At 24.8% G+C, this 70,930-nt stretch overlaps 11 protein-coding genes and 2 non-coding genes across 26 annotated transcripts in view; 5 read left to right on the forward strand and 8 right to left on the reverse strand.

Annotated features, from left to right (window-relative positions):
- Positions 1–1,491: 1,491 nt before the first annotated feature.
- On the forward strand, positions 1,492–3,180 carry LOC113555457 (histidine triad nucleotide-binding protein 3-like). Its single transcript, XM_026959757.2, has 5 exons — positions 1,492–1,940; positions 2,461–2,584; positions 2,662–2,728; positions 2,793–2,925; positions 2,995–3,180. Exons 1-5 carry the CDS (start codon positions 1,821–1,823, stop codon positions 3,070–3,072), a joined length of 522 nt encoding a protein of 173 aa, XP_026815558.1. The 5' UTR covers positions 1,492–1,820; the 3' UTR covers positions 3,073–3,180.
- Positions 3,181–6,187: 3,007 nt separating this feature from the next.
- Positions 6,188–9,822, reverse strand: LOC113556829 (3'(2'),5'-bisphosphate nucleotidase 1). 4 transcript variants are annotated; one of them, XM_026961999.1, is made up of 6 exons: positions 9,624–9,822; positions 8,228–8,355; positions 7,930–8,148; positions 7,267–7,315; positions 6,923–7,191; positions 6,188–6,844 (listed from the first exon to the last, which is right to left on the reverse strand). In XM_026961999.1, the coding sequence occupies exons 2-6, from the start codon at positions 8,345–8,347 to the stop codon at positions 6,575–6,577; spliced, it is 927 nt and encodes a 308-aa protein (XP_026817800.1). In that variant the 5' UTR covers positions 8,348–8,355; positions 9,624–9,822; the 3' UTR covers positions 6,188–6,574. The 4 variants fall into 4 exon arrangements, with proteins under 4 accessions (XP_026817800.1, XP_026817798.1, XP_026817797.1 ...); XM_026961997.1 differs by having other exon boundaries at positions 9,483–9,820; XM_026961996.1 differs by having other exon boundaries at positions 9,434–9,815.
- A 4,891-nt stretch (positions 9,823–14,713) lies between these two features.
- Positions 14,714–16,831, forward strand: LOC113557334 (alpha-ketoglutarate-dependent dioxygenase alkB homolog 7, mitochondrial). The gene is made up of 4 exons (XM_026962796.1): positions 14,714–15,496; positions 15,562–15,744; positions 15,894–16,009; positions 16,567–16,831. The coding sequence occupies exons 1-4, from the start codon at positions 15,170–15,172 to the stop codon at positions 16,703–16,705; spliced, it is 765 nt and encodes a 254-aa protein (XP_026818597.1). The 5' UTR covers positions 14,714–15,169; the 3' UTR covers positions 16,706–16,831.
- Positions 16,832–18,835: 2,004 nt separating this feature from the next.
- Positions 18,836–21,537, reverse strand: LOC113557416 (CWF19-like protein 1). 2 transcript variants are annotated; one of them, XM_026962919.2, is made up of 12 exons: positions 21,415–21,537; positions 21,289–21,347; positions 21,055–21,224; positions 20,894–20,995; positions 20,552–20,769; positions 20,351–20,481; positions 19,999–20,291; positions 19,824–19,909; positions 19,634–19,749; positions 19,413–19,557; positions 19,163–19,344; positions 18,836–19,094 (listed from the first exon to the last, which is right to left on the reverse strand). In XM_026962919.2, exons 2-12 carry the CDS (start codon positions 21,315–21,317, stop codon positions 18,953–18,955), a joined length of 1,614 nt encoding a protein of 537 aa, XP_026818720.1. In that variant the 5' UTR covers positions 21,318–21,347; positions 21,415–21,537; the 3' UTR covers positions 18,836–18,952. The 2 variants fall into 2 exon arrangements, with proteins under 2 accessions (XP_026818720.1, XP_026818721.1); XM_026962920.2 differs by having other exon boundaries at positions 21,055–21,219; positions 21,415–21,535.
- Positions 21,538–21,850: 313 nt separating this feature from the next.
- Positions 21,851–25,139, forward strand: LOC113556178. 5 transcript variants are annotated; one of them, XM_026960977.2, is made up of 6 exons: positions 21,851–21,970; positions 22,227–22,387; positions 22,474–22,642; positions 22,721–23,061; positions 24,362–24,430; positions 24,970–25,138. In XM_026960977.2, the coding sequence occupies exons 2-6, from the start codon at positions 22,319–22,321 to the stop codon at positions 25,051–25,053; spliced, it is 732 nt and encodes a 243-aa protein (XP_026816778.1). In that variant the 5' UTR covers positions 21,851–21,970; positions 22,227–22,318; the 3' UTR covers positions 25,054–25,138. The 5 variants fall into 5 exon arrangements, with proteins under 5 accessions (XP_026816778.1, XP_026816781.1, XP_026816779.1 ...); XM_026960980.2 differs by having other exon boundaries at positions 21,855–21,970; positions 22,261–22,387; positions 24,970–25,139; XM_026960978.2 differs by having other exon boundaries at positions 21,855–21,872.
- On the reverse strand, positions 25,092–28,686 carry LOC113556175 (hydroxymethylglutaryl-CoA synthase 1-like). Of its 3 annotated transcripts, none has more exons than XM_026960972.1 (9): positions 28,549–28,686; positions 27,657–27,900; positions 27,392–27,589; positions 26,833–26,958; positions 26,585–26,773; positions 26,287–26,437; positions 25,672–25,833; positions 25,342–25,562; positions 25,092–25,234 (listed from the first exon to the last, which is right to left on the reverse strand). In XM_026960972.1, exons 2-9 carry the CDS (start codon positions 27,886–27,888, stop codon positions 25,131–25,133), a joined length of 1,383 nt encoding a protein of 460 aa, XP_026816773.1. In that variant the 5' UTR covers positions 27,889–27,900; positions 28,549–28,686; the 3' UTR covers positions 25,092–25,130. The 3 variants fall into 3 exon arrangements, with proteins under 3 accessions (XP_026816773.1, XP_026816774.1, XP_026816772.1); XM_026960973.1 differs by having other exon boundaries at positions 27,657–27,895; positions 28,549–28,667; XM_026960971.1 differs by lacking the exon at positions 28,549–28,686 and having other exon boundaries at positions 27,657–28,118.
- On the reverse strand, positions 28,565–31,889 carry LOC113556177 (ERI1 exoribonuclease 3-like). The gene is made up of 5 exons (XM_026960975.2): positions 31,636–31,889; positions 30,571–30,717; positions 29,037–29,246; positions 28,856–28,952; positions 28,565–28,787 (listed from the first exon to the last, which is right to left on the reverse strand). Exons 1-5 carry the CDS (start codon positions 31,837–31,839, stop codon positions 28,699–28,701), a joined length of 747 nt encoding a protein of 248 aa, XP_026816776.1. The 5' UTR covers positions 31,840–31,889; the 3' UTR covers positions 28,565–28,698.
- Positions 31,890–34,159: 2,270 nt separating this feature from the next.
- On the reverse strand, positions 34,160–34,283 carry LOC113559510. Its single transcript, XR_003406009.1, has one exon. It is a non-coding gene; the product is annotated as a U5 spliceosomal RNA (small nuclear RNA).
- A 2,734-nt stretch (positions 34,284–37,017) lies between these two features.
- LOC113559501 lies at positions 37,018–37,212 on the forward strand. Its single transcript, XR_003406001.1, has one exon. It is a non-coding gene; the product is annotated as a U2 spliceosomal RNA (small nuclear RNA).
- Positions 37,213–45,030: 7,818 nt separating this feature from the next.
- Positions 45,031–52,004, reverse strand: LOC113556022 (histone-arginine methyltransferase CARMER). Of its 2 annotated transcripts, none has more exons than XM_026960721.2 (12): positions 51,579–52,004; positions 51,082–51,314; positions 47,914–48,042; positions 47,725–47,828; positions 47,447–47,662; positions 47,179–47,356; positions 46,946–47,036; positions 46,325–46,720; positions 46,073–46,251; positions 45,885–45,995; positions 45,668–45,804; positions 45,031–45,484 (listed from the first exon to the last, which is right to left on the reverse strand). In XM_026960721.2, exons 2-12 carry the CDS (start codon positions 51,293–51,295, stop codon positions 45,335–45,337), a joined length of 1,905 nt encoding a protein of 634 aa, XP_026816522.1. In that variant the 5' UTR covers positions 51,296–51,314; positions 51,579–52,004; the 3' UTR covers positions 45,031–45,334. The 2 variants fall into 2 exon arrangements, with proteins under 2 accessions (XP_026816522.1, XP_026816521.1); XM_026960720.2 differs by having other exon boundaries at positions 45,033–45,484; positions 46,061–46,251; positions 51,579–51,989.
- Positions 52,005–57,280: 5,276 nt separating this feature from the next.
- Positions 57,281–60,392, forward strand: LOC113557289. Of its 2 annotated transcripts, XM_026962734.1 has the most exons (5): positions 57,281–57,455; positions 57,544–58,335; positions 59,050–59,180; positions 59,272–59,436; positions 59,494–60,392. In XM_026962734.1, exons 2-5 carry the CDS (start codon positions 57,630–57,632, stop codon positions 59,596–59,598), a joined length of 1,107 nt encoding a protein of 368 aa, XP_026818535.1. In that variant the 5' UTR covers positions 57,281–57,455; positions 57,544–57,629; the 3' UTR covers positions 59,599–60,392. The 2 variants fall into 2 exon arrangements, with proteins under 2 accessions (XP_026818535.1, XP_026818536.1); XM_026962735.1 differs by lacking the exon at positions 57,281–57,455 and having other exon boundaries at positions 57,483–58,335.
- A 3,097-nt stretch (positions 60,393–63,489) lies between these two features.
- LOC113557205 (protein-serine O-palmitoleoyltransferase porcupine) lies at positions 63,490–66,714 on the reverse strand. Its single transcript, XM_026962588.1, has 7 exons — positions 66,232–66,714; positions 65,943–66,158; positions 65,648–65,876; positions 64,538–64,763; positions 64,357–64,475; positions 64,066–64,295; positions 63,490–64,001 (listed from the first exon to the last, which is right to left on the reverse strand). The coding sequence occupies exons 1-7, from the start codon at positions 66,305–66,307 to the stop codon at positions 63,526–63,528; spliced, it is 1,572 nt and encodes a 523-aa protein (XP_026818389.1). The 5' UTR covers positions 66,308–66,714; the 3' UTR covers positions 63,490–63,525.
- A 3,832-nt stretch (positions 66,715–70,546) lies between these two features.
- The window catches only part of LOC113557524, a 7,005-nt gene continuing 6,621 nt past the window's right edge, over positions 70,547–70,930 (reverse strand). Inside the window, exon 3 of one of the 2 annotated variants that reach the window (XM_026963094.1) lies at positions 70,547–70,930. This exon is cut by the window's right edge and continues 939 nt beyond it. The gene's annotated coding sequence lies outside the window, so the exon portion shown is untranslated. The other variant, XM_026963093.1, reaches the window with a different exon arrangement.

Here is a 70,930-nt window from a genome sequence, read left to right on the forward strand (position 1 = left end):
AGAGGGGATTACACCGATATTAAAAACAAATTTCTTTATTTTATATACCGGTATTCTTATTAAGGAAAAATTTATGTCGGATTGAATTTCAAGGGTATTACGTCATGTTAGCTTTGATTTAATTTTAATATAAAAATATTTACGGACAATACTTATTCAACTGATTCGGTGTTCTAATTTTCTGAGATAAATAATAAATCGTATCATATTCAAGATAAGCTGCTAATTGTAATGACCTAAAAAATAATTACGATTGTAATAACAACTAATATTAGTGATACATATTAAATACCTACCTATATAAAATAAAAAATATTTTATTTTTAAAATAATATACCTATATTTTATATACTTATTTTGACAATATTTTTATAATTAAATACCTAGTTACTATATTTTATTTGAATACCTATTTGAATAACCTTAGAAACTTGAAAATTTCACCAAGTATTTATATTTTCATTGATACAATTATATTATTATAGTATTCAAATACTTGATATAATTTTAAAAATATATCTTTTTTTGAAATCTTTATAATCAGTTAAACTTTCCGGTTTTATTTTATATGTTGATAAAAAAATGTCCACTTGGTCAATAAGCCAGAAAATTTAACATAAGATCCCACATATATTTTTTCTGTTTAAAGTATAAAAAAATTGTATGTGCATTTAAATTTGAAAATTCGTCAATTATTTTATAATTTTATAGTTAGAAGTTCATAAATAATTTTCTTTATTAATGTACAATTTTTATTTTAAATAATGTTTACTGAATCAAAATAATCCAAACAATATATATATATATGCACAATTATTTTTAATAAACATTTGAAGTTCAAGTTTGATTTAAGACGATGAAAACGATGTTATTATTTTGCTATAATTCAAAAACGTTGTTCGCGAGTACTTAAAATAAAACTTTTAAATATATTATGAATTTTACTATACGTAACCTTATTTTCGAAATAATATTATTTACATTTATCTTAAGATGATAGATATTACCTATCTATTTTTCTATTTATACTATGAATTTATTCTGTCAGTATTTACACAGTTTTACGGTAAGGTTATATTAGCTCAAAATTAATGACATTAGTATAAATACTAAATACCTACCTAATAAGATGGTATAAAATATATTATTATAAGGATTAGACATATATCATATTATCATTAGAAATGACTGATCTGACTTGAAAATCTCCAATAGGAGCTAGTAGTTAGCGATGGGTATCAACTTACATTTGTATTATTGTACCCAGAGTCCCTGAGTCCTAAAAGTTGAAACTATATAAATACGAGAACAAAAATATGCACCTACTAATAATTGTGTTATGAGTTTTTTCTTGGTAACTACATCCGAAATGTGACCCAAATTCACGGGAGCCTTATATCTGATTGACAGATTTGGTGTATAGACATTGGCACAATATAGAGAATTATTATTGTTGCTATTAAAATTACTATTAAAATTAATTTTCCATAAATTATATATAACTCATGAAAACCCTAAGTACATTCCCAAATTGTTATAAGTAGTTTTAGTATTTGTGCGTCTATAATTTATAACCAAGGTGCATATTATGTACCTACTTTGGTAGTTAGTTACAGTATCATTCGTAATTCTTATCATCATTTTTTTAATGATTTTATCGTAGGTAGCAGCTTAATATGATAATAGTATAAAAGAACCAAGTAGTAGGAGTGTAGAACTCAAAATTGATATGTAAAAACATTAAAATTGTTTTGTTTTTCCCTTTTTTGAAGATTGTGAATTTGTGCGTTTGTGTATCTAATTACTTGTAACTACTAATTATGACAGAAGAATCACCAGTTAATATGAATATCGTGGAAACAACCAAAACACGAGTTAAAAATTGTATATTTTGCAACTTAATTACCGCCAACGACCCAAATATTATTCTTGAGCCTCGAGTAAAATTTTTTTTTATATTTACATTTATGAAATTATGAAATTATTTTGTACCTATCTATTATTCTATATGTGGCCTATCCTAAATTAGTTAAGTAGGTATTTAATGTAATAAGTACTAACTTGTTATCATTGACGTTCAGTGATGAATTGCATTGGAGTAATTTAAAGTCAATTTGTTTAATTAATATTCTTGTTACCATTGTACTAGTTTATCACTTTTCAACAATTTTGAGTTGGCCAGACCTCACAATACTATGTCTGTTTAACATTCATTAGATTACAAACCAAAAACTTTTGTTAAATACAGTAGAACCTCAATTATCCGGGGTAATGGTGGGGAGGGGGTCACACGGATAAATGAAAACCACGGTTAATCGAGACGTTTTATAATAATGTTATACATCTACAGTTCATACTTATTTTTAAATTTTCGGAAAAGTGAGCACGGTTAATCATGAACACGGATAATCAAGGTTCTACTGTACTTATTAAATTACATTTTAATGAACAATGTTACAGAGCAATCAATTTGTTATTATTAAAGACATTAAACCAGTGGCTACTCACCATTTCTTAGTGTTGAGTGAAAGACATATAAAAAGTTCTAAAAGTTTACAACCTAATGAACAAGATTGTAATTTACGTAAGGAAAAATATATTAATCCATATTAATTATCTAGTTTGTGTAATTTGCATAATATTTTTGTATATTTACATTAGTCAAAAGCATGGTTGCAGCTGCAAAACAAATATTATTAAACAATGGTTGTGATTTAAATGACATAAGGTATTCAAAATCATACGTCATATTTATAATTGTATTCATTTTTCATGTCTTGTTGTTTTGTTAGAATGGGTTTTCATTGGCCTCCATTTTATTCAATAGGACATTTGCATCTTCATGCCATCAGCCCTGCTAGTTCAATGTCTGCTTTCAATCGTTTTGTCGCATTCAATCCAAGTTTCAGTTATGTTTTTGTTGATGTAAATAAACAATTTTAAAAATAAATCTTTTTTTATTTGTTTTATCAAAAAATATATTTATATTAACAGGTAGATTATGTGTTGAAACGTATTGGTTGCAAAGATAAAAATGAAACAGAAAATCCATCTTCAGTCAGCAGACAGTGATACATGTTTAACATATTGTAATATAAACACTACTTGTTATTTTTTATTTATTAGTATTTTGATTCAATATATTATTATTTTATTCATTATTACCTATTATGTTATTGTTTTTATTATATTATTAATATGATTATACAGTATGATTTTAAAAATAGTAAATAATAAATTTAATATTTTTGATATTCGATAATAATTCTTTAACTAATATTAAATAACCTAATAAGTTTGTATCATAAAATTATTTTATTTAATATTTGTGAAAATCCTTATACTGTTCTAAACAATGTTGTCATCATACTATAAGCGATTAAGTGTAATTTATAATTTTAAATATATATATCATGATATAATTATTCTACTTAGTTTATTATATATTTATATCATGGAATATACTGGGTAATTTTTCAATTTATTTTTCACTTATCACCTTTTGTATATTAACAACTGTTATTATGTCATGTAAAAATTGATCAAGTGAAAACATACAATAAATATGAAATAATACAAATAATTTAAAATTATTGTATAAATTGTATTTTCTATTTACTGGTTTTATATTTATAGTTAGGTGATAGCATTTATTAACCGATAGAACACAGCAGACAGCAGATAATCATAAACATAAAATACTTATACTATTATATTTATAAATATAAATAAGTTAAAGGAATTGTATACAAATAAAATATTTATTTTATTTATGTAATAATTAATTTCATTTGAATGCCATAGTTCTAAAAATATCATTAATTATATCTGTATTGTTAATAAATTATTAAGTTTCTGAAATGAACTTTTTGACCAAATAATATTTAAATTGTTGTCACTTATACTTCTACAAACAGTTTAACAACAAAATAGTTTATTTTTTATTTTAAGTTATATAAGTTTATAAGTTTTATATGATGTGTTATAATTTATAGTATTAATACTATTCAATTTTGTGCTAAGGAATATTGGTATTAGTTTTACAATAATGTGTTGTTATTTTTGTCATACTTTTTTAGAACATTCAATATTCAACTTTGAAAGTGATTTCTGGAGTTAATAGGATCTCATTGGATCACTAATTGGTACTTTGATCTTAGGGATATTAAAAGTAAAAAATTCAGTGATTGGTTAAAAAATATTGTGAAAAACAAAATATATACCAAACAACAATTTTTGATAAAATTGTTTTTTTTTCTGTTAATTCAAAAAGCGATTAACCATAGATAATCAAAAATGTTTAAATTATTTAATTTATTATCAATTAATATTATTGTATTAATTTTTTATTTGTGTTCCTAATGAGTGCCATTGCTGTATTCAGTGTCGGCCTGGCCAAGGCAGCTAAGCACAGCGATTGGGCCACAGTCTTTATTTTTTGTATGTATATTTAAATGCAATGAAACATTTGGATATAATAACTACAATGAACACGTGGCCGTAAAGCGTTTTAACTTTTAATTTTTAAATTTAAAGTTAGAATAAGTAAATTGTATTTCTTATTATATTATTATCTTAGTCAGGTCTTATAATTGTGCTGTAGTTCGATAAATATAAATTATAATTATTATGGATGAATGATCTTGAAAATAAAATTTATTTCTTAGTGTAGTTTCAATAGGTACTAAACTACTAACTACTAATTGTATATTATATCTAGGAGTTGTGGCGTGAGCTAGGTAATATAATAATAGTAAACAAGTAAAAGTGGAATTATTAATTGAAAATTATCAACAACATTTAAAACCACTAATGCTTATAGCTATAGAAAAGACATAACAAAATCGTCAAAAGAAATAACAAGACTTTTAATATAATACAGAGTGCGGCATAAGTCGGTTCCTGTTGTCTTGTTATCGAAAAACTGCTTATTATTATTATTAACAGCGGGAACCAACTTATGCCACACTCTGTATATTAAATGTATTTATTTTATATATACATAGTGTCTTATATAAAAGTTAAATACCTACTTATAAATTTAGAATAAGAGAATTTTTAACTTTATTTTTTTTTAATTTAAAATGACAAAATTAGAATCTATATGTATTACATTTTAATGACCATTTTTCATATTTAAGATTTATTTAATTTAGTTATAATAAATCAATTTTGTAGTATGTGGGTTGGGGTCCTACCAAATAAAATCCTGCCTGTGCCCTTTAGAACCAGGTTGACACTGGCTGTATTAAATCAATAAGAGACTCTGCCAATTAAACAGTTCAGTGTCTAGTATACTAAACTTTAAATATTACAAGAACAAACTGATCAGTGAAAAATCAATTTTTTTCTGAATTACATTTTTAAAATAATATATATTAAGCTTGATAATTCTTTTTCATAATTTTATTATGAATTATTTTATTATTATTAACAGACATTTTTAAGGCAAAATATTTATTAAAAGTAAGAATATTTACCTTGAAACAGATATTATGGTTGTAAGAAACTTAGGAAAACTTGTTTCTATACTTATAAACTAATAATAATATGTTTTTGTATTATAAATTTCTAATAATAGTTGATTTAAAAGTGTAGTAAAATATTAATTATTTATAAACATAGCTGTCATAGAAATAAATCAGATTGAAGTTATTTTTTTTACTAATTGTATTCTATCAATTAATAAGTTGAATAAATAATTAACTAATAAATTAGTTAATTATTTTACGTTTCCTTTTTAAGAGAATATAATGAAGGTTATAATAGTATATTGTGATATACATTATCAAAAGCTTTTATTACACACAAAACTGGCTTTGGAACTATGAAACTACAATTTATGTTATCATAAACAACTTACTGTTACTGTAAACCTTTAAACTGAATAGACTATATATAATATCATAAAATGACATGTATTACAATATTAATACCAGGAACTGAGCTATCTATTTTTTAAATATCAACTTTCTAAATTTATAAGACTTAATCTTATAAAAGACATGATATTTTGCCATTCTGAGTAGTTGTAATTTTTTACAGCAAAATGTACATATACTATATATAATATATTTATTCATAAAATAGTTTTAACATATCAGTTTAAAACCATTGAAAACATAATATTACTAGAAAATAAAAATACCAATATTTTGTACTTTGTACTAAATAAATAATTTATAAATTTAAAAAAACAATATGTAATATTTAATATAATAAAATATATAAACATTTATCCATAATATATAAAGCAAATCTTATAGTACAATCTATTTCATTGTACAATTATGGTAAGAGTACATGTGTTGGAAAATCAGTGTGCAAATTAGAATTATTAAATTAAACTTATTTACTAAATCAAAAGTATTTGTTAGGTTTATCTGATATTTTATGACAATGTATTTTGTTCAATATATTTTATTATTAGCTATTAAATTTAGTGTTTTTAAATTAAATTTTAGATTAAATCACATGAAATTTAAAAATTACCTATTTGTTTATTAATAATTTCTCAACTGAAATAAAACACATGATACTCATTGCACATAATTTGAAATTATTGAATAAAAAGCTAATCATTTTTTACAGTTTTTGATTGAATGTCACAAATTAGTTTCATGAATTCAGTATGGTTATAAGAAGGAGCTGTGGCAAATACTCCATATTTATTTAAAGGATCTTTCTCATTCTCTTTGCTATAACTGTATTTATTTCCATGTACATCTGTTAATTCACCACCAGCTGCTCTTAGCACTGCCTCTGGTGCTGCTGTATCCCATCGTTTGCAACCAGCACTAGGATAAACATAAGCATGTGCTTTGCCTTCCAATATATAAAGAACCTATATTATATTTTTTTTAAAACAAATTCATACTTCATTATTAAAACTTATAATAATCAGTAAGTTGCATCATTATACCTTATTTCCAGCACCACCAACTCGTATAATTTCACAAGGTTTTAAGCCATCAATAAATTGTTCTATCGCCTTATCATAGTGACTCCTTGTTGTTACATATACTTTTTTTGTTTGAGGGGGTTCTTTTAACTCAAACCCACCAATGCCACTACCAACTAGACCCCAAAGAGCTCGACCATGGTTTTGCCAAAATGGTTGATAAATTACTCCAGCCACAGCTTCATCATTAACACATACCCCAATTAATATTGTAACATGGTCTATTAAACCTATAAAAAAGAACAGTAAATGTATTAACCCATATCTAAATAGATATAAAAAAATGTAATCATACGATGATTTACCTTTGGTAAATTCTGATGTTCCATCTAATGGATCAATCCAAATTGTTACCTTAAAAATTTAAAATATAAAAATAAGAATTTGTTTAAATAATATTGATATTGACAATTAACTAATTAATTAATAATAGGTTAATAGAAGTATAGAACTATAAAATTGAGCTATTTTGTTATATGCACTTTACCATCCAATTTATATCCTTATTATTGACAAATTTAACGCATTTTTAAGAAACATGGCACAAGTATTTTAATATTTATGATTATTAATGATAATGAAATTAATGACTAGACGACGATATACAATGATAGTATAAAATAATTTTTTATAATATATTACTTATTTATAAGAATTTTTATTTGTCATTAAAACCACAATTAGATCTTTCATTTATTACAAGAATATAAATATAATTGTTGAGTGTCATACTGCAATCATAATGTTACCGGTAGAGCGCATACGACAAAATAGCTTAAAATTGTTATTCAAATAATGAAGTACCCATGATAGATATTTATTAAAAATCAATACAATTTATATAGTAATATTAAAATTGTACTGATATTTAACAGAAAATTACAAAGTTTAAAATATATTTATTTTTAGTCTTTAAATAATGTTATTTTTAATTACTTAATAGATGTAAAATAATCAACTACACTAACTTGATCTTCTGTAACATCCTGTAATGATTTTGGACATTCTAAATCCAATATTTTAGGATCAAGATCAGTAATTAGCCAATCTGCAGGAACATCCAAATTCTGACTAATTTTATCAACTTCTTCTGCCACAATATTCACATTTGGATACAGATTTTTAAACGATGCAACTATACAACGTTGTGCAGATCTATCAGCTTCAGTTTGTAAATCATTTTCACCCTAAACATAAAGCAATAAAAGTTACAAGTAAAGCATAAAGACAATTAATAAACGATAAGTAAGAAATAACATTATTTACCTTTTCAATTATTCCCAAATCTCCTTTTTGCATAACATCACGAATTATTTTACCTGCTTTATGAGCAACAGATACTGATGAAGCCAAAAGTCTACAAACTAAAGCTGGTCCTTGAGCCATTTTATAAACTAAACAAATATAAATTATATGAATAAAGCAAAATAGTATTTAAAAATACTTTATATTAAATGGCAACTTCAGGAGGACTGTGAATTATTACTGCTATGATTGAGAAGAATAGACTGAAAGTAATATTGGTAAAATTGATACCATCTATTTAAAATTAAATATAATGAAGGCCATTAATAATATTAGTATATAAAATATAATATAGGTAAGTTGTCTACACAAGGTAATGCTCAATATTTTTAACAATGAGTATCTAATTCAATAGCCACACAATGACCTCTATAGTGATTGTCAATTTTTCACCTACATAATATACATATATAATATTAATACATATATGTACATTTTACCACACCATTGTAATAAATAATAATGAATTATTATTATTTTTTATAAATTTACATTGAAACCAAAAGTATATAGCCTTAGTAAAAACATTAGTGTTTTACAAACCCAAACAATCATAACAAAACCACATTATTGACTTATTGCTCAATTCATAAAGATCATTATTCATAATTATTACTTATTATAGTGATATACAACACAATGTTACCTTTTTTTTAGTATTATAAAATATTTGCTCAGATGTATAGTTTAAATAAACATAATAACATACATTTTAAAATATAGTCATATAGAATAGATTACTTTACCCAAAAATGTATAGGATTCTATTTTACGTATACATATTTAAATCACTATTTGCATTATTCATCTTTGTCAAAAGTAGCTTTTTAATTATCTTTTCTTGTCTCAAAACATATAAAGTAACAAATATCTTACAAAACTTGTTAAATATTGCAATGGTATTAAGACTATAAACAAAATCTGAGTACCATTCTCCAGGAATAAAATATCATTATATTAATTAAAAATTAAATGAAAAGTATTTTCTTCAATAACAAATAATTTTTATTTAAACATAAAAAATATAGCCAATCATTTTAAATTGTATTATCTAATATATTGAATATTAAATTTCAACAATAGTTTTTAATCACATACAATAACTAAATTAGATAACATAATATTATTAATATTAAACCAATAAGTAGGTAAGCTACTATTACTTACCAGAAAATATGTTAGTTAATTTTTCGTTAAGCTATTAAAGCCTATTTACCTTATAAATACTGATATAAATGAGAACGACGTTCAACTTTTTATTTTATTCGCATTAATATTAAAATATCTACTATAATAACAATGACCTAAAACTATGATGTACTTCGCATCGAAATGTCTATCATTATATTTTGCTTACGGGAATGGAAATAAATTCTACGTATTCTTTCTCAAAAACGCTAAAAACGTAGCACGTATTAACTAGTAAGTAACTACTTTCTCTTTGAGTTTACACATTTACATTTCACCAGTCGAAATTATTGATGATAACGATAGGTATGTAGAAGGAGGAGTGCCACACACATAAATACACATACGCACATCCGCAATCTGATAATAAGATCAATATAATAGTTCAAGGTAGATTCAATATAATATTTTTTACATAATGCTACTACTACTTTGATCAAGTCATGATTTTAGATAAATGTGTAGCTAATAGCTAAGCCACATGTAGCCATAATACAATGACTGAGGTTTAAGATATAGGTAGATAAGGTTAACGATATATTGGAGCGTATAGAGTCGGTCACGGTCGGACGATCGTAAAAAAAGAAGTGTTTGTTGTGTGATTGACGTTACCTCCACCGGCTCTTCCAGCGAAATTCAACATAATAATTATTAAATACTCGTAATATATATATATAATAACATAAAACGATTGCACATTTCGACATAATATTTTTCTGAGATAAATGATTCAATGTCAGACTTAAGCGGCAGATATTGATACTTTTCTCGGTGGGAAGCGGACTGTTCATACAAATATAAAAAAATAATTAGAAATTCCAGTTTACGGCTGTAGAGAAAACTATATTGAATAATATTGATATTGAACTTTGAAGATTATGATTATGATTATTGTCATAAAAAACTACCTAGCGGAAAATGGACAAAACATTTTTATTAAAATTTAAACTTCAAATAACTTGTACAGTTGTGCCTATGTATTTTCAACATTTTTCAACATATTTATCTATAAAGAATAACTTATGTGGAATCTTGTAATACATTTTCAAGTTTCGAAAACACTTTTATCGAAATTTATAGAAATAAAACTAAAGAAGATTCAATAAAATTTAATACTTGGTAAAAATGAAATTAATGTAAATGTTTTATAATTTTTTAATTAATAGGTATACTATTATAATAGGTATTGAGAAGTATTTTCATCGGAAGAAAATTCTTTGTAAAAATATATTTACAGTTTTGTGAATAATAAACAAATAATAAAATATAAATGTTAAAAAAGTATAAAAGAAAATTGTAGTCACATAGGTATATATCATAGTAGCCCGTAGGTATAATATTTTTTCTTATAATACAATACTCATAAAATCATTATATAGAATATTTTTTTCATTTATAAAATGACATACATATACGATATACAAAAGTGAACAAGTTTTGCTGTTCAGTAAAAATGTTATATGATTACCTACTTTTTTTATAAATAATAAATGTTTGCTTTATTTTTATTTTTATGTTTGTGTAGTATTTTATAATTAGAAAAAAGTATTTTCTGTTTAAAAAATTAGAAATTTGTGTTGAAAACTGTGGGTCTCATTATATTAACAGTGCGTGGGTATATATATGGGACCAATTATTAATTTTTTAAATTAATTTTTAGGTTTATGATATTGATATATCTATACTCTATTGAGAAATAAGGTAGTGCAGTGTATACCGCTTCGCAGTACCGAATGTGACCCATAATTCATAAATTTGAATTCAATAATATATCATTGTATAGGTACGAAAAACGATTTTAATCTAAAACGGTCTGTTAGACTGTAAGAAGTGTAAGCAATATGCTCATATTACCAAAAATATTTTATGATGTGTTTTAATATATATTTAGCTATACTGCTATAGTGCAAAAAAAAGTAAAAAATACTGAGGATTTTAAATTTGTATCTCTCTAAAAATACAAACTAGATATAATTTTTTATCTAAAACAGTCCTCTAAGTTGAAAATCGAAGTATTTTATACTTTTATCAATCACCTACTTAGTGTACTGAAGGCTGTGTACGTCACACACAAACAAAAATGATCATAATAATAATAACACAAAATATGTATACATTGTACCTATAAAATCATTAATCAATATACATTTATGGCTTCGCTTAAAACCTAAAAAAAAGTAATACATACAATAAAATATTACAATCAATTATTGTATAACATATATAAAATATTTCAAAATTGAACATAAAATAAATAAAGACTAATTGAATAAAAATTCAACATTCTGTTAATTCTATTCATTTTTTGGTCATGAATATTTCCGCAGTGACGAAACGGAGTCGTCTGTAGGTACCAGGGTTATACAGACTCCACTCGTTTTTAGTTTAGAATCGGCGACGGTGTCGATGCCAGTGGTTGCAACTCATTCAAGCCATAACGATAGCTGCATACGTTCCTGTTACATATTACATCCTGATTCGCGTTTTAAACGTTTTAAACGCGTTTTTACGTTTCTTACGCGTACTTTTCCAATATCATTATATCAGAGTCAAACCGTATTATTTTTGCAACCGAATTCAAGCTAAAATTGAGTAGGCACCTAATGTGAATGATAAAAACTGTGAACAACGAAATAAGTGACCTTCCTTCTGAAAATTAATCGCTTAAATCACGCTAAAGCTTAAACGTTTTTTGAATCAAAGGTAAAAAAGTTTTTTTTTAATTTTTGTATTTAGTGAATATAGCCCACAAAATAAAGAGCGTCATTTAAAAAGGTGTATTATCGCAGATAATGCATTTTGCACCTATTTTTTGTAAGAAGCTTTCTTTGATCTGTCATAAATTAAAGCACTATAATATTTATATAGAAGATGCCTATAATAATTATAATATGATAAGTTTTCATAGACACCTTAATTAAAAAAAACAATAATTTTAATTTTTATCTAGATAAAAATAACTAATAAGTAAAAATCGGGGAAATAGGTAATTTTTTCGCAAAATATTACATTTGAAAATATAATTGTGTGCTTATAATTTCATAATATATTAATATTATATGTCTCAATATGACAATATGTATAAGATTTAATAATAAATATAATATAATAGACTCTATTCTATTACCCAGTGGCGTATATAAGCGGAAGTTAGGGGTTCAAACCTACCTGAAATGTATGGTTGGTACGGGTATTAATTTTGGTTGTATAATTAATTGGAATTTAAGAATGGAAATTTTTTTTAACCCCCCTTAAATTAATTTCTATGTACGCCACTGCTATTACCAATAATAATAATAATATGTACCTCTATAAGTTAAAAGTAGTCAGTACCTACGAATAATATTTTTAAATTATAACAAAATAAGTAAAATCGTTATGTATGCCTTGTTTAAATATTTAATTCTGACAAAATTTCACTTAAAAGTCCTATATTGCTTAAATTTTTTTGATCATAGTCATAGGCGTGCGCGGGACTTATTGGTAGGTGTTGCTGAAAATTATACATTTATATGTGTTTAAGCTTTAAGAAAAGAGCACTTACACTTTAATAATAGGACTTTTTCTTCAGTCTTGAAAATTTATATGATTGATACAAAAATGGATCATAATGTTATGAATATTCTACTTGATGCTTCTATATTCAATCATTAAATAATTTATTTCTATGTAATTTAGTAAAGATAAATAAAAAATGTAGTTTATGAAAATGTAATTGATAAAATATTATACTGGATATTATGAGTATATTATAAAACACTATTGAATAGGTATAGATATTAGATACCAAATAAACTTACCTACTCATGAGTTAATATTTTTTTTCTAAATAAATAAACACAAACTTATTGTTAAATATTTTAAAATACGCGGTAGATAACATAATTACTTGTAGATATCATACGACACCAAAAATTTGTTCGTAGATAGCATACGACACGTGTGCTCAAAATTGGATTAAAATTTATATTTTATGAAATGTATTATGTATACAATATAGAGGCAAATTGAAACATTTAAAACATTTGAAACCAAGGGGCGTATACAAGGGGGCGTGGGGGGTCAAATCCCCCCATTGGATTTTTATTATTTTTTTGTTTTTGCTTACATTATGCAGTATGCACTAAAATGCAATATTTTGTGATATTATAATCTATTGAACTATTGAATTATGAACATTTTCTCAATACTAAATACCATTATAATTTTATTTTATTTTATTTGTAGCAAAGTAATGTTTATTTAGTCGAAATGTTCAATAACGACTATGTTTATACTTTATTATAGCATATCTTATTATTTATAAAGACAATACTTTATATATAATAATATGTATGTATGCTCGACTAACAGGGTTATGCTTCCACTGTGAGCCTGTGTTTAAAATGTTATCAGATATTATCGTTGTTATTACATTATGAGAAATAACTAATGAGATCATTATAGCTATAGTTTTAGTTCATCGCGTATACTAGTACACTCTAGTATGTACTACGTACCTACCATTTATTTACCTGAAATCTAAAAAAAGACACTCACGAGATTGTTGAAAATGTGTGAAAATGTATTTGTTACAGGAACGGCTAAGTGGCCTAACACTCATGCCAGTTTATAGAAATATTTAATTACAGCAGAAGTTTTAGACTAACTAGCAAAAAAAAAAAAAAAAATAGAAAACTAGATTTGTTAATTTAATTATTATTTATTTTATTTATACATTTAATGATGTAGCATTTTATAATACAGAAATTTTGACTTTATGGAGTATTGGAGTGAATAATCTACCATATTGTGTTTAATGTGAATTTTGAATCAATTCAAATTATATCCATTCAAATTTCATTGTTCTTATATTTTACTACCAAAGTAAAAAGTTTTGGGAGGGCGGGGGATTTTTCAATTTTTCCCTCCCATTTAGCTTTTTTTTTCGATCCCCCCTCTTTCAGAAATCATGTCTACGTCACTGACAACAATGTCTTTCAAGTTACTTTAAAATTTTTGAAGTCTAAAAACTTAAAAAAAAAATTCTTAATATAAAGAATAAAAGTAACCTTTGTATTTTGTAATTAAGTATTTTAAGCAATAATATAAATCTATTACCTAAGAATAATTAACAATTCATAGTAAAAACTGTAATATTTTGTTGAAATTCTATACAAAAATTTAAAAGTACTTGATCTTTCATCAGAACATCGAGTATTCTACGTGATCTAGTGGAGGACGATTATCATGTAACATTTTCAATCAACTGATATGCCAAATATTTACACCTTATCAAACCATCTCAGAGAAATTTATGATAAACGGACTAAACTGCCTAAACTTTTAAGACTCAACTTACCGTAAATTGTAATTATTAATTAACACTAATTACTAACACCGCTATTAATTGTATAATATGGCTCCATGCTCGATTAAACAATGAATTTGTGTTATAAATACGGTATAATGTGTATTATGGTGTTAATCTATGATTTATCAAACTGTTAGTTTATCATTTCGTTTTTTCGTAATCCTCGAGAGATAAAAAAAAAAACATAAGTAATTGTTGTACACGGGTCACGGACAGTTGACGATACTAAAGTTAGTTAAGCCTATGATCTTTGATAATCTCAGTTATCCATCTCAGCTGGTAATTTATGGATTGCAAAATTAAAAATGTTGTACGGCAATTCAAAAATTTATGTGGTTGGATAATGAATTGTTTTTAATAAAATGTTTATTATGAATTTGGCTTGTAAAAAGTTTATTTTAAACCAACTTTTCTCTGTACCTCGTTTATTACATTTGAGTAAATTGTTTAGCACATCATTTTCATCAATCGAACATATTTTAAATTCTGTTGATAAGAGTGAATATGTAAGATATAAATTTCCAAATGAAATAAAGATTAAAGATGTAGTTGATACTAAACAACAACAATTTGATTCTTCATTTACCATTATACCAGACATTGTGTCTGTAGATGAAGAATCACGACTGATTGATGAAGTAGAAAAGTCATTAAAACGTTTACGTTATCAGCATGATCATTGGGATGATGTAAGTATATTTTATTTCTAATATACTTGAATTAACGGTAGGTTAACAAATGGTTATTTACCTAGGCCATACATGGATACAGGGAAACAGAAATTATGACATGGAAAGATCAAAACAATACAAACGTGATGCAAAGGCTCAAAAACAGAGTATTTGCTAATGAATCAATTACAGAACAAATGCAGAGAGTTCATGTACTTGATTTATGTGACAATGGTTATGTAAAACCTCATATAGATAGTATACGAGTTAGTATTAAATGTTTGTCATTTGATCCACTAAATAAACAAATTATTATTTTTTTTTTTTTTTATGGATACATATCAAAAATAAACTTTTTTTAGTTAATCAAAAATAGATGTTGAACATAATATATTATTTATTTTTTATATACTAGTTCTGTGGAAATATAATTGCTGGCTTGAGCTTACTGTCCGATTCTGTCATGCGTTTAGCTGATGAAAACTATGTAGTTTATGCTCTGTTACCTCGTCGTTCATTATATATTATGAAGTAAGTTTTACATAATATTTTAAATTTTGATATAATAATTTTTTAAATCAAACTTTTTGTATGGATATAAATGTATTTAAACAATAGTGGAAAGGATATATATTACTCAATGCTCATTAAGTAGACTTTGAGAAAGAAAACCAGATGTATGACAAAATAAAATTGCGTATTCTGTTGATAGGTATATTTTTTTCAAGTATAATTTGCCTTATGTGTATGTATGTTTATAAATTAGGTAAAAATATTAAATTTATAATCTGATACTGATATAACTTAATTTTAGTCTTAACATTACATTTAAAAATGTATTATTGTTTATAAATTTAAATTTTTTTTAGTTATATTTAACTAAGTTATGAACTGTTTAATTTTTTGTTTATTATAAATAATTATATTGCAAAACTAAAAAAAAACGTTTTTTAACTAATATTACTCTACAATAAAGTTCAATCTAAAAAAATAAAAACCAATCAAAGAAATTCATTATATCCTTTAAAATGAATAACTTATTCTTTATAATTATTATAAATTGTTATTTGTTATTGAACTTTAAACAGGGATACAGTTCGATACCAATATACACATGAAATATTAAGTGATGGTGCACCTACTGTGTTTAATGATAAACAGATTGTACGGAAACGAAGAGTATCAATTGTAATGAGAAATGAGCCACCAGTTGAGGCAATGAAATAATTCAATAATCATATTATTAAATAAACATTATTTACTTGTGTTATGTTACTATGTTTAATAGGACATCTATTGTTTTGTACAATATAAAATGTGTACTCTGTTAAAAAAAAATCATTTACAAAATAATTTATAGTCGACCCTTCCATCCTTGATATTTCAAAGTAAATATAAAATGTTGGTATTTGAAAATTAAAAATCTTGTGGTTATTTGAAATAAAAATAGGTACTCGTAAGACAAATATAGGGTAAATCAAGCGGTCAATTCATGAAAAATTGAAGTATGTTCCATTCAACCATATCATATCAAAGATGTTGTTTTACCATGATTAAGAATTCAAAGTATTCATTATATCTTCTAATATATAAAAATCTCGTGTAACAATGGAAAATGTATATCACCAAACTTCTCTGAAACAACTTGACTGATTTTCATGAAATGTTGAATGTAAATTTTGTAAGTCTGAGAGAGTGATTTAAACTATTTTTCATACCTCTAGTCTTTAAGTGTAAAAAGTGGTTCTCCACAAATATTTATTTAATATTTAACGTGTAAATTATATACCTATAATAAGTGATAATATAATATTGATAATTCATAAATGAAAGTGATATATTTATATTGTTATTTATAATTCCAATTACATTGATTGTCACATTAAATCTAAGTAATATTCAATAAAAATAGATATCTACTAATACAAAAATACCTAACTTAAATATTTAAAAATTTAGTGTTCGACGAGTATTATGTTCTCGATGCATTCCGAAACTACTCAACCAATTTTGATGAAATTATGATCAATTTGTGTAGTTTTATCATTGTCATAAGATATGATAATTTTTATCTCCGTTAATGACCTTTTTATTATGTTTAGGGCTGTGCGATTATTTTTAACAAATGATACATAATCAGTTAATGGATTGAAAAATGTAACTCTAGGCAGGACAGTTATGTTAAATTAATATATCAGAGATCTATACACCAAATCAGAAAACCAAAAATAGTTTTTATCCTTACGCTAAATGTTAGTATTATTAACATTATAGACAACCAAACTTAACACGGGTGCATTTTGTACAGGCGACAAAGTATACGGGGACAGCTAGTATTATATAATTAAATATTTTAAGTTTAGTTCATTTTTTCAGAACTCTATTGAATTATCATTACATATACATATTTCCTAACTGCATAATAATTGACATAGCTCATAGCCAAGGGATTCGATAATCATATTAAATACTGTATTAGTGTATTATATTTATAATATTATATCATCAGTAATTTAATAGATACATATTTACATTTTCATAATTCTTATTGTAATTAAATTTTTTTTTTCAATATTTCAAACACTTGATTATTTTATTTTCGTTTGAAACGTTTTTTTCATATGTCCCCCAACCTTGAATTACTCAGAGAATTATATCTATCATGTATTGATTCAAGGACAGTACTGCAATTAAAAAATAAACACACTTGCGATAATTATATTATTTAAAAAATTTAAACTATTACTATAGTTATTTCTTTATAATATATTACATTATAAAAAAAATTATAAATGTTATCTAGTCAGAATAGAATTATGAATCATATGAAAAATAAACCAATCCTAAACATAAACCTCTTTTTCCTTAACTGATAATCATTCTACACTTAGTTTAAGAACGAAATTATGTTTTGCTAAAAATATTAATCTGAATATATGGTATAACATGAGGCGCTACTAAATCTCAAATTATTTTTCTTATTTTCAGTATTGCCTTTTATATGATCAAAAATGATCTAAATACATTTAAAATCTACCATTCATGGTGATTTAAAAATATAAACTAGTGAATAAATGGCTAAAATGTAACTTGCTCCCACTATTAAACTATTTAAATCTCCCTCCAACGTATCGTTAAGAATCGTTATAAGATGATTTTTTTTTATGTTTGCTAGGATATATTACATAATATGATTACACTTATTTTAAGTATTAGATTTACAGATTGTATGCATAAAAATTTAAATAACTTATTGATAATTTAAAGTATAAAAGTTTGTAATATTACATTGATTAAAAACTATAAAAAATTAACTTTTTTTGTATCTAATACTTTTGTATTGTAATTTCTAAAAAATTGTGATTTAATTTTTAAACATTTCATTATTTGAACTGAACCAAATACTTTTTTTTTACCCAATATATATTGTAACAAGTATAATGGATAATAATCATAATTAAAATCAGTCATTAATTAATCTTTTATTGGATTAAAAGGCTCAAAAGCATTGCGAAACATTTTGACATCATCCTCTTCTTCATCTAAAGATTGCTCACATTTTCTCCAGTCAATACGACTTTCAACATTTAATAGTCTTGGAGATGCCAGCACTTCTCTATAACAATTAAATAGTTCACTTAATTAATTCCATGAAAACATTTTAACTAACAATTTATAACATACCTTGCAATATGAATTGGAAATTTTTGTTGATGGCCACTTTTTTTGGATGCACTATGAAACAAACGTTTACCATTAGGCAACTCTGTACAAAAGTAATGTCCTTCACTGTTCCCAGCTATTTGACGTAGCGATGCAGCTGGTGGAATATCTACTAAACTGAGATCATATTCTTTAAATTTTGCCTACAAAAATTGAGAGTTAATATATTATAAGTATAAGTTATAAACATATAATAAATATTTTTGGTTACTTTGAACATGTTCTCAAGACGATCTGCCATTCTGATAGGTACTGGAACCACTTGTAATTGAAAATGAGCCGATAAAATATTACGTTCAAAGTAAACTGCTACACGATCTGTGCTTTCAAAATATTGATTTAAGGAACTTTTTATCCTGTAATAAAAATTTTATTTTAATTAGTAAACATCATGCCCTAATTATAGAAAGGAAAAAAAAATTAGATAATTACAAATTTATTTCATTTTCTGTTTCTGGTGGTACTTCAGCAAGAGATTTGTAATGTTCAATTGGAGCCACTAGTATATGTTCTTTGACCAATGGTCCCTTAGTTCCTGATAAGTATACCTTAAACAAATTAGTTCATATTATACAAATGCTAATGGTTAAAACTCAAGTAAAAATGACAAATTACTGAATACCTGATTCCCAATAGATACAATCAAATGCTTAGCAATTTTCTTACTTGACAAACAAAACCAACAAGAATCTGCACTTATATCAATAGCTGTTACAAAAATTGTATCAAAATATAAAATTATTATGTTTTTGATGTACATTTACAAGTTAACAATTTCATGAATAAATCTTACTAACATTGTTTTAGTTGTCCGTCGAATTTTCTCTTTTTACTTTGTTCATTATTTCTATAATTGCTGTTAGTGCTTGTATTATAAAAATATTGTTTTGAAACTGGTAACATATTAGCAGTATACTGAGATATATTATCAGCAAATGGTGATTCCGTAACAGTATAATTTAATGTATTTGATGTAGTAGATTCTGCTAATGATAAAACAAAGCCATAGAGCCATTTTTGCTTTTTGGTTTTATTGTCATGATAATCACCCAAACCAATAAATCGTGTTATTGTTTTACTATTGACATTTCTAAAGAGCCAAAAATATGTTTAATATTAATTTGATACAAAGAATAAAAAATAACATACTTATACGGACTACGCTGATAAAACACTTTTTGTAAGCCAGCAAAGTGATAACGTGGAGTTAAATTAATAGCTGCCCATGACAAAAGCTGAGATTCACTTTCTTTTTCAGTAGGTTCCTTAACATTTATGTTCTATGAAAAAATGATTAAATATATTCATGAAAATGTTATATATATTTCAAATTATAATAATAGTTTGTACTTCTTGAATTCGCTCTTTATTGCGAATATCTAACGGCCATGGTGAAGTTAATAAAACATCCAATGACGTACTTCCAGCTCGAATACACGAATCTTTGAACTGAGAGAGAGAATCGTAATTAAATGTATGAATTTCGTTTTCTTTGCTACTATTGTTTTGTACTCCACTAATATAACCTATTTTAAGGCCATCTGAAGTAGTAAAAATTCCATCTTTACCTAATAAACATATAAAATAAAATATTTTCCAAATTAAAAAAAAAAAATTATAGGTAAGCATAATATAAACAATTTTCAACATATTAATGTAACTATTTATTATAAATAATAAAATATTACCAACCAAGATAATAGATATTTGGTGCTAATTGTTGATCTTTTAAATTTTTAAAATATTTTTCATGTTGTTTCTTATTTGGTCCCAATGTATAAATAGGAACTGAAACTTTAAAAAAAAAAAAATTAACTTTAAATTCACTCAAATAAATAATAGTAGTTTCTTACTATTTTTGCCTGACTTTTTAAACTCTTCCCATTCTTTTTCACAGGATTCATCATCTCCAAAAAAATCTCCAATGCAAAAAACATAGTCAAACATGCCTTTTTTAGCATACAATGCTTCTACATAATCAATAAATGATTTAATATGTCCTTTGATACCACAGCAAACTAATCTGTGTACAAATAATTTCAATAACAATGAGGTAATGTAAAAAGAAGTATACTTTTAATTCTTACATTTTGACTTGCGTTTTTTTATTTTCCATTGTGGATATGATAACTTATTCAATAATATCCTGAAAGCAATATTTTAATTTTAAATAGGTCAATGAATATTGAGTTTAATGTATGTACTTTGGGTACCTGAAATTTATTTACAATTGAATGCTATAAATTTAATTTAATTTACTACAGACTACACAATATGTATTACTATTATTACTAATATTTTAATATTAATTTTACTATTCAATAGTAGCACTATATAAGCACTACTGTTAATTTTTTTTATATATATATAAATAATTTATACTTTCATAGAAAACTTAGTAAAAGCATATTTAGCTTATTAAGCTTATTTAAACGGTTGTAAACTTAACACTCTTTTTCTTTATCTGGTGTCTGACTATCTATAAAATATATCTATCAGTATTTTTTACCGTGGTATTTGTTTACTGTATAAATAAATAACCAAAATATTGTGGTGATACAACGCATTATCAGTTATCATCACTGGTCAAACCATGGACTATAACTACAACGTCTTTGGTTAATTCATTATGAATTTGTTGTAGTGATTTGTGTTTTGAGATAATCTGCAGGTAATAGGTATAGTTTTAAGTTCTATAGTTATTGACAATCAACATCTTTATTCTTGTCAAAAATTGAAAAAAATTGTGACTCGATTATATAGCTACAAGTTAGTTAACGACTTTCTAATGTCACTCTAAATTTTCTTTGTAATCTATGCATTAATATTTCATACATAAAATTAAGTTTATACAATTTCTAATAGGTATAGATAACTTGCCACTTGACTATAAACAAGTGACTTATCCTTTAGTCGATTACGATATAATAATGTAATAATGAAATACGAATTCGTTGTAGGATTTAAAACACCCATTATCAACTTTGATAATATACTTTGAATATACTTTTTTAATTATCAATAGATAATGGACATGTTTGTTTGTGTGCTATATACAGTTGAGATACCTAGTGCATAAATGTGTGAAGTTTATGGATTTATAAGTACAGCCTAAGTATGGAAAACGGCAAAAAAATTACATATTTAGATCCTAATGAAGTTCAAATATGTAAACCTATCACTATGGTAAGTTTTTCATTCACTAAACTATTGTAACAGTGTACGATCTGAGAATGTCTTTTGATAATATTATTATAATATTTTTATGGTAGGTCAACAGTAGAATTGACAATTTTTTAAAAAGAAAGAGAGATGAAAACCATGATAGAAATACGAGAATGTATTGTAACTCAATATCTAGTAGAAATTATTCTAGTGCTTCTAGAACATGTAATACAATAGAAGCTAAACGCCAGAAAGGATCTGAATGCTTTGTAAAAAGTATAGTATTTTATTATAGTGTATAGTGCATATTCTTTTTATTTGATATAAATTTAATTTAAGAAATTTTTTTTTCAGAGACAAAAGTGCAGAATAATTTAGGACCACTGAATAATGGTGGTTTGGACCCAGCTAGCTTAAACAGTTACAATTTATCAAATAATACAAGTTCTGTTGGATTAAAACCAGATTTACATGAAAGAATATCAAACATAGAAACAGTCTTAAATATCAAAAGTGATAATAAAAGTAACATTGATATTTATGAAAAATTGAAATCGATAGAAGATCATGTATTAAAACTAGAAAATATTCTATTAAATATCAATGAAAATTATTCATTATCAAATATTATTTCTATTGATCAAGATACAGGAATTATAAAACACAATTTAAAGACTGAAGATCTTATAAAACAGGTAAATTAATTTTTATTCATTGATTAAATAGTATTTTATTGGATATATGTTGACATATTTTATTTCCATATTGTATATTTTGTAAATGGTATTTATTGGGTAGGCCAATTCTTTGTCATATTTGAACATTTTATTTAGTAAATAACGTGGCTGCGATTAAGCTGTTATTCCAAAATTAAATTGAATATTAGTGTACATGTACATTTGTCATTTAAGACGGGTTATATTTATTTATTTTATTTTTTATTTATTAATTCAAACGGGCAAAGCCCAGTAACAATTTTAAATCAAAACATTAAAAAAAAAAACAATTTATACATATAGAAAGAAAGAGTGAACATAATGTGATTAATAGATATTAGATATACAAAATAACGAATAGTTAATTAAGATTAAATAATAACAGTAACGAAAATTAGGTTTATAATTTTTATAAATAATTCATATGTAATAATTAATAATATAATTTTTAAAAAGACTCAATAGAGTTAAAATTAAATAAATCGACCTGTGTATCATTAACTAATCTCATCATTCTATTTATAGGAGCTTTTATTAAGTAATTAGTTCTATGTAATTGGGTATAAAAAGTATTAGTAGATCTAGTTTGACATTTAGGGATTTGGAAATTAAGATAATTTAGTAATTCACTAGAATTTATGATACCGTTTACCATTTTATATAAAAACTTTTAATTAATTATATTTCTCCTGGTTGCAAGACCATTCATATTTAAAGTGTCTAATAAAGGTTTATATGGTGTATGATGTTGATGTAGGATATTGCACTTGTACGATATAAAGTGAAGGAAATAATTTTGTATACCTTCAAGGTATTGGATATGGGTATTTACAGAGGGTGATCAGATAATCGAATTATATTCTAGAACAGAACGAACTAATGAAAAATATAGTGCCTTAAGAATAAAGGGATTAGTAAAATATTTACATGTCCTACTAATAAATCCTAGTATAGATGATGATTTTTTAGAAATAGTGAGATAATGTTTATTGAAAAAAAGATATAACTGTTTACCTGTCGATACAATTCTAGCAATGCTGCTGGTATGTGGAGTTCTTGTATATTTATTTAATGTCTTTGATCCTATGTATTCTTTATTATCAACAAATAGTATGGATCATAGCACAGAATCATACATCATGTTATAAAGATTAACAAAAAATAATACTCATAGAAGATAATAGATTTAAATTTTTTTTCTTAGTATAATTAGATATGACAAATTTTGTAAAATATATTTATATGTATAATTTCATTAGGCATTAAAATTATTTTTCAGAAGAAAATTATCTCTGAAGATAATTTAATAAGAAAAGAAATAACACCAGGAATATTACCAAAAAAATCAGTAAGTTAACTGTTATATATAATATCATTAAGTTTCTAAGTATACTTATATCATAAATTTTTTTTACATATAAAATCCTTTTGAATGACTATTTTCATTTAAAGTGATATTTATTATTATTTAAATTGCCTTAACTTTTGAGTTCCACTTAGCAGAATGATGTGAATTGATTCAGTGAACAAATAGCTTAAAATTAATTTAAATATTTTGAAAATTTCAATATGTATATAAAAACATATGTAATGTCTAAAAATTTCAAATTTTGGTTCTTTTTCTTAGTTCCCAGAGCAAGTTCTTAAGCTTTTTAGGTAACTTTTACAACACCTATATTTTTATCTTAATGCATAAACTTATTATTTTGTTATGTTACCATTCATATTTTACACTTAAAACTAAATTTATGATCTTTAAGTATATCAATTTACTTTTTTAGGGTATCTAATACATAAAAATAAATACATTTTATAATGTCTATTACTTTTTATTTAATAATTGTCCATTCTTAAAAATGTTTTATTATAATTTAAATTATTTTTCAGAAATATTCTGCAAATGAAATACAAGAACTCATTAACAATATCAAAAGAATTGATGAAAATAAAAATAAATTCTCAAATCAATAGCAAAAACATTAAGCATTATTTTTATCTTATCATGTAAAACCGTATTAAAAATAACTGGTACTTTTAAACATAGTGTATTATTTCTTTTGTGCATAATATCGTTTAAAAGTACTATCGATATGAGTCAAGTACCATGAATCAGGAAACAAATTGTCAACATTTGAAGTAGGTTCAAAAGGTGCTATAAACAAATCAAAATAATTTAATTTATTGATTATAGTTAAAAAATACTCAACTATTATACAGATTTTAAGTAATAATTTTGTAGAACTATAACAGAAATACTACCTTTGTTGTAAGCTAACTCTCGGTTTGTTAGTGTATTTTCAAATTCAACAGTCGATGTACAATGTCTATTTTCTAACATCACAGGAACATGTTGCAATAAATCAATAAGAGTATCTAATTTTGCTCCTGGCCGTATAGTCATTGAATAAAATGAAGAACACATACCAGAACCAAATGAAAACATTGCTATTCGTTTCCCAGCCATTTCACTAATAGGTTTACTGTAATTCAATTAATTTAACACGTCAAATACAAAACTTATATCTGAGTCCATGTTATGGCAAAATTAACAATTGTAAAGCCAATTAAAACTCAACGCTATATAATTACCTAAGCAAGTATGAAATCAATCCACTAAATATAGATGCTGTGTACATGTTTCCAATATTTTTGGGCAATTTTTGTGTTGGTGCAGTGAATTTTTTAAACAGTTGTTCTGTGTCCTTTATCACACTCAAATCGGATAACATATTGACACTGATATCGGTGTTTCTAATAGGCAGTTCATAATTTCATATATTATTTAAATGGTAAATCAAGGCATAATTGTGCATCTTTACTATTTAATTTATATATTTTTTTATTATGGGAATAATGTATTTTTAGATGCTGAATCTAAAAATATTTATTTGTTTCCACAAAACAATAACTATTCAAGGAGTTATCAAAAATATCTTTGAAAATACTTGAAAAAAAAAAACAATTATTTTTAAGATAGCGAAAAAATACTATATTAAACATAACTGTATTTTTATTACTGAATCAAGAATATTAGTTATCATACTCTTAATCAAGAATATTCACAAACTGTTTTAAATTATCATTAAAAACACATTTTTATAATAAAATTAGAAAATATAGGTACCTAGATAATAATAATATTTAAGTATTTGTTAATTATTTCTAATTGAAAATCAGATTTTATTACACATTTAATTTGCTTACACATATTTCAATAGATTTGATTCATTTTCATAACATTTAACGTCTAACTGCATGTCATGAAGTGTTAACCAAGTAAACGCTTTCCTTACGAGTTTTCCATAAGGCGAATGAAATATGATGGCATCAAAGTGTTGCAACACACTCTTAGGGCCTATAACATTTTCCGTTTATACGTGAACTTAATACATTTTAATCAGAAAGTAACGATAATAAATCTGAGTTTACATATGACATTAGTACTTTCAGAGTGGGTGAAAGTAAAAATTTTACTAATGTACTCATTGTATTATGCTATTACCCAGATTATTGGTCTCATCATTGTCATCTGCGAATTTCTTCAAAAACCTCTTTCGATATAGATAATAGCAATTGTAAAGCGCCTCAAAATAACATCGGATTGACACTTTTCCATCTACTGTTGGGTAATTTGTGCTCATATCTCCTTTGTAAAAGTCGTATGTGTCATTCATGTGTGAAGCTCTCAGTTCTAGATTTGTATGTAGATTAGAGAATGTAAAAAAAAAGTTTATAGTTTTATCTTGAAACCTCTATCTAACACTAAGGGTGCATTAGGTCCTAGTAACATTGCCACGGCACCTGCACCACCTGTCGGCCTTGCTCCACCACGAGCGTACGTCGCAACGTCTGCAGCAACAACAATAGCTAATCGCCCTACAAACAATGTCCATAAATCGATTACGACATAACATTTACATATGATTTATGACTAAATTTAGGATAATAATGTAATATGTAATTCTAAAAATGATCACTGGCGTTTTAAAATGTAAACTTTTGAAATCATGTAATGAGGCTTAATTTTAATGTAGGTAATAAATATCACATAGACAGCACAATATTCAACATTAATGAAAACTAAATAACTAATTAATTTATTTTATTTGTTTTTCATTGTCAATTTTTAACATTTTAAAATTGTGCATTTAATTTTTGATATTAATTACAAAAAAAAATGTAATATTTGTTTTTTAATTACTGCTGTTTAACTAACTAAGTGAACTTATGATAAATAACCTTTCCTAATAAATATGCAAATGCAGAAAGTCTTAAGCTTTAATGATTGTAATCAGTAGAAGATATATACCATCCCAAGCACTGGATTCTAACCATGCTATTGAGTTGAAAAGGGCAGCTGTGCCCCCATAACATGCATTGGTTGAATCTACACCTTCGACATTGTTGTTACAGTTGTCAAATAAACGCATCAACATAGACTTGATACTTTTAGATTTATCTATTGGTGTTTCAGTTCCCACTTCAAGTCGTCCAATATTAGAGTAACCTAATTTGTATTTAAATTTACTATATAAAGTCAAAACATAATTAAACATTCATATGTATATACATACTTGTTTTTGTACGGTGCATCAGCAAACTAACTGCAGTTAGACACAATGAGACAACGTCTTCGCGGTCTGAACAAAATGCCATACGTTCTTGACCCAAACCGATTGTATACTTGCCTTTGGATACACCATCATGCAGCTCAAGGTCATTCTGGTTCACATATGTAGATGGTACTACTATCTCTAAGGCTAGTATGCCAACGTGTTCTGGCCATTTACCTTGGGCATTATCCATTATTATACTATACTTTAAAAAAATATACATTTATATAATATAAAATCATTGGTTATAATGATGAGTGAAGATGAAATTGACATAATAAAAAAATTAATAACTTACAATATTTTACTTTAAAAATATGAATTTTCAATTAAATTAACGTTTTATTAGATTAATAAAGTAACTATCAGATAAAATAAGGCAACAATTATATAGTGTTTACAGAAATTGTAAATTTGTAATTAAAAAAAAAAAAATGAAAATAATAATCAATAAATTATGTAATGAGAACTATTGTGAGCCAAACTGTGTGAAAATTATATTTGTATACGTAAGTATTTATTGTCTATCTAAATATTAAATACACGTGTGTGAAAATCTAATTATTGACTATTATAATACATAGATAGTTTATTTACAGTTTGAAATTAATCCTAATTATAATGATTAGTAAATTATAAAAAGTTACAAACTATATTATTATCATATACTAATCAAAATGTTTAAAAATATTTTTAAAAAAATACTACTTTAAATAAGAATTATGGATAAGGTTTTAAGTTATTAAAACTTCTGTGTATAATAATTAATATGTAATATATTTAATATTTTAAGCTTGTACATAATATCATCTCTATGCTAAAATTAAAAAACTAAAAATTAGGAATTTCTCACCTTTTGGTTTATATATCAAAATTAAATGTTGAGCACTTAATTCACCATTCACAATTGATTAATATTAATAAAATTAGGTAAAAAATAACTAAAAATCTTATTTTTTTTTTTTTGATTTTACTTGTTATGGTATATTATACAAAATATATTTTATACACTAGTTATTTTATTAGTAGCTTGAAATACACATCCTCTCTGTGATAATTGATTCATAATGGTAATAATGTTAACACAATCATCTATAAACCATAAATATAAATTATTATTATTATATTCCCTATTAATATTTGTTTTAAATTAATATTACCAATTCCACTGTGAATGTTACCAAATTGTTTTGAATTTGTTCTCTTAAGCATATTTGTTATACCTAGTGGATATTGTCCCATTGTCAGAGCAAATAACTATTAAAATAACCACAATAAACACATTTTTTTTTTTTAATTCTTTACTAGTTGAAAATGTTAAAATATTTTTTTTTGAAATACCTTTTTAATATTTATCCAAGTACGCATGAATTCTGGAATTTTTATTGATGAAGGATACAATTTACATTGTTCAACGAACATATTACCAATGTCCCAGTTTCCTGAAGTTACAATGATAGATTTTTCTTTTTCCATATTTGTATGATAATTATGCCAATTGCAAAAATTTAAGAAAACATCATCAAATGGTGGGCTATTACTGACCATATCCTAAAATATATTCATAAACAAATACAATTGTTATGTTGTAATATTATTTTTTTTAATAATTTAAAGTTCTATTTTTTAAACTAAATAAAAAATTATATGTATATCATATATAATTAAATTTTTTTATAAAAATAGGTGGATATGAATTTTTCATTGTATCAACATAAAAGTAAAATTTATTTTTCAAACATTATAATATTATAATATTTTTATCTTTATCTTTATATTTTGTAGTACATATTAAAGATTGTAAGTTAAAGCCTAAGATGTTACACTGTTTCTAAATATATAATATTAAAAATTAAAAAAAATCTAAGCCTAATGTCCGAATATATTTACAAGATGTTTAATATTCCTGAAAGTATTCTATTTCCTAAAGTAAATGTAAATACAAAATAAATTAGTAAAAATACATTTCTTCTAAATTGCAGATTGATTTAGAATAGAAAGTAAATGCATAATTTTATGTTTTAAACTTTTTATTCGTAATACAAAAATAATAATATGTTAATTTATTAATACTATAAATTTAAGTTAGTACATATCTGCCAGTAATACTCAAATGTTATTTATAAAAAAAAAATTCAATGAATGAATAGGGTCACTAATTTTTATGTAAAGACAAAATAATTGTACAATTTAGACATATTTTGCCAGGTTATTACACTCTTAAAAGGTTAAACATAACTTAGTGGTATGTGATTGGTCCATTAAATTTTAGTCAACCGATAAATTAATCAAATCTTTTATACAACTCAGCATTAATTAATTTATAGTTATATTTCTGTATTATGTCTATATAGTCTGAATATCATAAATTAATAATAAAAATATATTTAATATACCTAAATAGTATTATTCATGACTGTATACTTTATGGAAATATCAATGAAACTGCTAATATAGTATTTTAATATATATATATATATATTTATTATTTAATTTTAATACTAGTAATTTATTATATATTTTTTTAGACAATAAAATTAAAATTTTATAGGATTCCATGTTTTGTCAAATTCTGTCAAGTATTTTTATGTAGTAGTAAAGGTAATAAATTAATACATATATGTAACATAATATTAATATAAACATTAAATAGAAATATTTTATATTTTTCATGAAATATATTTTAAATATTTTGTATAATTATGTCATAAACTGACATAAATATAGGATTATTTTTAATATTTGTAATAATACTCATGGAATTAGATAGTTATTATAAGTAATTTAATACATTTTTAATTAGTATTAATAGTAATTCTAACAAATTATATTATAAATCTAAAAAATTATAAAAATAGATTTTGAAATACCATACTTGTGTAATACCAGTCAACTGTGTACAATAGTCTGTCAACTGTGTATGAATTATAGGTTTAACATATGAATGAAAACATGATACTACATCAAAACTTCCTTTGACTGTATTAAGTTCTACCAATATACACGGAAATTCAATTATTTCCTAAAACAAATGTATTAAAAAAAATATATTAGATAAACAATATAAAAAAAAAATGTTATTGGTATTTATTGATAAAATTTAATTGTTCTAATAAATGTAAATTATTATTTTATAATTCTGAATATGATGAATTAGTAATAAACTATTTTTAATACATAATTAATGTGATATGAGTACCTAGTTTTCTTTAATATATTTATACAGTAAAAGCTTCAAAACAATTTCATATGTTGGAAATTATACCATTAGAGGATTTAACTAAGTTTAAAAAACTGATATAAACTGACGAGAAAATATATGTATTTATTCTAATAAAACTATTATATTTTAGCAAAAAAATATCTGCTCAAAATTATTATTCAAATCTAATGATTTGTCATAACTTTTAAATTTAAAGATAGCTCCTAAGAAGTATTAAGATATTTAAAAGTTCAATGTTAGCCAGTAAAATTTATAAGGACTTCAACCATAAGTGTAATATTGATAAATATATTAAATACTAAGCAGATCATTACCTAATATAAATATTATATTGTTATCATTACAATACTGTTAAAAAACATCACTCTTTTACTATTAGTACTAATAGTTACAATTATATATTTATATATAAAGTAATATATTTTAAATAGTCCTAAATCTTAACAAGTCTCCAATAAAAAAAAGAATTGAGACAATTGATAAAAATATATTACTTTTAAATATCTCACTTATTTCTAAAAATAAATTGGTAAATTTGTATATACTGTTTTTTAATTTACCTACTTTATTTCATTCGTAAGATAGTTTAAACTGTGTATCAGATATTGAGGAAAATCCAGTTATAATCATAAGTAACTATTTCTATTTTTTCTTTTTGAAAAGTTTTTAACAATAAGTCTAATATAATTTAACAATCAAGCTTAAAATAAAAACAACCTGAGGTTTTAGTAAATGAGCCCCATTGTCACAAGTAGCTTCAAAATCTAAGACAAAAAATTTGGTATATGGCTGGGACTTGTTAGGTCTTATTACTGATTCTGTATTTGGTTTATCTGTTGATCGTATAAACATTGTTTTATTGAAAACTAGTTTGTACTTTTGAAATATTTGTGATCGAAATAAACTATTAAAATTCATCATACTTTGAAAATTTTCAAACGATATAAAAAAAAAATAAATAAAAGATCAATTTAAATTGATGTTTGTCGACAAAACAAACTGATAGGGATAGATCCCGAAAATGTGCCACTTATCACTTTCTGATAAGGTGGTGGTAATCACAATATTGTCACAGAATAAAAGAAATTTATTGTATTCCTTAGTTATAATAAAAATAAACATAAGCTAGAAACATTATTTTTTAAGATATACTACTCATAATTCCAATTCCAAATTCAAAATAGTTACATAATAATTATTGTTGTGTATGTGTTTATACTATTACTTATTTATTATGTTTATGTAGGTATCAGTATTTTTAAAACAATATTTATACTTCATGAATTAACTATAATGTTAATAATGTTTTGTAAATGATTGTTGCACAAGTTTTTAACTATCGAATATAAATTGATTCTCATTTTTATACATTTATTTATCTGAGTATTTATTAATTTTTGAAAATATCAATGATTGAACATTTTTATTGAAGTTGAGATTTTAAGTTTTTAATAGAATTGTGTTTTATATTTGGGTAATTGCGTTTGTATAATTATTATAATTTTAGTATATTGTTAGAAATTACAACTGTGTATATATTTTGAATTATGCATATTATAATATAATTTCATAACAATATATTGTGTTACTATAAAAATAGAAATAGACTAAACATATTTATTACTTTTATTAAGAATTGCCAATATATAATTTTAATTAGTATAGGTAGATATACTTTCTTAGTGTTATAATAGAGTCAGTTGTAGTACATAATAGTTATATATGTTATGATCATAAAAAAGTAAAAAATCATTTTAAAATATTTTTAACAATTTACAAAATTAACCGTACTCAGCTATTAAATTTATTAAAAAAATAATAACAATTATTATAGGTAATTAAAAAAGAGATTTTGGTATTTACATAAAAATTAAAAAATTACATAATCCTAAAATAATATTGTTATTCTTGTCAAAAAAAAAAAAATAATAAATTTAGAGTAGGAATGAAATTAATTACGAATTCGTATTTGGTATTTGGAACCTACTATATTATCATTTATGCTGAGTATGGGACCTCTTAAACTATACATTTTTTTTTACAAAATTATTGTAATATTACTAAATAAAGGACTAGATCATCAGTTCCCAACTAACACAATCAATTATCCAGTATATATATATATACTATATATTGACTATCTCGCAGGGGACAAGTAATGGCAAGAATCTCATTAAATTGTTTAACTTATAATTAGTTCCAATTAAGTTTTTTGAGTTAACAAACAATTGTTTTATATTTATGTATAGGTATATAGCCATATAAGTGTGCTATTAGTGGACCTCATTTTTCTTTTGTACTAAGTTGGTGGTCCACATAACTACAAAGGTTGAGAACCGCTGGAGTAGACAGTAATAAGTTGCAGTATAATAAATAATAACAGTTACTAAATATGTAACTAAATATTGTATCGTATTATTCTATAATCTATAACTCTTAAAAAAATTTAAATTTATAAAAATCATAAACATCATTAATAAATCAATTACCTCCCTATAAAATTAAAATATCAAAATCCAAGCATATGACCTATGACGATTGTTATCATAATAATGTAATAATTCTAACATAATTTGTTTTTTTTATTAGCAACATAAATAATTAAATATATTAATAATTTTAACATATTATTCATAATCTGCAAGTTGGAAAAGTTTAACGATTTCCGTGTAATCACATTTTACGATGACCATATTATTTTCAAATATTTTTCACACATATTTTCTAAATAAAATCGTTAGAAAATTATTCATGTATAAAAAAGGGGCGCGGGGGCGCTTCATCTTTTTATTTTGTTCTATGACAGAAAAAAAAAGGAAATAAAACTGCGTAATAAAATAACGTAATGAGCAGCATTTATGTGTGTCGAGTACGATGGAAATAGAACATAAGTACGATACGGAATAGACGGTAGAAAAAAAGTTAATGCTGTGTTGTAAGAGTGAGTACCTATATCCGATTGTGTGTACGCTACTACACAATTTAACAACAGTATTAATAATTTGGCAAATATTAAATAATATAATTAACTATAATAATAATTATAAGAGTTCGGGAAAAAACGCTGTCGTCAAATACCGTTAGCGGTTTAAAATAATTTTAATTACTTCAACAATCGTCAATGTCTAGACCTAAGATAGATTAGATCGGACAACAACAATATGTATTACAATAAAAAATAATTTCATCGGATCGGCTCCATTAAATTAATCACAACCTACTAATTAAATTTTGAATTAGAAGCCCGACCTTAAGATCAGGCTATTAAAAAAATTATATTTCTAGACTCCTTTGAATGCTCCCCTCCACGGAAATCTTTAGTAAAAGGCGAAAGATTTTTTCGATTTGAAAGGGAACCGGAGTTGTTTGAATGATAGATTTCGGTCCACTATATACAACCGGCCCATTGACGATGCTGTGCAGTTGCTTGTTTTCGCATCTCGCCGTTTTCCCGGATGTGAACGCAAGTCAATCAAGTCGATATGCGTCCGGACTGCAACCGGTGCAAGCTTTTGGCGTTGTCACGACGGCTGAACGTGAAAACTCATGGTCAAAGTACGTTATAAATGCCGGGTGATCGCGTCGAAACAGCGTCAACAAACGACTGTGCCCGCGAACGCTATCTATCGACTGTTGGTAAATTCATCGGAACGTCGGTACTACTGCAACGTATGGCGTTTTGAACACATTCCGGATGTCCTCCATCGCCAGTTTCCTGATCATACCCATAGCCAAACCATACTAATGTACATACGAGCATGGCTAATTAATTATTTAAAAAAATAATTTATTCTGTCATGTGTAAGTGGATAACGAGATACAATATATTTATATATTAAAAGGATAACGAAAACGGGTGACAATGTTGCAAATGCCAAATGAATCGGCTTTTTGTTGATGACTTTAAACGATAGCTCTAGACAATATAGTCAGTGTTAATAATTATATTATTTTGTAATAGTTATGATGAAAAAATTAATTGTTATTGTTTCGCTTTCGGAAAGAATTCTCACTTTGACTAAATTTCGAGTCCATCATCGTTCTCATACATTTATAATTATGTAGCGTTATTTCTCTCTTTAGCCGATTAACCGGTGTGTGTATAATAGATGTTCGTGGTTCGACGATACACCGCAGTCCTCAGTGAATGGTTGTTCTAACATAAGCAAATAATACAGATTAATTATACTGCGTATAGTCATCGATTGTACTTCAATGGTTAAATAGAAACAAAACTAAAACATTGAATTTTATATTACAAAGTTTCTATTGGCTAGACGGTAGTCGTATAATGTAACATGCAAATATATTAGCCATCGTCGAAGTGTGTGGGCTTTTATACACTGGACGTGATAATATATTCGAGTGCCGTATTTAAAAAATAAAAACAAAGTTCATGCACTTTGTCGGAACAATAATATTATGTACGGCTGGTGATATTGGTGATTAATATCAAACACAATGCGTAGTCTAATCGGTAAAATATAATATTATTTTCTGTGAAATCTATGTTTTCATAAGATGAAAACGGCTTTTACACACTATGTAAAATGTTCAAAATGGTATCATTTTTTCTAGAAGTTCAAAAATAACAAGCATTGGGTATTATCTGTATTAACAGGATTTTATATTTGTAGTATTTATTGAAAAATTAAATTAATATAAATATTAAATATCATTAGTTATAATTACTTAATGCCCGGTCTTGAAACCAAAAACATTTTTTCCTATTTTGATTTTGGTTTTGGATAATGGTATTTATTTTTTCCGATTTCATTTTTGATTTCAAATATCTATTTTTACTTTTTGAGATTTCGATTTCGGTTTAGGAATTGGTATTCAGATTTTCCAATATCAGTTTTGATTTCGGATATCGGTATTAAAGTTTTTCGTTTTTGGTTTTAAATATGTTTTTAAATTGATTAAAAACGGAAATAGCGGTGTATGATATTTTGTATAATATAATATGTATTAATAAATATTAGATACCTATTGGTACATAATTATATTTATTGCCATATATACAAAAAATAACAAACTCAATTCTATTTTTTTGAAACTAAAATCAAATATTATTTATTATATATTATACGATTATTAATTATTTAAATAATTTTATTTTTATTTTTTTAGAATAAATAAAATATTATTAATGTTTGTCTGTTTGAAATGAATAATATAAATAAAAAAGTAAATTAAATTATATTTAATATAAAATATAACTTAATTTTTTTTACTTATATTAATAATAATTCTTTAATGCTTTATAGTTTATTTAATTTGAAATATTTTTGAAATCATAAGTACCTGTCTAAATATCTGTAAATTTAAATTAAATATTAATAAAATTTGTTCAATCACTTTCATTAAAAATTTTTAAAAATACTGTATCATAACAAAATGTATTCCAAGGATTTTTTTTCTATAATTAAAATATTTAAAAATCAGTCAAGCTGAAAAATTGACTAATGTAATTTAAAATAAAAATGTAATATCAGTAATTTAATAGGTAATAATATAAATAATAATATAGTTTTTAAATAATTTTTTGAGTAATAAAAATACTAATATTTCATCAATCGTCAATTAAAAAAAGGTTATCGTTGTGTTTTGAAAACTATTTTAAAAGAACAACAGTTTTAAAAATCTTACATTATTAAAAAATGCCAATTTTCACAAATTAAACAGATATGTGCCAATTACTTGCCTACGAGAGGGCGCTAATGATACAGATCGACAAGGATGCATTGTCGATAAAAGACGAGGTACTCCCATATTCCGCCACACATCGTTACTATACGTAAGTAATAATATTTGGTGTGTGCGTTCGTTTTTCATTGACGATAGATAGCGCGAATAAGCTGTACCATTTGTGTGATCGAATTGTCGACAATTAATCTATACAATTATGTATTTAAAATCAATTATCGATGTCAAGTGAAGTGTTATTAAATACATTATTGACATGAATTGTTATTTTTGAAAATCCGATTTTTCGAAAATCGGTACTTTCGCTTAACCGAAATCGTTCAATTTTGAAACTGCAATCGTCTTAGAATCATGTTTGTCTTTAAGACAGCTCTGTGAATTCGAAAGGTTATCGCTTCTCGGCCTATCGGCTAAGATCAAAGTGTAGTATCTGTTCTTATCAGCTTAACATCTGATACACCTTTCATCGAAAGGTTCAAATGTTAAACTAATTTTTTCAAACATTGGTGGAGATTTTGGGGCTTGCTCCTGCTCCACCGCGGGTTGACCCGGTATTGCAGTACCACCGGGAACGGCCCATATATTATATTGGTAATAGAAGTAGTAAATTAATAATAAATTTAATGCTAAATGATTTCTTTTACTCAAAATATGACATTATTTCTACAACACCCAAAATCGGAAATTTTATTTTAATTTCGTAACATATTGTCGGAATTTTGGTGATCTGCATTCCGGCATAGCATGATCTTAATGAATTGATAATATTATAATTTAGTTATTGTACATCATGTTGTTAAGTATAAGCACTAATAACAATATAAATTTACAAAACATTTAGTACTTACAATTATTATTATGAAAAATGTGCTACTATCATAGAGTCTATGACTTTAATATAAATCTCGCACAATAAAATATACCATTGTTACAAGTGTTTGTTTGCAATAAAAACAAATGCAAATTTAAAAAAAAATAATTAAAATTAACTTTTTACTATTTACTATATAGTTTTGAGTTTTTGTATTCAGTGTATTAACAAAGCGAAGTACATGGTGTATTTCTGTGTACATATCGATGATTTAAAGAGAAATAATGTTACAATTAATGATATTTTTATAATTATATCCAATTTTTTAAATAATGTTTTTATATGTGATATGTCGAATCGAAATATTTAGCCTCTTTTTGTGATACCTACTATAACAGCTCAACATGGTTTTATATTTTTAATAACTAATTATATAATATGAAAAAATATTCGAATTCAAAAATTTAAATTATGCATTATATTATAGATAATTAATACAAATACGCCTTTGAAATGTAGGAATAAAGCTATTAGTCTAGAGCTCAGATTTATATGCACTTGTTATATAAAATATGGCTTTAAAATTATTAAATGTAAAATAAACATAATATATATTTTAGGTATGATAATATCAATAATACCTTGGAGTTACAATTAGAAAATTATTTTGTTAGTCTCTTAACTAAATTTTATAAAACTTGTTTTATCATTAACTCTTTTTTTGATGTTAGATAATTATTTAATTATAAATATTTATAACATATAGGTATTAACAATAATATAAAATAGGTATAATAATATATAACGGAAATCTAAGATTTTTCTGTTATGCTTACTGCTTATATAACTCCTAGATGTGAAATGAAAACATAAAACATATTATAATACTATGTGTCTATGCATACAGCATATTCATACATTAATAAATCATACATAACTTGCATTGAACTACAGATTTGTTCATGTACATTCTTTGTTTTTGCAATCATCAACTCCTTTTAATAACGTTTTATCAAATAATTCACATTAATTATTATACAAAGTCTGAATATCTATATTAACGTAGAATGAAATTAGTAATTTTTTTTATTGAAATATTAGCCTGAAATTTATTTTTTTCTACAAAAGGTTAAAAACGAGTGAAAAAAAAAACAATAATATACCTAACTATACATTATATATCAACATATCAAATTATAAAAATAATAATTATTAATTACAGACATCTAATAAATTTAAAATAATTAAACTACAAAAAATGAATTTTACTTCAATTTTCAATTATTTTTTTTAATTATATGGGTAGTTAATATATATAGTATACCAAAAATATAGCTATAAGGCAAAAATATAGTTAGTTAATTATAAATGTAATGATGGTTACTTAAATAATAGATGTCTTCATATTATTCATATTAATGTAAAAGGTATTTATAATTTTTAGTTCAACTAATCAAATTAAAATATTTTTCAATATTAAATCTAGCAAGTATATATTTTAATTATTTTTAGTAAGGACAACATTTAAGACAACTTCAGACTGAGTTCTTGCAGTTGTACCATGAATGATAAATATATTTTCAAATATAAATACAGTATAAAATAATGTAGTGATCATTGTAATGTTAGACCATAATTCAAAATACAGAATCCACAATTTACTGTTAAAAAAACTAATGGAGTGCCAAAATAGATTTTTGCTGTCTCAAAACTAAAAATTAAAAACTGTGGATGCATAGGTGGTTAAATGGTAGGTTGGTGGTCAGATTTGAAAATTATTGCCACTAGACAAACTATAAAAAAATTAAAGATACAAAAAGTTTATTTAAATTTGGAAAACATAAAAATAATGGAATTTTAAACAACAATTAGGTACTTTTTTGTTTATTGATAACAACTGAAAAAAATAAAAATGTTACAACACAGCCAATATTTATACTTATATTTATTTTACAAACAGAACACACGCGTATGGTGATTTTTTAAAAGGAAGACAAATAACTAGGGCTCAGATTTATATGTAAATACATATTTTTACTGTGACTTGATAAATTAATTTAAGTGAGTGATAAATTCGTTTCAAGGGATTTCCAATGAAATTAACTATATTTTATTTTACATATTTTTACATATTTGGCCATAAGTACATGTTTTTACGTATTTTTCAATAATTCCATTTTTCCTACATATTTTGTCAATTTGTTCATTTAAAATTTTTTTAATAATTATTAATCATGTACGATTGTATTTTTCAATACAAAAAATTTTCAAAAGTACAACATAGTAATAAAATAATACCAATTATTGAACTTAATTTACGGTTGATATAACTTATTCCTTCAGACATAATTAAAATGCAATACAGCCCAATAACATCAATGGAAGCCGAAAGATCATTTAGCCAGTGTAAGGCAATTTTACGACCAAATTGAAGATCTTTTACATACATCATAGCAAATTTACGTTCAGTAGAACACATTTTGTGATGTTAGCTTTAAATTTTAATATTAGAGTAAGTTTACCTGTTAAAAAATTTAAAGGTTATTTTATATCTAGGATATGGCATATGCATATTGTTATTATCATAATAAAGTGAGTTATAACCGAGGTGGATATATCAATGTGGCAAATATGATGCATAAAGGTCAAAATATGCGTTAATATGCACAAATAATTGAAAAATATGTTCAAATATGTATCATAAATTTATATTATTTTAAACAACTACAAAAATTAGAACAAATAAAACAAATAAAATATAACAATATTTTCAGTGTTTTTTACCCAACCCAAATATTTATGTATATATTAAGTTTATATGTTATAACTTATAAGTTATAACCAACTTGTTATTAATTTTATCCACTTTTAAAAATAAATTGAGTTTGACTGAATTTGGACAATTTGGTAAACAAACATATAATGTCTTGTCATGACAATGTAGTAATTAGTACAAGCACAGTATAAACACTATACATATGATTTATTAAATTGTTATAATAATCATAATAATTATTATTTATCATTACCTACTTATTAGTTAATACATCCGTGTTTTATTTTACTTAAAAATGACAAATAAAAAAACAAGTATAGCTCAAAATCAAAAAATATTTAGAAAAAAATACCAAAAATATATACTTATTTTTCTTCTCTAATTGCTCGGGAACCTTGTAGTAAATTATACATAATTCTATATAAACTCTTATACTAATAAATTACCTCTATATCAGTGTTTCTCAACTGGTAAGTCCAAACGTGTCGCGGGAAGTACTAATATTAAAATATATATACGAACCTTGTTGATACTATATTTAAAAAAATTAATACGTATTATTCTTATTTTTTTTTTATTGTGTGTCACCATAAAACAAAGGTTGAGAAACAATTGCTCTATATTATGTATCTGAACTTAAAACTTATATTATAATTTAAGTCTAATATCTAGAACACATTAAAAGTTGTAGTATAATAAGTACTTAATAGCCTATTAACATGCATTTATTAAAATTAAGAAAAATATAAATAATCTTTAAGGTACTTTCAAAATTTTAAGTTCTAAATTAAGCTAAGATTCTGTCAGTGGCAGTCTGGCAAGGGATGCCGGTCTGGCAAGGGATCCCGGGCCTCATGTACACTTAGAAAAATAATTGTGCGTTCATAAATATAGGTAGATATAGAAAAATAACATAAGAAATTGTGAATCATAATATTTTTTAAGAAGCTAAGGTCCTCATAAAATTGTTTCTATCAATAGGCTATAGCCTAGGCCCCTCACATAGAGCGCATTGTTGGCCCTTAATGTCCCAGTCCGCTACTGGATTCTGTATACACTTTTTCTGATAAAAATAAGATCTTTAAGTTTCATCTAGCATTGTTAAAGTCTATGAATCACCAGAAATTACCTCAATTTGGAATGTTATATTGTCAATTTTAAAAATTCACAAGGTTTTCTAAAATTGGTGAAAATATATTAAAATTTAAACTTCAAACAATAAATATTTTTAAATTGTATTCACCTCAAAAGAATTTTAAATTTTCTTGGAAAACAAAATCTATTAATGATAAAATTGTAACATTAAAATATGAAAGAGTATCATTGACACATAAACTCTATCAAAATCTACGAGGTGCTGTTGAGACGCTCTCTTAAGTTTTTTGTTTCACTATTTAACTGATCCTCACAACCGTACAATATTCTATGTGTAAACATGTATTGTGAGTTCTACACCATTGTATGTATGATTCCTTAAGTGATTAAAACTAGTCTTTTCTAATTCTTCTGTTTTATAACCATGTCAACAATCATATAAATCGTAGTTTCTAACTTAATATTATTTTAATTATGTCCAATAGTGTAGATGCAGTCCTATCACTCCTATCTTTAACCTCATTTAAAAGCATTATTTTGTCTCTCTACATTATGCCTCTAAAAATCCATTATTGAAGTAAAATTTGTTCAGCTTTGTTTTTTATGTTTGGTAAAAAGACTTTTGACTATTTTTTTGATTCTATTTTTGAGCTTAATAAATATAATTCATGCACATAATATGAATAACACATAATATAAGTTTCTATTTATTGTGCTTGATAAAAACCACGGGAATAATAATAAATACATTTTAGGTAGATACAAAAAATAAAATAGTTAAAACTAATTGGTCTTAATATGTATTTTATTTTAAATTATAATTTATATAAAAATTAGAAAAATCAAAATTTTAAATTAAAATGATTTTAAATGTAATGAGTGTATAGGTAAAGTGAAATACTATTTCTAGAGTTAATAATTAAAATAACCCTGAACTCGAAAGTTTAACATACAGTTTTAGGTATAAAATATATCTAAAAATCAAAATTAAAAATTTACTCTTACCATAGAAACAAAAATACTAAATAGTAAATACTGTTTATATTAATATATTTTATTATTAAAAATTGTTATTAGAATTATTAATTTTTCGATAACAGAAATAAAAGTTTTATATATTTTTTTCATGGTATAATTTATTTTTGTTTTTGATTTTATTTGTCTAATTACATCCAAAAACGTTTTCCATGTCTGCTGTTTTTAAAGTTTTAACTTACCTCATACAAAATAATTTTAAAAAATATTTATACTTCTATGATAATAAAAGTTAAGAAAACTTGATTTAAAAGATGTCCTGATTTTTGGTTTTAACACTTTATATAATGCAGTGTTTCTTAACCTTTTTACACCACGGACCACTTTGATAACATTTTATAGGTCATAGATCACCTTAATTTTAAGAAAACTAAGACCTTTTTTACAAAAAAAATAAAATACAAAATCAATCAAAAAATGTTAATTTTTATTACCTCACTTAACGTAAAAAAAATCTATGGGACTGCGGACCACCTATGACTGGCCCACAGATCACTGGTGGTCTGTAGACCACCAGTTGGGAAACAATGATATAATGGAATATCAAAATATTTATTCAGTATTATCCTTCTATGGATGCACAGGATAAATATCCCTGCTTTAAACATAGTCATAACAAATTTCCTAAAATAAAGTACTTATCTAATATTTTGTAAAGCTGTTAATTATATTGATCTAAATTTATGAGTCAATCAGAACTGGTTTTATTGAATCATTAGCCTGAATTGTCCACTAAAGATAAATGTGTCATGTAGAGAAAATATTTATCCCATCAAAACAATACATTTTTTTTAACACAATAGAGTTCAGCCTTACTTATTCAATAAACTAAGTTTTTATTGACTCATCAATTCAGATCAATATGAAATCATCAGCTACACAATATATTAAGTAAGTTTATTACCTCAGGTTCTAAGGCTCAGGAAATTTTAAATTTGTAATGGTGTTTAAATTTAAGTTGGGAGAATATTGGAATTATTTTCTATGTACGACCAATTGAACTTTATAATTATAATAATAATATATATTACATATCATATTTAGTACATCAAAATATAAAATAAAACAAAACCTTTTTGTATGAAATCAGCTCAATACAATTTAAGTAATACATGTAATTATTAATGAATGTATTGTATAAAAAAAAACATAATTTTTGGACAAATTTGTCCATGTGCAACCAATGAAGGTACACAAACTATACAGACAACTGGTAATAAATTACTTGTACTAAATTTTTTATCATATTCATTTTATAAACACTTGAATTTAGTGATAATTAAAGAGCGGATGTTTATGTATTTATCATATTTTTTAATAACACCTAAACTAATGCGGGATAACATAGAAATTTGTTTCATCACCAAAGAATTCAAATTTAACAATTAAATTTTGCATATTTGTTCGATTTTTACTTATTTGATCATATTTCTATATTCCTTGCTTTTAGTGCATATTTGAGGTTTTTCGTATTATATTAACAGACTCTGCAAGACTAATATTAATAGATTAAAATGTCCCACGGCTGTAAGCCTATGTAATATTCGCGCCAACCGAGAATAGCCGGATTTGCTCGTATCGGCACTTGGTTTCTAATATATATATCCATGTATATTATTTTCAGATTAACAAAAAATTCAACAGCAGTTTGCTAATATCTTTTTTAATTTTTAATTTTTATTAAATAAAAAATATTATTGATGTATATTTTTAATTTATTTAAAGCATAAACATCCGCTCCTTAATGTTAATATTTAATTCATAACACTATAACAGTATTCATAATTTGTCAAATTATTTAACCATTATCTCATAATATCATAATACCATAGCAGATATTCAATATATAAATTTCCTAATCACATCTTATAATTACTGTAAATTTTTCAAATAAGTATATAATATATGTAATAAATACATGTAGGATAAAGAATTATATATTTTTTTAAATAAAAATAAAAAATGTTTGGTAGTGGTGATAAATTTATTTGAACATTTTATTAATATTAAGCTTTACAAACTGCACTATCTTAATTAAAATATTACTATATATTATGTATACATAGGAATCACAATAATCAATTAATATTTAAGTATATTGTAAAAAAGCTATGATATTTTATATTCAAATCACATTGGAGAATGAAAACACATGTAAATAATCAGGAAAAATGTAGAATAATGCAAATCTTAGATATTATTTATCAAATTAAAAATAACATTACAAAGAAAAATAGTTATAAAAAAGTATACATATAGTTATTGCCAAATTATTATTGATTCATTTAATCAACCTTAACAATAAATCAGCAATGTAGGCTTAATTAAAATTATTATACACTATTCAATAACAATATGTAATATGTTTCTCAAAAAGTAATATATTCTAGTATGATGATTTTCGATATTATAATGATAATATTATTATTTGTATTTTTTAATTATAAAATAATTAATACTTATAATTGTTTTACATATATTATTTTAGGTACCATAAAACTATTTTTTTTTTTTAAATGTTAAACATTCAGCCCTAAACTAATGTAACAATTTTGAAGCAAATATATAAATCTATAATACATTTATATATGCACATATATTACTTTTAAAATATAATTTGTTAAGAGTTGTTAATATTTAAAACCTGTTTAAATTAGTTTATTTTTTATGAAAATGTAAAAATAATGGGTGTTTATCATACTAATAGTCTATAAATATTATTTTTCTTACGAAAAAAATGAGTAACAGGAAAACATATCCTTTTTAAAATTAATAATCCTACTTGAGTTTAAAATTATAAATAAAAATAGTTTGTATTAAAACATTTAAACTATATATATATTAATTATTATTATTCAATATATATCAAATATATATTTGAGTAGATGGTGAATTTATGCAAGGAGAAATAAATCTCCTTAAAAAGGGTTTTGAAATTGTCGCGGTTCAAGATTTATTTTGTAAATACAAATAAACCATAATGTAATAAGTTAACGATACGAAATATTTAAAACACCAGTGCTGGGTGCAACATAGTCTCCAATCATTAAACTGTTGTTAACTGGATAATTTCCCATAGCAGTGGTTGAACCTCCTGCAGCAGCTGTTGCTGCTCCTAACAAAAGTTGTTGATTTTGGTTCTAAAAAATTGATGGTCAATTAAAAAAAATTATAAATAAAAAAACGAAATTACTAAAATGTCTGAAATTTTTTAATGGGATTTGATTCAATAATTCTACGTTTATATTTTAAAACCAACAATTAATACTTAATATTACATTTGGAACATTTGCTTTACAACGATAAAACTACTTAATATCTACCTGGTTGGAAGTAAATAAGGTTGGAGATATTCCACCACCAATGAGTTGTGCTCCTGCAGTAGAAGTAGCTGTACTAACACGTTGTCGTCCAGTACTACTTATAGATCCTGGATGAATATTTGGTTGAGGTACGGTAACTATTTTATAATACAAATAGATTTATTTGTTCTTGTTATAAAACTTAGTTTTTATTTATATAATAATATTGTTTAATTACCTAAATTTATAAGATTTGCATTGTTTGCTACAGCAGTTGGAGATGTTTGCATATCCATGGAAATGTCTGTAGCATAACCATTTAATGGAATGCCATTAACCATGTTTAAAGCTATTTAAATGAAGTTTCACCGTTGTTAGTAATATTATGATACTCAATACTATTATAAAAAATACCAGAAGTAGTACTTTGAAGATCCAAGTTTGCCCAATAACTTTCACTGGGCGATATAGTATTGACACCAGGAGGAGGTTGTGGTGGTTGACCAGTATATCTAAAGTATGGGTTTTTAAGATCCAAATTGTTGGAAGAGCTTGTGTGTGGAAGTCCATCAATCATTAAATTTATGAAAACATCATAACTTTGTCTAAAAAATATAAATAAAAATATTAACCATAAAAATAACACAGTAATAAAATATAAAAAAATAATTTACTAACCTAACATTGGCTTGAAGTGAAACACTACCAGTTAAAATTTGACCAACTTTAACAAGAATAGGCTTTTCTAGAAGGCACCTGACTTGATACCAATGAGTTAAAGATTCAGTAGGCGAAGTAGATAGCCACAGAGTTTGGCTGCTGCCTTGAAATGCAACATCAAACCAAAAAGCTAATCCATGAATCGTTCCAGATTCAAGTATATAATACTCAAGTGGAATGTCAATCTTATGTAATTGTTGTTCAGTAGCTGTGAGAAAATCCAAGCTATGTTTAACAGACTTTGCAAGACATATACGAATATCAAACGTATCAACTATTGGTTGCCGAAAATATTCTCGCATAGCCATATCTCTTAATGAACTCAAGTCAACTCCATGAAAACAAGATTGAACCCTTCAAATCATAAATATAAATTAATATTAACAATACCAAACTTAGGAAGAAATATGATTATGTAAGATTCATAATAATCAAATTTGTATACTCAAATTTATATTTTATAATGGCAAAACTATACAAGAATAAGACATTATTAATACTTTAATTTATTCTAATTATTCGTGGCATATGATCTATTTCAACTAATTAAGTACTTTACAATCAATATATTATACATACCAAAAGCTGGCTTTATTTGTTTGCTCCATGAATAAGGCATCATCAGTGAATGGAGCTATATGCAAATCTCCTTTACTAGGATACATTTTTCCTATAAATTATAGTTAATTAATATCAACAAAACTACAATTATCAATATATAATTAACTCGATTTAATATTTGTTACATTTTGTGTTTTAAAATATAATCTGTAGTTAATAAATAATATAAATTATTCTAAAACATAATTTACCTCCTGGTTTTAACCACTTTTTAGCATGTAAATATGTTTCAAGCATACGTTCATTGTAAAGCATATATCCCATTGGTTCTGATATAATAACATCTACTTTTTCAGGTAAATCAATTTCTTCAATTTTACCAGCAACAATAAAAACTTTGTCTCCTAAATTATTAGACTCCACCAAAGTCTTCATATATATATATATATATATATGAAAAAAAAACCAAAATAAATAATTAAGTTTATTTTTAATGTTTTTAATTTATATATTTTATACCTGAGCGTGTTGTGCCATTGAACTTGCTTCAACAGCATACACTTTTTTGGCACCAGCTTGAACAGAAAAAAATGATAATATACCCGAACCAGCGCCTACATCTAATACAACTTTATCTTGAAAGTCTATGGTGTTAATAAGCACTGCCTTTTGATAAGTACTTGTTCGTATATAGTCTTGTAACATGTTTTGTTGTTGAGAAAGATATCCATAAAACTAAACAAAAATAATTACATTAAATATAACAAATTAGTGATTTTAGGTAGGTAATATATTACCTGAAAATATTGCGCCGCTGATGCTTCATCAGTTCGATTTGAAAAAACTGAGAGTTCATTCCCTTTTTTAGCACGAGCCAATAATACAGTAAATTCATATAAATCTAATTTTAAAATATTTATATAAGTAATTATTTAATTTCATAAAATTGCTTTTTATATTAATAAAATAATTTTAAAATACTTTACCTATATGAGTTTTAAACTTTAACATATATGTATGATTATTCAACTGTATGGCATATGTATCTTTGGAAACTTTACAATAGTCTACTGAATAACTGGGAGTAAATTCAACAATATTCTCATTGTTACCATCTAAAAAAAATTTAGTAACAATTTTAAAAATATAAAATCATAAAGGCAATTTTTAAATATTATTTAAACCAGTTTGATTTAACAGCAATGCTTATCACTACTTTTTATTTGATGAAAGTGTTATTTAATAATTTAGAATACAATAAATTATTGTTTATAGTAATTGTTTACTTAATATATAATTTTTAATAAAAAAAAAGATCACTAACAGAATAATTAATAATTAAGTTTATGTTATGATTTTAATGCAATAATTTTAACGTGATTTTTCAACATAATACCAATAAAATAAGTACCCTATTTCTCTTTTATATGATCAAACTTAAATTAAGTTATGATAATATGGTTTTAAATTAAATTGAATATAATTATTGAATTATATTAAGTAATATTTAATAGAATTTAGTACAGAATAACTAAGTGTAAAAAATAATTTCATAAGTTTGCAATAACTGCTAAAACAAAAAAACTATAAAAGATCAAAATCATTTTAATAAAATTGATTAATTATTTAAATAATTTAGAGCTGTTTTTACATTGTCCAGGTAAGTGTTGTTAAGACTAACCGATAGAATTCTAACACAAAAATTCTGACGGTTAGTTATCAAACACTAACTGAACATCGAAAGAATGGCTTGTAATGTACTTATATCCCTTTATCAATAATATGATATGGTATATTAGTACTTACTTATCAATTATTATTAATCTGTGGCGTATAAAGGAGAACTCCATAGAAGGAACACAGACACATACACTAAAGTGTGCCCAATATCTAATCATATATTTTTATAGTTAAAATAGCTATAAATTTAAATTAAATAATTTTTATAATGATTAATAATTTAATTAAAGCACACATTTGTTTCAAAGCATATAGATATATAGATTGAAAATATGAAACTTTTTAGTATAAATTTAGGTGTTTATTAAAAATGTTTAAAGAATTTAAGAAAAATTTTTTTGAATGATATTGAAATAAATTAATATAGGTATAAGTAATTCTAGATATGACCAGTAGACCATAACATGGTATCTTTAATAGTATTACCTAATATACATATTAATAAAATAAAATATTGAATCAAAAATAAATGTTTTCTTAGATCAATTTTAAGTAACATATACTTATACATATTTAAGCATTTTTAGTGCATACAAATCCCATACACTCTATTATAGCCTCCCGAGTTTTATGATTTCTAACGTTTGATTACATCTACAGCTACTGTAAGGTTAATAATTTTATTTTATTTTTTATTAATTTTTGTAGGTACTATTTATCATTATTATAAAAAAAAAATTACGATCAAATACTCATAACAGGCTTGAATTTTACTTAGTAACGAGTTCGCCATGCCAATTCAGTCCTGCACTTTATTTATAATATAGTTTACTAAAAGTAATGGAATAAATAATAAAAACATTTAGTGAATTTTATTACCAAACATTATTTGCTGCAATTGGTAACTATTGTAAAATTATTAGATCTGATAAGTAATAAACTAATAACTAATAAGTAATGTTTTATATATATTTTTAATTCAACAGTTTATAATAATTATTATTGTTTTGGTGATCAATCTATATTAACAATAAATATAAAAATAATTATTGTTCTTTAAAGACTAGACTCTTAATATATTTAAGTTAACCACTACAAACTTTGTATGTTCACACTTTATCTGAACACCATATACTTATTATTTCATACCATATACTAATTGATTTAAACTTAGTTACTATGTATATTTGTAAAATTTGCAATCATGAACCTAACATGTCTGGAATTATTGTATTTTATTTAAAAAAAATTACAGCTATTAAACAATGTACATAGATTCCTATACAGAATTTTTTTTAATATTTTACTAATTAAATTAAATCAAATCAAATAATATACTAATGTTACCTAGGTAAATTTTTAACACATAATGTATTATTATATATTAAATATTATACTTTATTCTATGTGTAATGTGTAACGTGTACCAGGAATAACTTTAAAATTTAGAAACTAATTAAATTGTATTATTTTGATATAAAGCTAATTTTAACATTTTTTTGTTTGAGATTTAAATTAAAAACATTTAAAAAAAATGTAATATTATGATATTCAGTAAATAATGTAATCTATGTGAATTTGGCCCTATGGGCCCATGCCTTAAGACATGTATTTGTGTTTATTTCTTTTATTATGAAATATTATATTCTATCAAAATGTGTTGGTACAATTGAATAACAAAATGCAGCATACTGCATACAATACAGGAAATACTTATGAATTTTTTTTAACCAACTATCTAATATAACAAATTTAGTAAATTAAATAATTTTAAGCATAAATTTGAAAATATTACTATATTTTTATGAGATAAAACATTTAGGTTACATAGGTAAAATGTTTTAGTAATTTAAATTTAAATAATATTGATTAATTAATAAAAATAATAATTATAATAATAAATTATTCCTATTCCTAAAAATAACAGTACTTTACAACCTAAGTTATTCAAAATTTTAAACCTCAATACTAATGAAAGACTTATACCAATAAATATAAGAGGGTAGCTAATTATTTACAAAAAGGAAAAAGTTGAAAAATGTCATAAATTTCTATAGATTTACTGCAGTCCATACCTACAATGTATAATTAACTTTGCACCATATATTATATATAAATATATCCAGTGTTAAAACATTCCATTTTCAAAAGCTTAGTTATAAATTATCTAAATACTTCAAAGATCTTTAAGAATAATTTTCAAAATAAACAAAATAATTGGTAGATTAATCTAGATTATTTTAATTTGTTTTACAGATTTTCATTGTTTTTCCAATTTATATGTATTTACTTAAAATAAAAAAAAAAAGTAATAAAAACTATTTACTTATGAAAATTTTAGCATATTCATTATGAGTGATTAAGAATTTTACAGACATAAATATAGATAGGTAACAGATATTAAATTAATATCAAACAAAACATAAATTAAATATTTTCATAATTTCCTACAATTTAACAAATTATTAACTTACCCAATAACTGAAATTGTATTCCCTGGGATGCCGTTCCGCTATTCACAACACAAGTATTGGTAGTGGAAATGTAAGCGGGTGAGTACACAACACCATCATCCTGAGTTTCAGTGTTATTTCCAGCATTAAGATCGATTTTTACAATTTGTATCAATGCCAAACGTTTGTTATTAACTTTGCCAGTGTTATTGGTTTGCAATAAATTGACAGCCATTTTTCAAAATTAGGCGATACTAGAGACACAAAAATCAAAAATGAGCGACCAATAGCCAAAAGAATGTACTCTGAGATAGGCCAAAACAAAAGATGTATAATTCAATAATAAAAGTGAACAAATGTTGTCGTTTTTTTTGGTGTAATTTAAGAGAGAAAAAAGAGCTGATAAAGAAACGCTTACAATGTCCAAGTATGATCAGGTACTTAATTTTAAAATGTCGTCACCGACCCAAAACCTAAGGTGACGAACGACAAACGCGTGAGAAAAAAAAAATACTTACTTAGTTGCTTGATTGGTGTTTAGCGGAACGCCGGGTGGCGCACGGTAACTGACGCAGCAGCACGTTATAGACGAAAATGAAAACCACGATTAGTTGTCGTTCGTATTTTGTGTGATGTCTGCTGTCCGACCTCGTTGGAATTCGACAAATCCAAAACGGCAATAATAATAATAAATAAAAAATATTATTAATTATTATTACTGCGGTCTTGTACGTTCGGAGTGTTTGGACTCACGCGAGTGTTTGTAATTTGTGTGAGTGTATGTTCCAGTGTGTACGCGTGTTTACGTACAGTGCACGCACAGTATGCGTGTGTGTGTGTGTGTGAAGCAGTAGTTTGGGTTTTGAGTGCGTGTGCGTGTGCGTGTGCGTGTGTGCGCGCGAATGTTATGGCGTTCGTACTGTTTGTAGTGATAATAAAAACTTGGCGTGCAGCAGGTTAAATCGATGGAAGGATCATAAGTTGTATAAATACAATTTATAAGGGGACACATAAGAATTACTGACTATTATACTAGGCAGTATAGGTATATATGTTCATATTTTGACAAATGGCCATTATTCTAAAATTATTGTTAACATTATTATTATCATCTACCGTATGGAGTAGAGCAATTGACGTGAACCAAGAAAAGAATAGATAATATGACAATGTTGATGATCAGACGCACGCGCCAGTCGTGCTGCAGCACTGAGTGCGGTTCTCATGGAGGTAGAAAATTGTTGGGACACAATTTTCAAAATTCAAATCTAATAAAATCTGTGGAGTGTGGACTACCCCACTACCGTGCGACATGGACAAAAAACCTATACAGATTTCAAGTTCAGCCCGGTTGTGTGATATAGTTCATAAGTGGGCGCACAGGGAGGCTCGGGTGGGCCATGGCCCATCCTGCGAGCCGTACCAAAATTTTTATACATAGTAAATACATGAACTAAACATCACGATTTTTGATTTTTTAAATCATAAAACATTAATAGGTAGATGAAAAATAACATTAATACTCAATGGTAATAAATAATAATAAATTAAATGTCTTTAAAAATAAAATTAATAACATATTACCATTAAAGACTGCGAAATTGTATTTATTTAAAATTTAAAACTGTGTTGGCAATTAAAATATTTCTTATTTATTTAAAAAAATATATGTATCTGTTTTTTTATCATATGAATGATGTATGCTTTAAATAGTGGGTGATTATGAGTAGCCGAGTAAGTAAATTAAAGTATGTAATTGTTTAATTGTTTCTTCCGTCAGAGTCCAGGTTTCTAACTTTACTGACTTACCCCACCCTGCCACAAATGTCTGCGCACGCCTATGAATTTATAGTTATTAGTTTGCCAATTAGGTATTGGAATTATTGGACGTACCTTGAACGAATCACAGATGGAGATTGACGCGCGCTGTGTCTTTATCTTAAAATATAATCCCACCAAATGTGGTGAATGATGATGACTATGGCGATGGTTGTATCGTGTATGTGTATACTCCGATACTCGTAATAATCGTATTATTGTGGACGTTTATAATTTATTTAGATGAGTGTTTTATATCGGTACTACTACTACATAATATAACACAGCCTTAAACACGCATTTTTTTTTCGATAATTTGTCAATAGTTTAGCCGGTTTAAGCTAGTTTAGGCGTTTAAGTGTTTAACGAATAGCTGGGGACATATTATTTAAAAACTTTTTTTTTGTTTGTCGGCTTATTCAAAAACTTAATTAAATTTAAATTTATGTTACATTTAATTTGTATAGTATAACTATAATAATATCATACGACATACATTATTCATAGTGTATGGGCTTGACAGCCGACAGGGTTTTTATATGTACAATAAAAGCAATTCATAATTTAAAATTTTTTTCCTCTCAGCAGTCTCAACCACGAATTAAGATGTAGGCATATCTTAATTCGTGGTCTCAACTTCTACTAACTTACAACTGAGATAAAATGAATGATCGTATGACAAAACCATTTGAATCGTATGAAACTATGAAATAGTGATGTGCAGACGTGCGTACCTACTGAGAACTTTACTCTATACTCATACTAATACAGTAATACACAAAGTAATTTTGCTGTGTGGAGGTTCCTAGACCCATATTTTTCAATAGAGGCATATTTTGATCTTTTTTTTTTACTTATTTAAGCAGTTGTTGTATAACTAGGTAAATCTAATGATATTTCATTTGGTTTGAATATATTCTATAAAAAAAAATGTTGTATTTAACTAATTTTCAATAATAATGGAGAGTTAATAATAAATTTAAATTGTGTATAAAAAAATTATGACAAATATATAAAAATTGTTAATGTAGGTGTGCGACGTACGTTGATCGTGAATGTGCGTAGTTAATAACAATAATTGCCGCGAAAATGTTGAAATATAAACTATAAAATATAAAAATTGTGAAATATAAACTCATATATTAACTTATTTATTTATTTTTCGTGTAGAAACGTACGTGTTATATAGGTAGGTGTATGGTATGATATATACCTACCTAAAGACTAAAGTTGATTTTTATCTACTATGTCCTTTGTAGGAACTTACATTTACTGTAAGTTTATTCCCGTATCATGAATATGACGATGAGTATTAAGGACTAAGGTCTAAAGCAGTGCCGGATTAACGTATAGACCAAGCAGGCCCGGGCCTAAGGGCGCCTTAATTTTAAATCACATAAAGGGCACTGTCTATTGTCTTCGACGTCCAGTACAAGTGGCATAAACACGAAATTGACGTTCCCTTGTAATAGTTCTGACTAGAGTAAACAGTAATAACATTTTAAATATAAGTATATAGTAATAGTATTTTCAATATTATATTTATATCATATTTACAATATGTATTTATAAAAATAAACATATCATGATAAGCAATGATAGCAAATCAAGGAAATAATAAATTTACCATTACTTTAATTAATATTTAATATTACAATTTAGTTACAATAAATTGTAATTTTTAATTATAACACAAATAGGCAGCACATTATATCTGCTCCACAAATCACTATTTCCCCAAAAACGTGGGTAATTATCAACAATTATATTATTGAAGACAGATTTATGTTAATCAAAATCCATCCCAGTTATTCATTATTTAATTTTAATTGATATGTTATATTTTTATGGCTTTGCAAGCACAGTGCATCGTATTTTCGTATAGGAATATAAATATTATGAGCCTTAAAATTCTAAACATCTAATTACAATTATTGTTTTTCTGAATTTTACACAATTTTTAATTTAACTAAATCATGGTAATATAAAATAAATTTTGCAAACAAGTTGTATAAGAAGTTTTTTATAAGTACATTAGGGCAAAATGTCCTTATTACTTGTTAATAAACAAAAATGTTTTTTAAGGGCGTTATGTTATACGGGCTTAGGAGCGCCAAATCTACTAAATTACCAACTACAAAGGAAAACTACTAAATAGTACGCAATTTATAATACAATAAATATTTTATTATTTTAGTATAATAAACCTATTTTAATTAGCAAATATATCAATAACGTTCTCAATACTGATATTGATATCTTTTTCAATGTATAATATTGAAAATGTATTAAATTTGTCTTGCAGCATACTCGTACGTATATAGCCATGTCTTAACTTTGCGCATTGCAGAAAAGCTTCATTCACATGTAGCCGAGCTGATGCCTGATTGGTATTAATATTGCTACTTGTAGTAGTTTGTATAAATTGGGAAACACACTTTAAGAAATATTTTGTTTTATTGTTTCATATTTATTTCATTTCCTGATTGCAAGATGCTGTTTTTTGCTACATTCATCTCTGACTGAATATTGAATTTCGGAAATTTCTATTTTTGTTATTGCGATTATGCGATAACAATCCGTTGCGATGTTGTCCGGAGTAGTTATGTATAATATGTTGTAATAATTATTATATTGATAATTCGGGAAAAAAAATATTTTGTAAAGTTCCAAAATTTTGGAAACTGTTGTAAAATTAGACTGATGTCCGGCCGGCCACGTGACTGAACATTTTCAATAATTTTTTTTTTTTTTGGGGGTAGGGTGCTAAGCCCCCAAGCACCACTAATTTCTGCCTGTATGTATAATATTAAGTGCATAGTTTTTTTTAAACAAAATATAAATAATTATATACCTAAGTAGTTTCATAGTATATGCTGTTTTGCATTGAGACACTTGTATTTTAATAATATTATTTTTCATGAAATCATATAAATAATTTTCACGAATTGTTAATTTAGAATGGCAAAATATTTTAAAATGTTTCATTATATGTTCTATTATTTAAATTTTAAAATTAATTTTCTTTTACATATTATGATTAATGATTAGATGAGAATGTATAATAACAATAATTATTGTTAAAATGGTTCTAATAAGTGATTGGATTTGTCATGTATTTAGATCAATAAGCTGGCGAAAAAGAAACATATTTCTAGACTTCTAGTATGTATAGTCTATTTTTAATTTTAAAAAATAATTTGAATTCGTTAGTCTCTTTTTTATTAATTATACTCTCGCTGTCACTTATTAGTTATTACTTACATGAGTTATGACTAAGGGCACTAAGGCTAGGGACTTATAGGAGTTTGTATGTTTCTATTATTCATAATTTAGAGATGTAAACATTTGGTTCATTAAACCAGGAATCTACAGTAATTATTTATTTTTTTTTTTTGCGTATTTTGCATATTTTATTCTGTTCCATGTGTATATTTTCTTATATTTTTAAATTTAAATATAATTTTTTTAAAAACAATCTTAATATAAGTACCTAAAAAGAATATTCAATAAAATTAGCGTGGGTCGTGTTTTCCTCATTTTTGAGAACATTTATTGTTGAAAATACTTGAAATTATGAACTACCGATATATTTTTGTCTACACACAGATGATACATAAATCGTACCTATATGTATACTTATTTTTATTTTTTTTTATTTTTACGTCATCATAACTTACAAAAAATTAAATTATAAAAATTATACATGAAAAGCTTGTGAGATAGAGAGTAATATAATCTTAAATAAAATGTATCAATGTATGTATATATAATAAAAATAATCAAAAAATAAAATAAATGAACTCGATCGAGAAAAAAAAAAGTATATACAAATAATAAACATTTTACACACAGTAATAAAAGTAAGACTTAAAGTATTTTAGAGAACAACCAATAAACTAATTTATACATATATTGTATGAGTACCTAACTCTAGTTAATACTTAAAAAGGTGAATTAATAGTTTAACACAAAAAACACTTACGGCGACAAAATTAGAAATTGTCTAAATTTTTTCCTTTAAACAATAACCTGAATAACCACAAAAAAATGCCATAATACTATTTTTTTAATTGGGTACTAGGTACTAGGTACACAATAATATCTATGCATTATAGATATTTATTAAATAATTCAATAACTCTTTTTAATATTACTGATAAAATTGATATTTAATAGCATAATGTCAATAATAATTAATAATAATATTTATAATAAATAATAACATATTAACATTAACTATTTATCAATCTTGATTCTTGAATAATGTCTTAAATATAAATATACTAGTATAAGGTCTATGATTAAAACTCCTTTTAAGATTTATTTAGGCAATAAATTATTCAGTGTTGTGGTTACCTGCCTTATCAGAAGCGATAAGTGATAGATCTTGTACTAATGTACAGGAGTTGTCGTAGAAACACTACGAACTATATGAAGTTTTTAATTTAAATTTTAATATTTTATGCTCTATCAGTATTATAAATTATAATATTTACTATTTGGTTGTAATTGTATAAATACGACTTACCGTTAACCGTTAGGTAGTAAAAATGATAGTTTCATTTACAAAGTAGGTATGTAGAAAAAAAGTTTAACTTCTTATTTACGTGTAATTTTTATTTAGTAATTTGAAATAAATTTAATACGTTTTTATTTACATAGAATGTATAAAAAATAATCAAAAACAAATTAAGGAAGCTTCAAAGTTAATGCATATCATAACATATTCATAAATCTTAACTGTAGCTATGGTGTTTATGTATAGAAGCATAAACGGCAATAAGTCCAAAATATGTGCTTTGCCAATGCCTTTATTAATGGGCTTTGTTATTGGCATTATGTCAGTTTATACTTATTATTTGGTATTGAATTATGAAGACAACACAAAGTTAACGCCAGTTCCAGTTAAAAATTTTAACAATGAAATAAAGATGAACTATAATCACCATCTAGTGGATTTAACAAAACCAACTATAAATCATAATACATCTATTTTGTGTCTTATATTTATTAATAATATAGACTCATTACTTATGCAACACAATGTTTGGCTCGATAAATGTGGTGACAACAAAATATATGTGAGTAAACAAAAGCACAAGTATATTGGACAAGTTGTAACTGATACGTATTCATCACAACCATGGAAATATTACTGTCAGACTATAATGTACTTACATAACCAATATAATTCACATAATATTAAATATGATTGGATATTTTTGGCCAAAGATAATGTTTGGTTAATTTATGAAAACTTATTACATTTAATATCATTATTGAATGTCAATAAACACAAACATAATTATTATGCTGGACAATACACTAACGGTATATTAAATATTAATGCAGGAGTACTGTTTAATACAAATACATTAACAGCGTTAGTGCATTTAATCAGTAATGTGGATGGTTGTAATTCGGAAGTATCCAACAATGAAAGTCAAATGTTAGGTGAGTATAAAATATAATTTGTATTTTTTTATAAAGTTAAATTTAGTGCCAGATTTAGTAAAGTAGAACTCTTGGTAGTTTGATTAGGTTAATTTCAAATCAACCTTTGATATCATCCTATTATTCAATTGCGTTTTTAAATCTTATGTATTATTAATTGTGTTGACATTTTGACATAGTTGTCTATTGAAACATATATAATAAAATATTTAAGAATGAATATGAAGAAAATGTTGATTACAAACTATACAGAATACCGTGAAAGTGTAATAGTACATTTACTTTCTTTTTAATTTGCACACATTCATCTTATAAAGAATAGCTTATTTAAAAGTGTGATTGATAATTAAATATTATTAGATACCATCAGGATTTAATATTTTAATTAAATTATTTATTTGTCTACACATGTACTAGATAAGTGATTCTAAATCTGACACCATAAAAATATAAATTCAAGGTTGGGTAAAATGTTGTTAATTTTATTTTAGCTAAATTAAATCTAAAAAAAATGAATTGAATAATTTAAATTAAATGTATTTTGTTCCACATAATGTTTCTGTGAATTTCTATGTGACCAATATTATAATTATAGAGTATTTGATTAAATATTTAAAACTAATAAATATAGTATAAACATATTCATTAATTAATGCCTAAACTTTTATGATATTGAAGATAATTATATCATTTTTATTTGCTTGTTTTCAATAGATTATTATTTAAGAAAACTGAATAATATTATACCAATAAGTAACATGGATTCATATGGCTGTACCTTGTTTCATTCAATAAATATTTTCAATGCTTTTAATGTAAAAAGCTTGAGACCTGAAATACTTAATGTACGTTAGAAAAATTAAAAATATATTTATAATCCATTAGTCTATTAGATAAAAATAATATTGTATACTTAAATAATATTATGTTTTTTAGAAATGTATGAGTAGATTTGCTATTACATTTCAACTAGATTTATCTTCAAATTACTATGCAATGTTTTACAAGTATGTCTTATACAAAATAAGATTAGTAACCAAACAAGATCTAATGTCTAACTCTAATAAAATTATATCAGAACCATCTCCTGAAGACATAAATGTAAGTTAAATTCAGCTCCATTTAATTATATTTATTAATCAATGGTTGTTATTACAGATTTGGAGGAGAGAAGCACTTTATGAATTGAATCTCGATCCTAGTAATACATCACAAACAGATTTTTTTTACTACTGGTCAAAAAAGCGTCAAATTATTTTATAATTGTTCATTTTTTATTATTTAAATTTAGGTACATTGGTTGTGGTTTCAGTGGTATGGTAAAGTTCTAATTTATCACAAACAAGTATTTTTATCTAATTTTTACCAATAAATATTCTCACTCAATTTATATTAATAATTTTGCTTTAAATAGAATTTTGTTTATCATACTGTTTCAGTGGCACCGATGCATCAACAACTTTATGTTGCCAACTAGACCTAATTAATTTAACCACTCACCACTTACTACACTATAAATGTACATCATAATCAGATGTGTACAAAATATGATATATATTTTTTTGTGTGATATTTAAAACATTTATTCTAATCTGTCTACTTTAAAAACCCACCCACCCAAATATATTGTGGTCAGAACAGATAGATATAGGGATCGGTGCCACTGTACTGTTTTATGAAATATCATTATTACCCATTTAATATTATCTTCTTTGCCGTACCATTGTAATATTCTTTTAAAAACAGGGTAATTTAAATAAGTGTTTATAATTTGTTTTTTTAAGTTAAGTATTTTGTAATAATTAAGTATAAAATTGTAATAACGTTTTATGCTTATAAGTAACTTCTAGTCTGTAAATTCTAGTGAAATTTTTATTTTTTTATTTTTTATTTTTATTTATTCTTCAAGAAGATAATGAGTCCTACTGAACATGTTCAAATTATGCAACTATTTGTATAAATAAGATCTATTTTTATTTTTTCTAAAGTTTGTAGGCAGAAACAGTTGATCTTTTAATAAACTGTATTTTAAATGTAAGATATTGAAACCTTTATAAAATGATACTTAATTATTTTTACTTATGATGCCATTACATACATATCATATACATTATAATTTTAAATAATACTGTAAATATTATTTTAAAATATCTATAAATTTCTATGTAAATTTGTATTCTTGTCATATATGTATATTGGTTTCTTAGCATTTTTTTATTTTAGATAAAGTATATATATATATATATATATATATATATAATTAGTTATAAAATAACCAAAAATCATGACATGTTATTAAAATCACTTCAGCTGTCATAGCTTTATGAGTAATCTGTGATTTTTTTATTCTTTTAAATTTGAATATACGTTGATTTTGTTTAAATTAAATTTAAAAATAATAATTAAAAAAAATTAATTTATGGGTATATTGGGTAATTGTTGGGGATTGAAATTTTATTCACTATAAACTAACATAAAGTATGCACTCGTGTACTTAAAAACACTGTAATGCTTTAGTTTTTCTTTTAAATTTATAACTATAAGTAAAAAATAATTTAATACTACAATTTTGTTGTTAAGTAAATAAAATTACTATTTTACAATGGGAACATTTAAAAATGAAACTTAAAATTTAAATATTCAATTATTAAATAATAGAAAAAATTATTAAATTATTATGTTTTTTCAAACATTACAATTTACAATCAAACTTTGATTGGCGTCGCTCTGTTGAATATACAATTATAAATACATTTTATATGTTATTTATTATTAGCTTTTTAAGAATTAATTTACTTTGAAAATTGCATTTGACTAATCTGCTGTTAATAATAGAAAATTTAAAAATTATGCAAATTATGCAAATAAATACAAATAGCCATTGAAATATTCAATTATATGCAAAAATGTATAGTACAAATTTGTACTTAGATTTTTATAGGATTTGTAAAATCTTAAAATTTATAGCCGATCTAATAATTATTTAGTAAAAACAAGTAAATGCATGAGCTTCCGGGCCTTTGTGATGATATATATATATATAGTTTTTTTTTATGGAAATTGGATCTTGTTTATGCTATAATTGGCCAAAAGTATACATTTTTTAATATTATTTTAAAATAACAGGAAAAAACTTTCAAGTTGATCAGTTCTGTCGTCTGTAATGGATATGTTAAATTTGAATTCAATGATAGATCATTGTATAAATTATGATGAAAAATATTTCTAAGCAAAAATGATCTAAAATATTGGTAACCGTCAACCGAAATAACCAAACACTTATTTTGATAATATATTAAATTGTTTACAAATATTTTGAGCAAAGCGATAAATATATTAATTTTATAATAGTACGTTTTTATTTTTGTGTCTATATAGAACAGAAATTATATTGATCTATTCAATGACAATTATCCACTCCATTATATTACAATATATATAGATAGGTTATTATACTAGGTGCCAGAGAAATTTTTTTTTTTTGGGGAGGGGGAGGGTTAAAACCCCTTACCCTCTCATACAGGTTGTTATTTTATTATGATTTATATAATTAAATATAACCATTAATCCTTACATTTATCTATATAACACTTCTTTAGCATATCTATTAGTATATAGCTACAATACTGCAATTTGCATTTAATATAGTCAATAATATTGTCATTTGTACCTACATAATTTGAAGGCATTTTGAGGATAAAAATATAAAATAATTGTTTACCACTTAAATTATCAAATTACAAAATAATTATTAATAATAAATTATTTAAATTATATACAAATGACAATTATTTTGATTTTTTATCCTTTAACATTTTTAAATTATGCAGGTATAAATGACAATTGACAATTATTGACAATGTTAAGTACAAATTGCAGCTATTGTTTTAGATATGTTAAAGAAGTTTTACATAGATAAATGTAATAATTATATTTAATTATCTAAATCATAATAAAATAACAAATAATATATTTAGTTGGTACGGGGCTTTTTTTTTCCGAGTACCGGTTGCGTCACTGCTCTGCATATTATAGTTCTTAAACCATATATTGATGTAATGTAGCATATAAGAAAAGAAATTAAATCAATTAAGTCAACTTTTATATTTTTAATTTGTTTTTGTGTAAAAACTATGTTTGAAATGGGTATATATCAATTTGTAAAGAAACAAAAATTATGCGTTAGAAAATAGGTATAGGTACATCAATTGCACTGATCAATTCCTAATATATATTTTGTGTATAATATTATTGTCTATTACCAATGATTTTAGAACAGACAGTGTATATATATATATATATAATAAGCCGTGTTGATCATTTAGTAAATTAGGTTTTTAGTTATCATAAATTTACAATCAAGACATTTCATTAACATTCAGTACAACTCAAGTTGCAACAGCCATATAACTCGATAATTTTTGTAATATTTTGACTCTAATATCAACATATTATAAATTAGATAAAAAGAAAAGATAAATTATAATTATATTAACTATACTATTTGTATAAACTTAAATAACAAAAATTAATTCAACTAAGATAGTTTTATAATTATACGGGCAATCATTATTTTTTAATGGCACAATTGATTTAATTTTTTAATATACCTTTTTTGTGCTGATGCAATGGATGTATATTATAGCAGTAGAGTCCCGAATTCGGCGCAATAAAAAACACCGGTAGTAATGATTGCATTTTTCTTAAGTATACAGTTTAGTTAAAAAACAAAAGTGTATAATATCCCTTCTACTTTGTTTGATTTTAATGAGTTATCATTTCATAGCAATTAAATTTATAAAAATATATGTTATAATATACTATATAAATATGAATTATTTAATGTTCATGTTTTATTCTGGTAATAATTCTTTTCATTGGATGACACAGCTGGTCAGCGAATATCTAATCTTGTTTGATTGATTTTTTATTAACATTATAAGTATTGTTAATACTACTATATTTATATATTTATATTATTTTAATGTAATTTTTTTACTATTTTTTTTTTTAATTGTTTCTTTTTATAAATTTGTTAATTTATTAATTCTTAATTGGTATTTTTAGCTTTAACATATTTTGAATTCAATTCAACTACAATATATATAAATGAATAAATAAAAAAAAATTTTTTTAATAAATATTTATTATGTTTACAAAAGATTTACATATTTAAGTATGATTTTATATTTAAAGTAGAATACTGATAAAAAACATGATCAACATTATAAAATGACTAAAATATGATACTCGACTCCAAGAAGCAAAAGATTCTTGGTAAGTAGTACTATAAGAGTTGTCTACAGACATATCAATTACTGAACCAAGATAAGCTAAATGTATAATGTTTAAAATAGTAAACATAAGGTTAATACACCAAAAGAACCAATTATTTTGGTTTAAGCTACTTAAGTAAGTTTTTGAATTATGATGGGGATATTTGTTTTTAGCATAATAAGAAAATGTGCTTGGGAATCTTGATGCTAATTTTGTACGAATTTGGTGTTCTACATATGTATAAGCAGCAAGAGAAAGTAATACAGCTGATAAACGTCGTTCTAATCCATGTAATAGAGAGCTCACTAAATATGTGGTCCCCACAGCAATAAATCTGTTTCTTTGTTTTTTATTTTTGTCGCCATATTTTAGTACTTCTTCAAATACATCTAAATAAATATACAGTTTATATTAATTTACATAACTATAACAAATTTTGTATTAGTTACTAACACTTTTTTAACCAATAGTGCATTGGTGCATTCCAATGAACAACAACGTGTAGAAGAGATCGTGGCCATTCCATAATCAACGGACGGGTTATTAATATTTCACTGTTGTATTCACTGTGGTATCCACAAACAGTTGCAAATACTGTAGATGCATAGGCAACGAAATAATGACCAGTACGGAACTCCAAAGCTTGTTTGTACATAGTTAGAAAAATGTTAATAATTGAATTACTGTAACATAGAATTATAACAAATTAAAAACTAAATATAAACTGATTAAAATAGTTCAAACCTTTTATTATTGACTAATAAATGTTGACTAAACAGCCAATCCACAACACAAATTGATAAAACAAAGCATAGCAACGAAATTATTATTCTCCATATTATACGACAGACTTTGGTGTTGTTCTTAAACGAAATAAAAGGTATAAAATACAATTAAATATAAAAAAAAAAAATTAATGTATTACCCAATTAACAGAGAGTAAAAATGCATTTGAGTATTCTTGAAATGTCAAAAATGGACCCAGGTAAACAGTGCCTGCGCACATCATATAACCTATATACTGAGGAACTGAAGGAAACGTTTGTAATTTATTCGATTGAATATCAAATAATATTGCCATTGCTTTCATTGACATTAGCATATGAGCACTTTTGGTTTTTTGCCATTTTGAATCATTTGTAAAACATTCACTGAAAACATTTAGATTTCTATTAATTTTTTTTATGAAGATATTATTGTAATATTTGTTTTCTATCATATACATAGTATTATAGTAACAACATGGCATAATATGCTAGCATAGAATTTAGGAGAATAAGTCTTGTGTTGTTAGTCTTATTGTTAGAGTGAATTCACATATTATTAAAATAAAAGTTAAGAAAATGATCAGTCTAAAAATGTTAGATTTTTTTTATATTTCAATTTTTATGCAAGTTATTTATACAGAATATTCAAATTTAAAAATCTCAATATCACAAAAAAGTATATTGTAAAAAAAAAACAGATAATATTCTGGAATTTATGTATAATAGGTTATTAAAGCTGTAATATTAAAGTAAAAACACAAGATTAATTCAACTAAACGCAAATTTGTTATGTTACACATTGATCAGAAAGAGAAAATAAAGTATAGTAAGCTAACATCCTCTTGAGACTAAAATATAGGTTTTTAGTATTATTTACAAATATTTAACATTATATCATAATATTCTGAAATTATGTACCATTAATTTAAATTCCTTATTGAAAACATACAAGTACTTTCATCTTTTCTTGACCGGAGCATAAAAATTAATTTATAATTTGAATTATAAGTTCGTAAATTAACTAAAAATTAATCATTTTAGATGTTAAACTAGTTACTATACGTATGTGCATTTAAACTAAGTTATTACATTTCAAATTACCCATACCATTTAATAAATATACTTAACATCTAATACATAATATCTTTATTAAGAATATTTTGTTTAATTTTAATTAAAAATGTAATATATAATAATAAATAATTAGCAATATTACTAATATAGGTATAATACTACTACTAATAATATGTATTTAAGTAAATACTCACCGATAGAATAACGTTAATAGGATTAAAACAGAGAACACAATAGAAGAATGGTGTTTTAAAGTCAATATACATATTATAGACACTATGTAACAGAACATAGGGTACAACACAATTTGAAGTATTAATTGATACACATCTCCATCTTCATGAAATATAATTAATGGTAGAACACCACATATGGCACACACTGTATGTAAGACAGCTTCAGGAACTATTTTGATTTTATTGCCTGAAACCGTGTTATGTTTTAGAACTTGTTGAAAAATAGTTAAACAACATAATGTGTTTTACTTACATATAACAATGAATAATCTGAAAAACATGCATAGAATAAGTGTAGTTCCCAGTAGATTGCCAGTACTCCAAACAGCAGGAACAATACATTGAGTACATAACTGGTGAAATGTTAGATTGCTCCAAAACGAGGGTTCATTATAGATTTCTGAATTTACATTTGACTGATAATACTGATTCTCATCTTCTAATTGATCATCGTACAATTCATAGTAATCTAGTTATGTGAATTTTGAATTAATACTATTTACATTAGATATATTTAGTTTGTAATAATAATGATACTTTACCCGCTGGAAAGTTATATAAGTAGTCTCCGACATCGTTGTCACCACCGTAAGACAACGAAAACTGTTGTTTGTCCATATGGATTATAATACTTTTATAAACATAAAATATAAAAAAAATCTAACATTTGTTTGGTCTGTATGTGTTCTATAACGTTGAAAATTATTTTTAAAAATTTAAATTCCAGACGGCCAGTAAAAATGTATTATCATTTACATCAACCGTCGTCTGTAGAACATAATGTGACATAATGTAACCGCAAACATAACCTAACCTAACGTAGTGACGAACTATTATGACTTTAGAACTACGTTAATGTATAGTTTATGATCGTAAACATTAAGTTTATAATATACTAAGATTGTATAATATAAAATAGTCTTATACTTTATACTTTATAGATCTAACACTCGATCTGATAAAATGGATATGACATGAAAAATTGAGCCTGGCAAAAAATAACATCGTCAAAATTTGGTATGCAATTTCAGAAATAATAATATTATTTATTATTATGTCATATCACTAAATCCAGTATCACCGGTTATACTTATCTTGTGATACGAGTTTAGACGTAGTAGTAATAATAATAATAATAATAATAATAATAATAATAATATTATCATATTATGAATTATGAAATTATATAGCACGAAGCCACGAACCAGTGGCGGTTTAAGCCATTTGCCGCCTACCTACAAGCAGGACATTTGCCGCCGTTTCAAATTATAATATAATATTATAAATATAGTGCCGTACCCAGAATTTGTTTTCGGGTGGGGAGGAGGGGCTTAAGCCCAAAAGCCTCCTCTCCCCTGGATCGCTACTGTAACATACAAACACAGATACTTCTTAACGTACAAGTTCCATAATAGGTCGATTCGCTTTAGTTTTGAAATTAACCAAGTCAGACGTGAACGGTGAAGTGCTGCACAGTTTTCCTATTTCAAAATATTGCATAATTTTTCCAAAAAATGTAAAAACAAATAGATAATTCCTATTGGTAGTACATGGGCAATGGACGTCACAACGGTAATCGGAAAAAAGCTTAAAAAAAAATCTTCCTCCTCCGAAGAATTGTATATAATATGCAATATAGGTGTTTATGCGTGCCACAATTAACAAATTTAACTTAGTAAAGTATTTACTAAGTATTATAATAGCTAAGTATTTAGAAAAGATAAAATAAAATATTGATGTAAAAAATTTAAACACTAAAATACGTAGGTATGCATGCGTGAGTTGAGAATTGATTTATTGGCAGCCGTATACATCGTTTTTATATATTATTATACTTTACGCCGTAGCGGTAAGTACGTTTTCTTGGACGGGCAGACCACAGACCTATTTATATTTTTAGTTTTTGAGCAGAGCAATAAATACATTAATTTTACAGTGATGTATATTTTTTTAGGTGCATACTATTTGTGTATTACCATTTTTTTATAAACTTTGGTTGTGTCCTGAAAATCGATTTTTTGAATGCATTTCGTTAATATGCGAATTACGAATATACAATAAATCCATGTCCTTACATAGTTTATTATAGTTACATAATACATAAAGTACAATAACAATATGCTACGGTTATGTGTATATAAAAAAAATACCTACAGAAAACTGCTGATTTAAATGTATACTTAAGGAGTACTACTGCCATAAATTTTAGCTCAAAAGACCGTTTTGACAAAATTGAAATTAGTTTAAGATGTCCGATTTTGATTCTGAAAATATTTTGAACTCGACAGAAACTTGTCTATAGATCGTACAGAATACTTTGTAAAATTTAAATCTTATATTATAATGAAGTGTAAATAAGAATTTGAAAATATGAATTTTTTCAAATCATAATTAAAATTAACGTACGATCTATAGACATTTTTCTACTGAATTTTAAATATATTTTGAGAATTAAGATCAGACAATGTTAACTAACTTTAATTTTGTCAAATTAATTAGTGAATTGCCATAAAATTCGTATAGTGAATTTTTATTGTAATAGAGTTATTGACATGCGCATGCGTGTACGAGAGTATAACACTAATAATCAGTTAGAACTAACACATAGATCACGACTGCCTAAGACAAGATTATAAATTGCCTAAATGTTGCACCTTAAATAATAACCGCAACGAGGTCCCTTAAACTAAATATTACCGGCTATTTAGTCATTAAATACAATTTAAATAATTTAATTTTGATTTTCATTAAATAGTAAGTATATTAATAAATTGTATACATACGTCATGTATACTTAACATAAATTAGAAATACCAACAGTTTATATTTAGTGTCCTAGTACCTACTTATATACGGTATATGACTGACATATGCAGGATAAGTAATGATTACGATGTTAATCTAATGACTGAAATAATTATATTATGTAAGTATCTATCTATAGTGAATTTAACCAAAAACAATTTATACAATTTGTTTAACACTCAAATATAGTGAACGATATTTATGTGTCAGAATAACTAGTTAAGTCATATATTTTACTCCATACTTATACAAGCCCGTATACAGGGCGGCCAGGGGTTCACCCCCTCGACATTTTTAAAATATAGAAACAAAAGACTGACTTTAAACTTTATGTATAATTTTACAACTACAGTTTATGTATAATAATATTGTAATGCTCCCGGAAAATTGATCTTAAATACGTAGTCTTTGTGTATTAATATAGGTATTTAATATTTATAAATCATTATTGAATTATTTAATGAAAATTCAATTATTTCATAATTATTCAACATTAACTGTATGACATAAATATTATTAAATAAATAAATATATTATAAATATTATAATATTCAACAGTGATGTTCAAGAGCTTAAAACAATAGTTTAATTTATTGAGATTAAAATATTATGAATGAAAATATGAAATGGTTTACGTGTTGAGGAGAGTTGTGGATTTCCTATTTTGTATTTTTAACATTACCAATAAACAATGTCTATTGTGAATAATATGTTGTTCGTGTCTTAGAAGGCTAATTAATTATTTAAGAATTTTTTACGATTGGACAAACAAAACTTACTTGTTTATAGTAATTTAATTTAATTATTGTACCTAAACACAAAAAAGAGGAAGTATGGTATATAAATATATAATATATATAGTTTAAAATTATTCTAAATATAATATTAAAATTTCATATTGTACTTATAATAAATAATAACAAGTATGTAGGTGCATTAAGTAGGTAGCAAAAAGTTCTTTTGAATAATATTGTTTGTATTAAAAAAAAATGTGGTTTGACGATTAATTTTTTTTGAAATTAAATTTTTATTAAATAATGGTGTACTTATAGATTTATTTGATTTTTATAATATTTTAATTTTCTGATTCCAAGTTATGCGAGTCAAAATAAAGGAATATTCGATTAAAGTTAGAAACGATAGCAGTAGATGTCGCTGCCATTATTATTTGTGTAATTATCAATCCAAGATGTTCACAAGACAGTAATTCAATTTTGAATTTACATTTCTATTATTTAAATATTATAAATATTTTAATATAATTATTTTTTATTTATTTATATTATTATCATAATCTCGTAGTTAAAATTTATTTTCTAAATAATTTTCATAAAGTCAACAGAATCAAAAGTTGTAAAGAAATTTAATGATAGTAATGGCTTGTGTTATATTTAATTGTAGACATTAAATTATAAATATTATGTATATAATTACAACAGTTACTTATAATAGTACATAGTCATATAGGCATAAGTAGGGTTGGACAGTATTTGAAAACAATTGTTATTACTTATACATATACTCAGTGGCGTAACTGGGAAAAAATCTACAGTGGGGGGGACAATGTAATATATTTATTATTATCAAAATCGGGACACCCCTTTTTCACCGGTTAAAATGTATACTTTTATATTTCAAAAAATTGTCAGGGGGGCAAGTGCCCCCCCCCCCCCTTGCCCCTCACAATTACGCCATTGCATATACTTTTTGTATGTTAAGGTTAAGGAATACCTATGTCCTACATACATAATATTATTAATTAAAATTATTATATAGAACGTATGGTAGGGTATGTAGATTGTAGGTAGGTGTTAGGCAATATAAATATTATATTTATTTAAAAATGCATTTCCAATTTGTATCATTGCTTTATGTAGGTACTTATGTCTTATATTATATTAATATTATAATATTATGTAGGATTGATGCAACCTAGATGTAACGCATAGATATATTTTTATATTTATTTATTTATTAAATAGTAAACGCTATATATATACATAGATTTTTTAATTAATAATTATTAATAATATGTTGTTACTAATAGTTCGATAAAAAAAATTTAATACTTAACAAAATGAAAAGCACTAAGTAGGGTTTTAAAATTTGCATGTGATATACAACAATGGAATGGTTGGTTTCCCATAATATGAAAAAAATGAATGGAGATGTAGAATAGAGATGAACGATGTGTGGTGCAAATAAAGAGAATAAAAAAGATGAAAAAATGATCCACTTTAAGATACACCAGAGGGTAGAGAATATATTTGTAGGAGGTGATTTAAAATTATGATCTTTTTTTTTTTTTAATTGTTTTATCGGGAATAGGATGGGATCCGTCTCTCATATTATTTATATTCGGATGCAACTGCAACTTTGGCATAGGTATACGGTAAGTATACCAGTGTCCAGTGTATCTCATAAGTGTGTATATGC

This window comes from Rhopalosiphum maidis, chromosome 3 (genome assembly GCF_003676215.2).
Source record: "Rhopalosiphum maidis isolate BTI-1 chromosome 3, ASM367621v3, whole genome shotgun sequence".
NCBI classification, from domain to species: Eukaryota; Metazoa; Arthropoda; class Insecta; order Hemiptera; family Aphididae; genus Rhopalosiphum; species Rhopalosiphum maidis.

Excerpts from the sequence above, each read along its gene's own strand:
- LOC113555457 (XM_026959757.2), top strand. The coding sequence starts at position 1,821 with ATGACAGAAGAATCACCAGTTAATATGAATATCGTGGAAACAACCAAA. Across the intron at positions 2,585-2,661 it reads TGAACAAGATTGTAATTTAC|TCAAAAGCATGGTTGCAGCT; the intron begins GTAAGGAAAAAT and ends TATTTACATTAG. Across the intron at positions 2,926-2,994 it reads TCAGTTATGTTTTTGTTGAT|GTAGATTATGTGTTGAAACG; the intron begins GTAAATAAACAA and ends TTATATTAACAG.
- LOC113556829 (XM_026961999.1), bottom strand. The coding sequence starts at position 8,347 with ATGGCTCAAGGACCAGCTTTAGTTTGTAGACTTTTGGCTTCATCAGTA. Across the intron at positions 7,316-7,929 it reads AGGATGTTACAGAAGATCAA|GTAACAATTTGGATTGATCC; the intron begins GTTAGTGTAGTT and ends TAAATTTTTAAG. Across the intron at positions 7,192-7,266 it reads AACATCAGAATTTACCAAAG|GTTTAATAGACCATGTTACA; the intron begins GTAAATCATCGT and ends TCTTTTTTATAG.
- LOC113557334 (XM_026962796.1), top strand. The coding sequence starts at position 15,170 with ATGTTTATTATGAATTTGGCTTGTAAAAAGTTTATTTTAAACCAACTT. Across the intron at positions 15,497-15,561 it reads AGCATGATCATTGGGATGAT|GCCATACATGGATACAGGGA; the intron begins GTAAGTATATTT and ends TTATTTACCTAG. Across the intron at positions 15,745-15,893 it reads CTCATATAGATAGTATACGA|TTCTGTGGAAATATAATTGC; the intron begins GTTAGTATTAAA and ends TTTATATACTAG.
- LOC113557416 (XM_026962919.2), bottom strand. The coding sequence starts at position 21,317 with ATGGAAAATAAAAAAACGCAAGTCAAAAT. Across the intron at positions 21,225-21,288 it reads AAAAAAACGCAAGTCAAAAT|ATTAGTTTGCTGTGGTATCA; the intron begins GTAAGAATTAAA and ends ATTTGTACACAG. Across the intron at positions 20,770-20,893 it reads ACCAAATATCTATTATCTTG|GTAAAGATGGAATTTTTACT; the intron begins GTTGGTAATATT and ends TATGTTTATTAG.
- LOC113556178 (XM_026960977.2), top strand. The coding sequence starts at position 22,319 with ATGGAAAACGGCAAAAAAATTACATATTTAGATCCTAATGAAGTTCAA. Across the intron at positions 22,643-22,720 it reads ATCTGAATGCTTTGTAAAAA|AGACAAAAGTGCAGAATAAT; the intron begins GTATAGTATTTT and ends TTTTTTTTTCAG. Across the intron at positions 24,431-24,969 it reads GAATATTACCAAAAAAATCA|AAATATTCTGCAAATGAAAT; the intron begins GTAAGTTAACTG and ends ATTATTTTTCAG.
- LOC113556175 (XM_026960971.1), bottom strand. The coding sequence starts at position 27,918 with ATGTATATTTTTTTAAAGTATAGTATAATAATGGATAATGCCCAAGGT. Across the intron at positions 25,834-26,286 it reads TCAAATCTATTGAAATATGT|AAACACCGATATCAGTGTCA; the intron begins GTAAGCAAATTA and ends ACTGCCTATTAG. Across the intron at positions 25,563-25,671 it reads TTGATTTCATACTTGCTTAG|TAAACCTATTAGTGAAATGG; the intron begins GTAATTATATAG and ends ATTGAATTACAG.
- LOC113556177 (XM_026960975.2), bottom strand. The coding sequence starts at position 31,839 with ATGATGAATTTTAATAGTTTATTTCGATCACAAATATTTCAAAAGTAC. Across the intron at positions 29,247-30,570 it reads AGTTGACTGGTATTACACAA|GATATGGTCAGTAATAGCCC; the intron begins GTATGGTATTTC and ends AATATATTTTAG. Across the intron at positions 28,953-29,036 it reads CTTGGATAAATATTAAAAAG|TTATTTGCTCTGACAATGGG; the intron begins GTATTTCAAAAA and ends TTATTTTAATAG.
- LOC113556022 (XM_026960720.2), bottom strand. The coding sequence starts at position 51,295 with ATGGCTGTCAATTTATTGCAAACCAATAACACTGGCAAAGTTAATAAC. Across the intron at positions 47,829-47,913 it reads AAAGTTTAAAACTCATATAG|ATTTATATGAATTTACTGTA; the intron begins GTAAAGTATTTT and ends TTTTAAAATTAG. Across the intron at positions 47,357-47,446 it reads CAATGGCACAACACGCTCAG|ACTTTGGTGGAGTCTAATAA; the intron begins GTATAAAATATA and ends ATATATATGAAG.
- LOC113557289 (XM_026962734.1), top strand. The coding sequence starts at position 57,630 with ATGGTGTTTATGTATAGAAGCATAAACGGCAATAAGTCCAAAATATGT. Across the intron at positions 58,336-59,049 it reads CAATGAAAGTCAAATGTTAG|ATTATTATTTAAGAAAACTG; the intron begins GTGAGTATAAAA and ends TGTTTTCAATAG. Across the intron at positions 59,181-59,271 it reads TGAGACCTGAAATACTTAAT|AAATGTATGAGTAGATTTGC; the intron begins GTACGTTAGAAA and ends TATGTTTTTTAG.
- LOC113557205 (XM_026962588.1), bottom strand. The coding sequence starts at position 66,307 with ATGGACAAACAACAGTTTTCGTTGTCTTACGGTGGTGACAACGATGTC. Across the intron at positions 65,877-65,942 it reads CAGATTATTCATTGTTATAT|GCAATAAAATCAAAATAGTT; the intron begins GTAAGTAAAACA and ends ACACGGTTTCAG. Across the intron at positions 64,296-64,356 it reads TTATTAGTCAATAATAAAAG|TAATTCAATTATTAACATTT; the intron begins GTTTGAACTATT and ends TCTATGTTACAG.